The sequence below is a fragment of the Bos indicus x Bos taurus genome, chromosome 3 (genome assembly GCF_003369695.1).
Source record: "Bos indicus x Bos taurus breed Angus x Brahman F1 hybrid chromosome 3, Bos_hybrid_MaternalHap_v2.0, whole genome shotgun sequence".
Taxonomy (NCBI): Eukaryota; Metazoa; Chordata; class Mammalia; order Artiodactyla; family Bovidae; genus Bos; species Bos indicus x Bos taurus.
Window position 1 is genome coordinate 18,972,125 of NC_040078.1, and position 69,237 is coordinate 19,041,361.

Below are 69,237 nucleotides of genomic sequence, written 5' to 3' on the forward strand. Positions count from 1 at the left end.
GTAGTTCCCAGAGACGGGGGTGGGGAGCAAAGCACAGGGATTCATGGTGTCTGGGAGCCAGGCCAACCTAGCCTAGCAGAGGGTGCTGTGAAGGAAGCAAGTCTTTCTCTGCACCGAAGAACTCTACACCAAAACCGTTACAACACTGTTCTTTGCTGACGGGGCCACCCAGGCACAGTGGTCATGCCGGGTGTCCACTGCCCAGTACCCACCTGTGGATAAGAGAGGAGGCCACATCTCAAGCTGCCAACGAAGGGCCAGGAACTATCGCAGCAGGAAGGAAGGGACCTCCCAATGGGCTCTTTGTCTTAATGGACAGAACCTAGGGCAGAACTGCCTAGACCACCTGACTTCAAAGATGGAATCCATGGTCAGGCCAGTTTAATATGAAACTTAATCTTTTTACAGCATTCAAAGAATGGAGTGCAAGTGTTTCCCCTCAGCCCCCCAGAAGTATGAAGATAGAACCAGATCAGCCCCCAGGAAAGGAAGAACCAGTTTTTTTAGATGCTAACAATTCTGGCAGAGAACTCCGAGAAAAGAGGGAAGAATTCAGACAAAGAAGACAAAGAATTCAGAAGACCTGCCAACTAGGTCTGAGGACTAACTAGGAATAGGGGAGGTGGAGAAGGTGGCTATGGTGGAGAGGGTGGATAAGGGATAGTGGGTGGCAGGGGAAACTGCCCAACAAACATGAGGCCTCCTTGTTTGGGAAGCACCAAGGTTGGGGGCGGAGGTGGGAGAGTCTTGGCAGAGGCTTCCCTGTGAGGGACAGTGTTCAAGACCTCCTCTGGGAGCCACTCAGGAACCAAAGCACCCCTGCCCCCAAGGCACGTCAGTAGTTCGTCCTGGGGACTGAAAAGGACTTGCCCTCATGGCGCTCACCCCACCCTCACTCCTTCATGACTGAGCAGCTGGAACAATACCCACCAGGGCCAAAGGACATGATTCCATAACCATATGATCATTCTGTGTGGACACACTCCAACCTAAGGATGCCCGTGGCCCTGAGGGCAGGAGTCCTGGGCACCTAGCAGCTGTTGGTTACGCCACCATCGCCTATATTCTGAGAGCCCATGAACTTGGCCCCTGAGTCAGTTCAACAGTTAGTGAAACCCTGTTTCAGAGTTTTCAGGGGAGAAAGGGCTCAGGTATCCCGGGAATGGGTGTTAGACATTTAACATACTCTTTAAGAGGAATGTGATCTTACTTTGTGCCCAAAGCTGGGAAAGCAGATGTGAGTGTCCATTGGTTTTGAAAGAACCACCGCTCAAGAAACTTTCTGGATTTGGGAAAGAGGGTATCCCAGGTGCTGGCCTGGCCATGCCTCTGAGCCCACCCTGAGCATGAGCACACCATGCACACACACACTTTCAGGATTTGTCACTTTCTGAGCTTAGCAGTCCTGCCTCTCTCTGCCTTTTCGCATTTCACAGTCCCAGCTGAGCAGCAAGGGGGAGCACTCACATTTCTGGGAGGACCTTAGGTTCCCCTCCACTGGCCTATATTCTTCGGGACCCCCTCCTTCAGCCCAGGGACCACACCAGGCAGCAGTGCTTGGAGCCAGGGCCTGCCGATCAGCTCACCTGGACACCAGGTCCCCTGCCACAGCCCTGCCTTACCGGTGTTATTCTTCTACCAGGAGGACATCCCACCAGCCCACCGCCCTGGTTCCCTCTGGACAGAGGACTTAGCAACCACTGCTTTTACCTCCACCCAGGGCCCCAGGCTTGGGAAAACAGGCTTTTCTCCTGTCTCGGCCAGTCTGAAGCTGACCTTCCCTGTAACACTTTGCACCCAGAGCAAAAAACAAGAACCTTAGAAACTGGATAAAGCAAAATCCTGAAGCAGCATAGAGCCAAATGACTCATCAGTTTCAACATATGACAGTTATTTTCCTCTCCAAAGGGCCCACCGTGGGCACCCAGAGTATAAAATGAATCTCAGGAAGGCCCCTCTGAGAGGAAGCCAGGTAAAGATAACTGATCTAGTAATACTCAGAGAGAAGAAAGCTGGAATAGACAAACAAGAAACTTCTGGAAGACCGAAGTAAGAAAGGCTCAGGAGTGAGCTTAGAATCAGATGGCATAATCAGCAGCCTGCAGGCCAAGTCCAATCAGAGATGTCAAGTCTGGCTCATGCAAATTTTTTTAAGATTTATTTATTTTTAATTGAAGGATAATTTGCTTTACAATATTGTGTTGGTTTCTGCTATACATCAGTATGAATCAGCCATAGGTGTACATATGTCCCCTCCCTCTTGAACCTCCCTCCGACCTCCCACCCCATCCCACCCCTATAGATTGTCACAGTGGCTCCTGAAAAATTGTTATACATTAGTTGCAATATTATAAGGTTTAATATAATAAAAGTCTGGATTTGCAGAATTCCCTGGTGGCACAGCGGGCAAGAATTCGCCTGCCAGTGCCGGGGATATGGGTTCGATCCCTGGCCTGGGAAGATTCCTCGTGCTGCAGAGCAGCTAAGCCCATGTGGCACAACTACTGAGCCCACGTTCTAGAGCCCGAGAACCACAACGACTGAATCTGTGTGCTGCGACTACTGAAGCCCACACACCTACAGCCTGTGCTCGGCAGCAAGAGAAGCCTCCGCAAGGAGAAGTCTGTGCGCCACAGCGAAGAGTAGCCCCCACTGGCTGCAAACAGAGAAAGCCTGAGCAAAGCAACGAAGACCCACGGCAGCCAAAAAATTAGTTTTCTAAAAACTACTTAACAGGTCTGGATCTGTGCTGGCTTTTTGGGAAAATGCAAAAAGCTGGCAACTGGGCCTGGGTTCTATTATGGCAACCTTTGAATGGAACATGGACAGGGCAGCCCCCTCTAGGGTTCCTTGAGTTTGCCCATCACTTTTTGCTGTGCACAATGGTTCCTGCCCAGCCTGCCCCTCTGAGGCTTAACTCATGAGAAGGTCAAGAAACCAACATCTCTGAAGGCAGGGCCAGCCTGGGAAGGAGTCTGGAAATTAACCATGAACTTGATAGGGAGAGGTGCAGCCTTCCAGGAGGTGCCCTGTGTGAGCCTACAAGGCCAAATCTTCAGGAGGGATTTGAGTTTGCACTGGACGATATAGCAGTGGCATCTAGGAAGGCTATTAGGGAAGTTCTTTCCTCATCTAGAAAGGCTAACAGGGGGTTATCTCAGACAGAACCCTTCCAAAGTGCTGGGAATCCCCCATCCTGGCAGGGAGCCGCCAGCCCTGCTGGCTATCAGGAGAGGTCCACAGCCTGTCCCGAATGATCTGAGAAGGCTTCCAGTGCCCCTCAAGATGAGGAAGACTTTGTAAGATTTCTAGAAATGTTATAATTTTCCTCTTAAATATCTTGAAACAACACAAAAATCTTTAACAAACAAACAAACAAAAAACATGTCCTGTGAACTTGCTTGCCAGGCAGCAAGGAAGGAAGGCAGGCTGGGGAAATGAAGTACTATTGCCTCTTGGTCTTTTGAGGGAAGGGAACTGGAAAAGAGGCGAGTGGTTGCAGGTTTACATTTGGGAGGACCCAGGGCCAAGAAGGGATCTGATTAACCTACCTGTGTTGCTTCACCCCAAGCCAAAGAAATTTCTGGTTCAGTGGTGTGCTGGAGCCAGTGCTTACCAGCTTCCAAGAACTGATTGAGCACACCTTTTCCCAACTTCATAGTCAGGGTCAGTGGCCTCATACTGGTAGCTTGCGATCAGCCACCATAGGAATATTTACACATGACATGGCCCCAGAAGCATAGCCTGGGCCTGACCTGACACGTGGTACACAGGAGAACCAACTGTGGTACACCAGTAAGCGGAAAGGGATCAACAACTCCTAGCAGAGAGTGTGTGAAAGTGTTAGTTGCTCAGTCATGTCTGACTCTTAGCAACCCATGGACTGTAGCCCACCAGGCTCCTCTGTCCATGGGATGCTCCAGGCAAGAACACTGGAGTAGGTAGCCATTCCCTCTCCATGGGATCTTTCCTACCCAGGGATTGAACCTGGGTCTCCTGCATTGCAGGCAGATTCTTTACCATCTGAGCCACCAGGGGAGCCCCCTAGCAGGGAGTTCAGTTCAGTCACTCAGTTGTGTCTGACTCTTTGAGACCCCAGAGACTGCAGCACACCAGGCTTCCCTATCCATCACTAACTCCCAGAGCCTGCTCAAATTCATGTCCATCGAGTCGGTGACGCCATCCAACCATCTCATCCTCTGTCGTCCCCTTCTCGTCCCACCTTCAATCTTTCCCAGCATCAGGGTCTTTTCAAATGAGTCAGCTCTTCACATCAGGTGGCCAAAGTATTGGAGCTTCAGCTTCAGCATCAGTCGTTCCAATGAATATTCAGGACTGATTTCCTTTAGGATGGACTGGTTAGATCTCCTTGCAGTCCAAGGGACTCTCAAGAGTCTTCTCCAACACCACAGTTCAAAAGCATCAATTCTTTGGCCCTCAGCTTTCTTTATGGTTCAACTCTTATATCTATACATGATTACTGGAAAAACCATAGCCTTGACTAGATGGACCTTTGCTGGCAAAGTAATGTCTCTGCTTTTTAATATGCTATCTAGGTTTGTCATAACTTTTGTTCCAAGGAGCAGGCGTCTTTTAATTTCATGCCTGCAGTCACCATCTGTAGTGATTTTGGAGCCCAAGAAAATAAAGTCTGTCATGGTTTCCATTGTTTCCCCATCTATTTTCCATGAAGTGATGGGACCGGATGCCATGATCTTAGTTTTTTGAATGTTGAGGTTTAAGCCAGCTTTTTTACTCTACTTTTTCACTTTCATCAAGATGCTCTTCAGTTCCTTTTTGCTTACTGCCATAACGGTGGTGTCATCTGCATATCTGAGGTTACTGATATTGTGAGATGAATGCAATTGTGTGGTAGTTTGAACATTTTTTGGCAATGCCTTTCTTTGGGATTGGAGTGAAAACTGACCTTTTCCAGGCCTGTAGCCACTGCTGAGTTTTCCAAATGGGAGGGGAACTCTAATTGGTAGCATTTGCTGGTTTATTTATACAACAGAAGCTGCTGCTAAGCTGCTGCTAAGTCGCTTCAGTCATGTCCGTCTCTGTGTGACATCATCGACGGCAGCCCACCAGGCTCCCCCGTCCCTGGGATTCTCCAGGCAAGAATACTGGAGTGGGTCACCATTCCCTTCTCCAATGCATGAAAGTGAAAATTGAAAGTGAAGTCGCTCAGTCGTGTCTGACTCTTAGTGACCCCACAGACTGCAGCCCACCAGGCTCCTCCGTCCGTGGGATTTTCCAGGCAAGAGTACTGGAGAGGGGTGCCATTGCCTTCTCCACAACAGAAGCTAGCAAATGCTAATTATAGTTTTCCTCCCTGCTATGCTGTTCTTAGTCACTCAGTCGTGTCCAACTCTTTGCAACCCCATTGACTGTAGCCTGCTAGGCTCCTCTGTCCATGGGATTCTCCAGGCAAGAATACTGGAGTGGGTTGCCATTCCCTTCTCCAGGGGATCTTCACAACCCAGGGATCGAACCCAGGTCTCCCACATTGCAGGCAGATTCTTTACTGGCTGAGCCACCAGGGAAGCCCAAGAATACTGGAGTGGGTAGCCATTCCTTCTCCAGAGGAACTTCGAAACCCAGGGATCAAACTGGGGTCTCCTGTATTGCAGGCAGATTCTTTATCAGCTGAGCTACCCAGCAAGCCCCTCTCCTCCCTGCTGCTGCTGCTGCTAAGTCACTTCAGTTGTGTCCGACTCTGTGCGACCCCATAGACGGAAGCCCACCAGGCCTCCCTGTCCCTGGGATTCTCCAGGCAAGAACACTGGAGTGGGTTGCCATTTCCTTCTCCAATGCATGAAAGTGAAAAGTGAAAGTGAAGACGCTCAGTCATATCCGACTTTTATCGACCCCATGGACTGCAGCCTACCAGGCTCCTCCGTCCATGGGATTTTCCAGGCAAAAGTACTGGAGTGGGGTGCCATTGCCTTCTCCGCCCCTCCCTGCTAAGAGGTGTTAATCCCTTACCACTTACTAGCACACCACAGCTGGTTCTTCTGTGCAAAGGTCAGGCCTCCTCTATGCTTCTGGGGACATGTCATATCTCACTCAGAAAAGCCTCCAAACTCAACATTCCCCTACAGGATCCCAAACAGGAAATGCAGGAGGCAGACAGCAAGCTAAATAAGAATCCAACAGGAGTTCTGAATTATGCTGAACCTTCACTGACTTCCCTCTGTTTTCTAATTGCTTATCCTGAGACTCCAGGTCTGGAGAAAAGCGTTTTCTCTGCACTGAATGTTCTTTGTTCTCTGAGCTGAGTTCACACAGAAGGAGAAGGGCTGTAGCCAGCCCCATGTTCAAGGCACTAACCAAGCACCTTTCCACCTCGCTGGATAGCTGACTACCCAGCCCACGTGTGGGAAGTGCTCTGTGTAGCAGAAAGAATCCACAAGATGTATGAAATAGTGGGAAAGGAGTTCAAAGAGAGGAGAAGAGTGCTTTCTCCACAATCTTAATTTTTCTCTTCCTAGATGGCCTTGGACAACAACATCCTCCATCCTACATGAGCCATCAGAATTCAACACCTCATGTACAATTTTGCCATCACCATAGATATTCTCCTCAGATATCTTTCTTTCTAGTTACTCTCCATCTGTCATACCCTTGATCTCATTATATCTTCTCTTAAATATCACAGCCATTGCCAGATCTTCATTTTTTAAAAAAATTTTCTCTCTCCTCCCTCTCAGCCGGGAAATGAAGGCTAAGCATCTCAACCACTGTCCTTCAAATTCCCTGTATTCCCCTGGACCACACTGTCTAGATGAACCTTGGAAATGATCAATTCACAGAAAATAAAACTTACACAAGAAAGAAAATGGAACTATAGCATATGGCAAGGCTGAGAAGAAAATTTACATAATCATAGTGATGTCAGGTTTTGAAAGTTAATTTAATCAAAAGCTGCAGAACAACTAAAGTAGGAGGGTGCTTATAGGAAGAATTTCCTGTGTTTTCCCTTTGCTCACACACACACACTCCCCTTGCTCTCACACACACACTCTAATGTCCGATGTGTGGGGTTTTCCTCCTCACCAAGCAATTCTCTATGACACCAGATGGATGCTCCATAATTTAAATCTGACACTAACCAAAGTTAGCACAGACCCCACGGGTTAAAGGCTTAGTCCCACAAGACTGTGCCCCACCTCAAATGCCGGTCACCACGTTACTCACAACTTCTGTCCGACTTGGCTACAAATCAGATCTTCCCATGACCACTCCTCTCCTTAGATTTGATCATTGGCTAGAACAGTTTATCAAATTCAGAAACAGTTTTACATTTATTGGCTTATGATTTATTAAAGGGTATTATGAAAGATATAGATGAACAGATGAAGAGATATGTAGAGCGAGATTTGGAAGGATCCTGCAAAGAGTCAGACACAGCTGAGCAACTGAACTGAACTGATCATAGAAGTTGGAGTGTGCCTACCTGCAAGCTCTCCAAACCCTACACTTCTGGGGTTTTTATGGAGGCTTCTCAACTGGTAAAGAATCCACCTGCAATGAGGGAGACCTGGGTTCGATCCCTGGGTTGGGAAGATCCCATGGAGAAGGGAATAGCTACCCACTCCAGTATTCTGGCCTGGAGAATTCCATGGGCTGTATAGTCTATGGGGCCACAAAGAGTCAGATGTGACTGAGCAACTTTCACTTTCATCACATAAGGATGATGAATCATAAACTCAGTCTCCAACCTCCTCCCCGTCCTGAAAGATGGGAGGTGAGACTGAAAATTCCAAGCTTCTAACCAAGGCTTCATCTTTCCAGTAACCAGCCCCCATCCTGAGGCTCTCTGGAGCCCACTCAGAGTCACCTCATCAAAACAAAAGATTCTCCTATCACCCAGGAAATTTCAAGGGATTTAGGAGCTCTGTGTCAGGAACCAGACAGTGAACCCAGGCAATGAAACAAGGATTTCCTTTCCTAGATTCAGCTACTGATTCTTCTTGGGACGACAGCCCCTGCCTTCTTCTCCCAGGGCAACATTCCTGGGATCAGCTCCCAGCATCCAACACTGCCCCCGCAACTCCCATGAATCCTTCTCCTCCCTGCTCCCTTTTCCTCTGCCTCCTCTTCAGTCTGTCTATGTTTTTTTTTTTTAAGTATTTATTTGGTTCCTCCAGGTCTTAGTTGCAGCATGTGGGATCTGGTTCCCTGACAAGGGATTGAACCCAGTCCCCCTGCATCGGGAGCATGGAGTCCTAGCCATGGGACACCAGGGAAGTCCCCCATCTACCCTTTCTAAGATTCTTCTTTTCTCTCCTGTCTCCTGCTCAAGTCTCATATTCCAAATCAAGTATTGCACATACTTGCAAAGCTGCTGGCAGCTTTGATGGAACTTTGTTGGCAAAGTAATGTCCCTGCTTTTCAATATGCTGTCTAGGTTGGTCGTTTTTCCAGTAGTCATGTATGGATGTGAGAGTTGGACCATAAAGAAAGCCAAGTGCTGAAGAATTGATGTTTTTGAACTGTGGTTTTGGAGAAGACTCATGAGAGTCCCTTGGACTGCAGGGAGATCAAACCAGGCAACCCTGAAGGAAATCAACGTGAATATTCATTGGAAGGACTGATGCTGAAGCTGAAATTCCAATATTTTGACCACCTGATGCAAAGAACTGACTCACTGGAAAAGACCCAGATGCGGGGAAAGATTGAAGGTGGGAGGAGAAGGGGACGACAGAGGATAAAATGGTTGGATGGAATCATTGACTCAATGAACATGAGTTTGAATAAGCTCTGGGAACTGGTGATGGACAGGGAAGCTTGGCGTGCTGCAGTCCATGGGGGTCTCAAAGAGTCAGACACGACTGAGCAACTGAACTGAACTGAACTGAACATAGAGGCTGGCAGACGGAATGAAGGAATGTTCAGGATCGCCGAGGCCTGGGGCAAGGCAAAGGGCACACAGGAATGAAGATGCCCTATTGCCAGATCTTTCCACTTATCTGGAGGTCTGAGGCCTTCTGCTCTCTATGAAACTCCTTGTTTTTAAATATTGGCAACTGGTTCAAATATTTATGATTAGACCCAGAGACTGAATCAATCAAAAAACTGAGTTCCCCCAGTCCTTGAAGAAGTTTCATTCCAAACCTTGACAAGAGTAAGGAAAATACTTATATTCTAGTCTTCTAGGGCAGCTAACTACAGAAGGTGGGATAAAATCTTTAAATTTCCATGTTTATTCTGGTGAATTAAATTCTGGGACTTTTAGTTGAAAATTGGCAGTTTTAATTCAGTAGAAAAAATACCACCACCGAAAAGAGTTCGCACCCTTGCAGACTGAGCACCTCTTCCCCACCCCACTCAAAGCTGGCTCTTTCCTAGACTTGTTTTTGACAAAACCTGTGCTGCCCTGCTCCCCATCTCACTCCCCAAACTGTCTGCTGCCAAAACTCCACCAACATACACAGATTCTCCATCAACAACCTCCAATCAAGGATCAGACCTCCCTTTCCTTTCTGGGAGTATTATTGGGTTCTTCCCAGAAAAGCTCCAGGGCAACTCTCTGAAGTTTCATATACACTACACTATTTTCATTAAGTACTCTTTTGCTCCTCAGTTCAAATATTTCTGAACTGAGGCCAGTCCTGCTCTGCATTCATGCCCAAGCAGCACCTGCCTCTCCCCAAGGGCTGGATGGGGCTCTGCACCAGCTAGAAGCCCCAAGCATCTGTGGGTGTTGCATCAAATGAGCCCAGCCTTGCCTAGTCATCTGTGGTGGAAGCTTGTTAATAAAAGCCTGAGACAGGAGAGAGGCTTGTCTGAGAGGCAGTTGCACCGACAGCACCAAGAAGCAGCTGGAGAGCATTCACTGGCCTCGCTGCTACAGCCCTGCAGCTCAGCGTTCAGTCATGCTACGGAGAGGCTTCCAGGCGGCAGTGATACTTGGTCACCATGGAACTCTTCCTGGTGCCACCCACCTCCTGCCCAGATTCAACCCTGCCTCAGCCTTCGGATCCTCCATGGAGTCCCTGGTGAGTGAGTTCTCAGTTCAACCAAATGCACAGCCCTTCTGGAGCCCAAGGATATAGCTGTTGTTCTTGTTGTTGTTGTTCTGTCACTAAGCCGTGATTCTTTGTAACCCCATGGACTGTAGTCTGCCAGACTCCTCTGTCTATGGGACTCTTCAGGCAAGAAAACTGGAGCAAGCTGCCAGGGAACTTCTCCAAGGATCCTCCCGACCCAAGAATCAAACTCAAGTCTTCTTCATTGAAGGTGGACTCTTTGCCATCTGAGCCACCATGGGGACCAACCCAAATCTCCTCTTCCTAGATCATGGCCAGGGTAGGTGAGCAGCTTTTTGGGAGCTATTTGATTTGGCAAAGGAAACCAAGTAGCCCAGCTCCCAAACTAAGACCACCAGGTCACTTTTCTCCTGATCTGAATCTTGTGTGGCCACCCATCACTTTCCTCCTCGGGGCTCAGACTGTTGGGACATCCGCATGTGACGGATGCTGTGTGTGGCCTTAGCAAACAGCTGGTCTGTTGCCCATGGCTGCAGTTGGTGCATGAGCATGTGGTGCCACAGAGGACTCCTCTTCATCCCATAGAAGGTACCGCACCACTGCAGGTGCCCAAAACATGTTTCAGAAGAGCCCCCACTCCCCACTTCGCCGTTGTTACTCACTTCAGGGTGAGGACAGCTGTGGACAGAGCTGAAGTAGCCCCTGAGGTGAGTAATGATGGTCCTCACCTGTGGTCCCTCTCCCGCCCCCCCCACCCACCCCCTGAGGTAGACAGTTGCTCAGAATGAGCTCTGAGCTTCCCAGGTGGCATTATTGGTAAAGAATCCACCTGCCATGCAGGAGACAAAAAAGACACAGGTTCGATCCCTGGGTTAGGAAGATCCCCTGGAGGAAGGCACAGCAACCCACCCCAGTATTCTTGCCTGGAGAATTCCATGGACAGAGGAGCCTGGCGGGCTGTGGTCCATGGTGTCGCAAAGAGTCGACACAACTGAAGCAACTTAGCACACACAGAAAGAGCTCTAGGCCAACCATCAGCTCACATGCTCATAAGTTTGGCAACCTTACCCATATTTCCTCAGTTTTCCCATCTGTACAGTGGGACTAATACTAGCCATTCTCAGCCTCAAAGAACAGCTCCAGGTGGTTTTCATTTTTGTTCTTGTTTGGCTGCATTGGGTGTTAGTTGCAGCACATGGGATCTTCTTTGCGACACACAGGATCTTTCATTCTGGCACTCCAACTCTCTAGTTGTGGCACAGGCTCAGTATTGCAGCACACAGGCTTAGTTGCTCCTCAGCATGTGGGAATTTAATTCCCTGACCAGGGATTGAACCTTCAACCCCTCCATTGCAAGGTGGATTCTTAATCACTGAACCAGCAGGGAAGTCCCTTCTCAGGTTTTAAAACAGGGCAATTATACTGCACCATCAAAGAGCTGCTGCCTCTAATTGTCAGCCCCAATGCCTTTCCTTCCCTTCCTTTGCACATTAGTGTCCCCTAGCCTGATAGCTCAGTTGGTAAAGAATCCACCTGCAATGCAGATCAGATCAGATCAGTCACTCAGTCATGTCTGACTCTTTGCGACCCCATGAATCGCAGCACGCCAGGCCTCCCTGTCCATCACCAACTCCCGGAGTTCACACAGATTCACACCCATCGAGTAAGTTATGCCATCCAGCCATCTCATCCTCTGTCGTCCCCTTCTCCTCCTGCCCCCAATCCCTCCCAGCATCAGAGTCTTTTCCAATGAGTCAACTCTTCGCATGAGGTGGCCAAAGTACTGGAGTTTCAGCTTTAGCATCATTCCTTCCAAAGAAATCCCAGGGCTGATGTCCTTCAGAATGGACTGGTTGGATCTCCTTGCAGTCCAAGGGACTCTCAAGAGTCTTCTCCAATACCACAGTTCAAAAGCATCAATTCTTCAGCACTCAGCCTTCTTCACAGTCCATCTCTCACATCCATACATGACCACAGGAAAAACCATAGCCTTGACTAGACGGACCTTTGTTGGCAAACTAATGTCTCTGCTTTTGAATATGCTATCTACGTTGGTCATAACTTTCCTTCCAAGGAGTAAGCGTCTTTTAATTTCATGGCTGCAATCACCATCTGCAGTGATTTTGGAGCCCAGAAAAATAAAGTCTGACACTGTTTCCACTGTTTCCCCATCTATTTCCCATGAAGTGATGGGACCAGATGCCATGATCTTCGTTTTCTGAATGTTGAGCTTTAAGCCAACTTTTTCACTCTCCACTTTCACTTTCATCAAGAGGCTTTTGAGTTCCTCTTCACTTTCTGCCATAAAGGTGGTGTCAGATATGCAGAGCATATCTGAGGTTATTGATATTTCTCCTGGCTATCTTGATTCCAGCTTGTGTTTCTTCCAGTCCAGCGTTTCTCACGATGTACTCTGCATATAAGTTAAATAAACAGGGTGACAATGCAGGAGACCCAGGTTCAATTCCTAGGTTGGGAAGATCCACTGGAGAAGGGATAGGCTACCCACTCCAGTATTCGTGGGCTTCCCTTGTGACTCAGCTCATAAAGAATCCGCCTACAATGTGGGAGACCTGAGTTTGATCCCTGAGTTGGGAAGATCCCCTGGAGAAGGGAAAGGTTACCCATTCTGGCTTGGAGAATTCCATGGACATGGGGTCACAAAGAGTCAGATGTGACTGAGTGGTTTTCACTTTTTCCCTTGCCTGATCACTCTCAGGAGTCCCCAGGGGTCATTTCCCTCAACACTGACAGAAGGGATTGAGAAGCCCAAGAACCCAGGAGCTGGGTTACATTACGTACAGGTACCGCAGCCCAAACCACAGCCCACCTTCCAGAAAGCCATCTAGTCTCCCCAATCTTTCCTGCCCAGGTCTCAAGATTCTGTCAGGAGATGAAAAAGAGTAAGAATTATGCCCTCCCCAATGCCAGCTGGGGTCCAGACATGCTGAGCCTGTATCATGAATTCCTGGAGAAGACCAAGACCAATGGCTGGGTCAGAGTGCCTTCCTTCAGATCCAACAGAGACCACATCCAGGGGTTCAAGCTCCCACTAGACTTATCAGCTAACTCAGGTAAGGCCTGGCCTAAGAGCAGCCCTTGGCAGGCACATGCCCCAGCCCACTGGAATCAGTTCAGCCAGCCCCTTTTCCCAAGGCCAGAGACTTTTGGGGAGGAAATTCACAAGCTCTCTGCCAGTTCTCAGCCAGAAGTTCTTTCTGACAAGTCCACCTCTCACGATGCAGCCCCAGGCACATGGATGAGGAAAGCGTCCTCTCAGCCCCTGCCCCCTCCTCCCCTCCTCCTGGGGGATGAGAGCACCCTAGTAACCACCTGTGCTCTCAGCCCAGAGTGTACCCACCGGAGAACCGCTGCCTCAGCCCTCCACCCATCTCCCTTCTCACCAGGGATGCTTGCCTTACTGTCAAGCCTTATCCCAAGTCCTCCTCCCCACCCCACAAAGGTCTGAGGATTCCCCCTTGCCCACTGCAGACCTTCCACACCGTCCCTGTTCTGCTAAGCCCAGAGACTCCTGAAACACCCACATGTCAGAGCAATAGAGCTTTCCACTTTGATCTCTCTGCATGTGCATGGACTTGGACGGGTTAACATGTCTCTCTCACTCACATAAGTGTTCTTCAAACCAAGTGCCGACTGGATGGTCCATTCAGTTTATGGAAAAAACAAAGTTGCAACAAAAATTTTTGAAGACTTTGGTTTTCATCCAAGAAGGATATGGTTCTTATAGTTGCCTTGAGGGGAAAAAAAAAGCAGTCAGAACTTTGGGGGATTCATATCCACTTATTTTTCTGTTCCGTATTTTTATTTTGGACTACATGTGAATTAAATGCCTTACATTTTAATTTTCAATGTTTCAGTTCAGCTCAGCTCAGTCGCTCAGTCGTGTCCGACTCTTTGCGACCCCATGAATCGCAGCACGCCAGGCCTCCCTGTCCATCACCATCTCAGTGTTTAAGGTCTCTTAAAGTCTGACTTGTCTCTGACCCTACATCTACTCTCAGCCAGGGAACTTCGTGAGTGTTTCTTCCTCAAGATTCAGGGCTCCCAGAGGACAGGGCTGTGTCCCCTCAGACCGAAGACCTTGAGGACAGGTCGGAGCCTCACTCTCCAGTTGAAAACTCCCCAAGAGCAGAGCCCACATGTCCTCTGGTTCTCTCCTCAATGGTGTGCCAGAGGCCAGCTCCATCTTTGCTGCTGAATGACTGACCCTGCCTCCTGACTGGCCCCTCTGCCCTCACACACTCCCTCCTTCAGCTGTGTCACTGCCCATCTCTCCCCAGACAAGAGTGACTGGCGCCTCTTCACCAGGTGTATTGAGAGGGAAGGACAAGGCTACGAGTATGTCATCTTTTTCCAACCATCCGAGAAGAAGTCCATCTGTCTTTTCCAGCCGGGCCCCTACCTGGAGGGAGTCCCAGGGTAAGATAATGGGCTAACCCAGGGGGGACATCTTTGGCTGCTTCCTGGGCTTGGCCAAGGTGGTGCATTAGGCTCGGCCAGCCTCTGGGCTCTGTACCTCTGTCTAGGGAGGTGGGTGGAGAGTGGGAGGCACTGGGCTTCAGTCTCGCAGTGTCAGATGTGGAAGGATATTCTGTCATCTGGTTCAGTCCCCATTGGGCAGATAAGAGACAGTCTCCTTATTCCAGGCCTGGGAATTTTTCAGTAAGAAGGGGCCTTAGAAGCCACTCTGAGAGGAGTGTAGTGGACTCAGAAGATGACAAGGTCTGGAGTTAAGGGCCAGGCTTCCAGTCCTGCTCTGCCACTGCTTGTATGAAGACCCCAAGCAAGCAATTTAACCTCTGTCTCCTGGCCTTCAGTCTCCCGGAAAAGACAATGGCAACCCACTCCAGTATTCTTGCCTGGAAAATCCCATGGACAGAGGAGCCTGGTGGGCTACAGTCCATGGGGCTCTACAAAGAGTTGGACACAACTGAAATGACTTAGCATGCATGCACTTCAGTCTTGTTACCTAAATCTTGGGGCAGTAATATCTACCTCCCAGAACAGCTAAGAGAAATGAAGGGCCTCGGTTTATGGACTCATATGTATGGTTTATGTACTCATAAACCATAAAGCACAATACAGCTATCAGGCTATCTCTCCAAACTTCACCTTTGCCCAGTGGGCAAACTGAGACGCACAGAGGTAAATGATCTTGCCCAAGGTAGCACAGGCAGTTAAGGTCAGATCCAGGACTCTAACCCAGGAGGCGGGACTCCAAATCCATCGCTTCTTCTGTACTCCACTGCCTCCAAACTGGGAAGAGACCCAGGAAAGAACTCACACTGGACGTAAATACATTCACGCTGGACATAAATACACATTCAGACGGGCCCTGAGCCTCTTGCTTAAGGACACTGGGTCACCAGGTCCACATTTGTCTGCCTTCTTGATCCCTGTTCCTGCTTTAGACAGTCACTGAAGGCTAACTGTGGAGTCAGAATCCTTGCAAGGGAGAGGAGAGAGGGGAGGGAAGGAGAAACGTAAGGGTCCCAAGACCTGAGACAGACTGAGTTGCAGTTAAACAGAATTCAAAGAGATTATTAGATGTCAGCACCTCTGCAGGCCACAGATTCTGACTGCATCCCTTTCGTCACCTTGGCCATCCTGAAGGTATCTTCCATGGGGACTTCCACATGAGTGCGTGCAGACACTGGGGGACTAGGTCAGAGCTCTACCCAGGCCACGGGTCCCCTCCCTTATGAAGAGGAAAACCCCCCAAAGGGGCAGGGATAGGGTGGAATGTGGCCTTTTATTTAGGGGCTCATGGAGGTGGGGCTGGAAAGGCAGAAGAGGACCCCTCGACACTGAGGCTAGAAGATTGAAGGGATCCAAGATGGGGTCAGCACTGAATTAGAAACACCCAGGTCAGTCTATCTCCCTGTGTAAGGAAAAATCTTGTACTTCCTGCTGTCTTTCTTTCCTGTGAGCCTCTTTCACTCTCACACAAAACACTTCACTTCTGACACTTCAGTCACCAAATGGCTGGAAGCTCTCCCAATACCAAGAAATTCTCTGTGACACCAACTGGGTGGGGAGCCTACGATAGAACTCCATTCTGACACTGTCTACCTGGAGATAGTGTCAGACCCCCCAGGTTAAACGCTCAGTCCCACAAGACTGCTTCCACCCTTCTTTAGATGCTGATTGCTAGTGTAGGTGCACAGGTTACCCACAATTTCTGATCTGGCAGTAACTGATGGTTCCCAGTACACTTTACTCTGGTTGGATGAATTTACTAAAACCATTCACAGAACTCAAAGAAACACTTACTTATGTTTACCAGTTTATTAAAGATATTGTAAAGGATGAACAAGCTTCCTTAGTAGCTCAGTCAGTAAAGAATCTGCCTGAAGTCCAAGAGACCCAGGTTCAATCCCTGGGTGGGGAAGATCCCCTGGAGAAGGAAATGGCAATCCACTCCAGTATACTTGCCTGGAAAATCCTGTGGACAGAGGAGCCTAGCGGGCTACAGTCCATGGGGGTCACAGTCAGACACAACTGAGCAACTAAACCACCACCAAAGGATGAACATCCAGATGGAAGAAGTCTGTAAGAGAAGGTCTGGGAACACATCGTGAGTTCAAGAGCTTCTGTCCTTGTGGAGTTGTGGTGCATCATCTTCCTAGTGTGGATGTGTTCGCCAACCCATACTAACTGGAATTCTTATGAAGGCTTCAACACATAGGTATAATCCATCATTAACTTCACTTTCAGCCCTTCTCCCTTCTCAACAGAACTAGAGGTTGTGGCGGCAGGACTGAAAATTCCAAGCTTCTAAATGGCAACCCACTCCAGTATTCTTGCCTAGAGAATCCTGTGGACAGAGGGGCCTGGGGGCTGCTGTCCATAGGATCGCACAGAGTCGGACACAACTGAAGTGACTTAGCATGCATGCATTGGAGAAGGAAATGGCAACCCACTTCAGTATTCTTTCCTGGAGAATCCCAGGGACAGAGGAGCCTCATGGGCTGCCGTCTATGGGGTCGCACAGAGTTGGACACAACTGAAGCGACTTAGCAGTAACAACAGCAATCATGGCTTGGTCTTTCTGGTAAAGAGCCCTCAACCAGGAGCTCACACAGAGTCACCTTGTTAGAACAAGAGACATTCCTATCACACAGGAAATTATGAGGGTTTCAGGAGCTCTGTGCCAGGACCCAGGGGCAGAGACCAAGATCCCCTGGAGAAGGCATAGGCTACCTACTCCAGTATTCCTGGGCTTCCCTTAAAAGAATCTGCCTGCAAAGCAGTAGACCTGGGTTCAATCCCTGGGTTGGGAAGATCCCCTGGAGGAGAGCACGGCAACTCACTCCAGTATTCTTGCCTGGAGAATCCCCATGAACAGAGGAGCCTGGTGGGCTACAGTCCATGGGGTCGCAAAGAGTCTGGCACAACTAAGCAACTAAGCACAGCATATATACATATTCTCTTATCTTACAAGTACCCGTCCAGCCCCAAGGCAATGAGGCAGGGTAGAATAACTGACCAAGAGCTACCCTGGAGCATCTTCACACTTGCCACTGGGTCCTGGGCCCTGAACAAAGAGGGAAGAGCAGGCGTACTGTTCTTTGGCTACAACTCTTCCCCTATTTCAAGCCATGTGGGAAGGGAACTGGCTAGAGGCGTATGTAAAGTTTTATAAACATTACCTCATTTGATTTGATGGGACACAAATTATTTTTATTCACAACTCACAGTGAGAAAACTAAGACTCAGATAGGTTTAGCAACTTGCACAAGATCAAACAGGTAGTGAAGGTGGAGCAAGGAGTCAAACCAGGCGGGTGTGGTTGCATGGCCCCCAGTACTTTCCACCAAAGGGAGCAGAAGCAGGGGTGTGGGAAGCTGGCTGGTGGCAGGCACAGCAGGGTAACCCGTGATAGCACAGCAGGGAAGCTGACCTGGTCTGTGGAGAATCGGGGTCACACTGTTGAAAGTCAGAAACTGGAATCTCTTTCGAGTTATCTGCTTTCTAAAACTCGGTGCCTCTCTATTTTCCCCAACTTAACCAGCAATGGAGCTTTGGCATGAAGAAAGTCAGGTTACACAAGTGAGAACAAGAATTTGCACCCTCTAAATAAAGCAAGTGTTTGCAGCATCTGCTGAAGCTGGCTCTCAGCTTTCCACAGGCAGTGCCGCTCGGGAGTCCATCTTGTCATCACTGAATAGATCCTAGGTCAAGTTTCATGGTTACCCATCTTGAAAATGTGGGCTCAACACTGGCCAGAGTGGCTGGTGAGGTGAGAGCTGCCCAAGGTCAGCTTAGAGACTAAAGCCCAAAAGTTCAGGGATTTTTCCATCCCCTGAAGGAGTGCACTTTTCCAAACTACAGTAATAGCTACCAGCAATTAGGTGATGAATCAAAAAAAGGCTTCTTCCATTCATTCTATCAGAAAAACGTTTTTTTCCTGGTGAAATACAATAATGGTATCAGTGGTTGCTAACACAGGCTGTAGTAACATGGAAGAAAAACCAGCTGATTTTGACTGGTTTGATCAGACAGGATCCAGATCCATTTCCTTTCCTTTCCTGGAGAAAGATGGAAGTGGGGGAGGCGGGGGTGGTGGTTTCTGTCTCTGGCCTTACTCCCTGCCCCTTCCCCCAGGTTTGTCCACGGAGGGTCCCTGGCAGCCTTGATAGATGAGACCTTTTCTAAAACTGCTTACCTGTCTGGAGAGGGGCTATTAACAGTAAATTTCAACATCAGGTTCAAAAAGTAAGTATGGGGTACTTCCCTGGCAGTCAAGTGGTTAATACACCTCACTTCCAATGCAGAGGGTGTGGGTTCAATCCCTGGTCAGAGAACTAAGACCCCACGTGCTACACGGTGTGGCCAAAAAATTAAACAAACAAACAAAAAATCAGATCATTTTTTTTAAAGTAAGTATAGATCTTTGGGGTGTGGGCCATTGAGGGGGCAGTTGGGGTGCAGAAGACCTGTCATGCTCCTTCCCCAGCCACACAGTCCCTTGGTCCCCTGGCCAGATCAGAACTTCTGCCATGCAACTCTGGTTGCTGGCAGATGGGCCCTGAGCCGGGAGCCATTTAAGTCCTTGAGACAAGGTAAGATGAAGAGAAGTTTGGGGGAGGACAGAGAGTTGAGGGGCAGGGCCCAGGGGTTTACATGAGCGGGGGCTAAGCCACCTCCTCTCCCAGCTTGATTCCCCTGGGCTCTCTGGCTGTGCTGAACGTCAACGTGGAAAAGATCGAGGATCAGAAGATGTACCTGTCCTGTGTCACCCAGAGCAGAGATCAGCAGACAGTTTACGCTAAAGCCTCAGGTAAAGAGGACCTCAGCCCCGGCCCCTGGCCCTGTCCTGCTGGTGCTATGCCCGGAACAAACGGAAGGGGGAATGCTAAGGATCCAATCACAAGGTGGGCTCCAACTTTTTAGAGAGGGATTGGGACCTGCTGTACACACAGGCAAAGTGAGGAAAAACCTAATTAGAACTTTTTTTTCCTGTATATGAGTGGCCCAGCGTGTCGCACAAAGACAGGACCCAGGTACTGAGTAACTGGGTACCAAAGCTATGCGCACCCCATCAGCTCCTGCCATCCGTGCCCTGGCCCCTGCCATTTGGCTCACCCTTCTCTTGCAGGCACTTTCCTCCAGATGCACCTGGAAGAGGATTCATCTCGACAATAGACACAGTGCCTTCAGGAGAGCCTAGCAACGACCACCTTGCCTACCAGGGACCCACCGCAGAGCAGGGAGGGGTGCTCAAGAAGTAATGGGTGAAGTGAAGGGGGGTGCTTTCCTTGCATAAATAAAGTCTCACAGCCCTGTTCTCAGTCCAAGACGCTCCTATAGTTGAAACTCAAGATTCTCCCAGGGCCTCCCACATACCCACTTTCCCATTCAGCACCAAGGGAAGCAGTGTACTGAGGCCTGCCAGGCACTGGGTGAGGCGCCAGGCTCACAGTGATGAAAGACAAGGCCCTTGGTCTCAGCATGCACGGCGCAGGGCAGGGAGAAGAGCACCCCCGTCTGCTCCTCCCACCCCGAGGCCCTGGTTATGACACAAAGGAAGGAGAGATCAACTTTCCTCTAGGAAAGCAATCAGAGGTTTTCTAGAGGAAGCTGTGCTTGAACTGAGTCTCAAAAGTTAAGTGATGTCCACCAGGCAGGCAGGGAAGAGGAGGATATTCTGAACAGGGGGCTAGTCCAGGCAAAGGTACAGTGACTTTGGAGAACAGCAAGGTGCTGAGTGGGCAGGAGTTTAGGGAAAGAGAAGGGGGCAGGGCAGGTGCAGGCCATGGAAGGTGCCTTAAACCGTGCAGTGGACCTTGAACTTTGTCTTATAGGAAACAGGGATCCTTTAAAGGGTTTGGGCTGGAGCATGGCATAAAGTTTTGTTTTTTGGAAAGATGACTCTGGTGACAATAAGAGGTCAGCAAGACCGAAGGTGGGAGCACTGGTTAGGAGATCCCTGTGGGGCTCCAAACAAGAGATAGTAAGGACCTAACATGGTTCAAAGCGATGAAGATGAAATATGAAAATATTGCAAAGAGTACAGTTTCTGGCTTGATGGTTCCAGGCAGCATCACTGGGCATACAGGGGAGCAGGCATGAGGTGGAGGGAGATACTGAGGTCAACTTCTCACGAACTGAGCTTGAAGTACCCATGGAACCTCCACCATAGGAGGAGCAGCAGCAGGAGCCCTGGATATTATCATTTGGAACTCAGAATTGATTACATACTGACTCAATCTGTAAGTCATCAATATAAAAACTGACATGGAATCCCACGGAGTAGATTATGCAGAATGAAAGTGAGGAGGAGCCAGAGAGCATGAGAGTGACAAGATGAAAGAGGAAGGAAGGACAGGAAAAAGGGTCAGTGACAGAACATGTGGCCACACTAAGGCTTAAAGCTGGGACAGAGAATCAAACACCCACTAAGGAGGCCAAGAATAGGACAGGTGGGAACTTCGTTAGATCAGCAATATCAAATGCTAAAGAGAAAGCGGATAAGAATTAAAAAGAGGCCTTTGGACTTGGCAGTAAGGAAGGTGGTGGTCTTTTTTGCCAGGAGATAGGAGCAAAATCTAGATTGTGGTAGATGAAAAAATGAATGGGAATGACAAACTGAATGGAGATGAGTCTTTCTGGGAATTTTGTTGATGTTATTATGTTATTTAAAGAAAGAGATTTAAGTGTATTGAGGAGAGAGGTGTCATCTCGCAGAATAGCCATCTGGTCTTAGGGCTGGATCAAGAGCACAAATGGTGGACTTTCCTGGAGGTCCAAGGGATTCTTAACCGAGAATCCACCTGCCAATGCAGGGGACATGGATTTGATCCCTAGTCCTGGAAGATCCCACGTGCTGAGGGGCAACTAAGCCTGTGGGCCACAACTACTAAAACTCTGACGTCCACAAGTGGACACAAGTGGAGGCAGAAGAACATCAACATGACTCTGAGACCAGAAGGAAGGATTTGGAGGTGGTACAGAGAAGGATTAGAAGTTGACAGGAGCACCTTGACTTTCTCAGTGAGGTAGGAGGCAAGGCCACCAGTGGAGAAAGAGGTCTGGAGGAAGGGCAATGATTTGCATAAGCCACAGTGAGGATCAGGAAAACAAATTGACCAAGACATGGGGGCTAAGGCATGCTGAAGGCCCAGATACTGGTGAAAGGCAGGCCTCTGGAGTGGCACCAACCTGGAGTGAAAGAAAGGTGTGAAGCAGCCGGCAAAACCAAGGGGCCATGGCAGACACATCAGGTGAGAACAATGGTAAAGGAGGAAAAAGACTGATATGGCTGGTGCACATTTCTAGGGAGGAAAGGTTTGATGTGAGAACAGCTGTGTCATTATTCAGTCGCTCATTAGTGTCCAACTCTTTGTGACCACATGGACTGCAGCACGCCAGGCTTCTCTGTCCATCACCAACTCCCAGAGTTTGCTCAAACTCATGTCCGTTGAGTCGGTGATGCCATCCAACTATCTCACTTTCTGTCATCCCCTTCTCCTCCTGCCTTCAATCTTTCCCAGCATCAGGGTCTTTTCCAATGAGTCAGCTCTTCACATCAGGTGGCTAAAATATTGGAGCTTCAGCATCAGTTCTTCCAATGAATATCAGGGTTGATTTCCTTTAGGATGGACTGATTGGATCTCCTTGCAGTCCAAAGGAATCTCAAGAGTCTTCTCCAACACCACAGATCAAAAGCATCAGTTCCTTGGCACTCAACTTTCTTTACAGTCCAACTCTCACATCCATACATGACTACTGGAAAAACCATAGCTTTGACTATATGGACCTTTGTCAACAAAGTAATGTCTCTGGTTTTTAATATGCTGTCTAGTTTTGTCATTGCTTTTCTTTCAAGGAACAAGTGTCTTTTAATTTCGTGGCTGTAGTCACTGTCCACAGTGACTTGGGGCCCAAGAAAATAAAGTTGGTCATTATTTCCATTGTTTCCCCATCTATTTGCCATGAAGTGATGGGACTGGATGCCATGATCTTAGTTTTTTGAATGCTGAGTTTTAAGCCAGCTTTTTCACTCTCCTCTTTCACCTTCATCAAGAGGCTCTTTAAAAAAAAAAAAAAGAGGCTCTTTAATTCCTCTTTGCTTTCTGCCATAAGAGCAGTGTCATTTGCCTATCTGAGGTTACTGACATTTCTCCGATAAGTCATGTCCAACTCTTTGCAACCCCATGGACTATAACCTACCAAGCTTCCCTGTGCATGGGATTTCCCAGGCAAGAATACTAGAGTGGGTTGCCATTTCCTTCTCCAGGGGGTCTTTCCTACCCAGGGATCAAAACCCCGTCTCCTGCATTGGCAGGCAGATCCTTACCACTGAGCCACCTGGGACACCCTTTATTAGGTATGGTGATGCCAAATGCTGAAACAGATAAAGCTTTGCATCTCCATAGTCTAACCCTTTTCATAAATAGACTGTGGTTTTCATTCATGTTAGGTCTAGTGTTTGGTTTTTAGCAGTCATTCAGTAACCTGACTGACAAAAGCTGTCATCTTCAACACGCAATTTCCAAAGTCATCCTGGGTTGACGCCTAGTTGCCAAATGAGAGAAGAGAGGATCACAGGGAGGTTTTCAGAACCAAGCCTCACTGTGTTTCCTCAGTCACAAGACTCCGCCAAACTGAAAGGAAGGTTAGCTGGAAAATATGGTCTAACTCCATGTTGTGGAAGAAAGGGGAATGGGGTTGGTAAGTAGCTAGCCACTACTGCCTCAGTTTGAAAGGAGAATCAGCAGAGGAGGGTGAGTCTGTGTCCAAACTCTCATCCTGCCAAGTAAAGAATTCAAATTCAGGGGGTTCAGAGAAAACGAGGTTTTTGTGGCATGGAACAGGGTCAGAGAGTTGGACACAAATTCAGCAGTGGTGGGTGGATCAGGCTCTCTTTCTAGTAACTAGACCACATACTTCCTAAGTCATCAGTCTTGAATGACAAGCAAAAGATCAGTTGACATGGATTTGAAGGGACTTGATCCAGTGCCTTCCAAAAACTGGAGATTTACTAGAAGCCACAGCCAGAAACCTTGTGGCAGCTATTCCCTCCCCAACATACTCACATAAAAATCCTTTCTCAAGGACTTCCCTAGTGGCCCAGTGGTTAAGACTCTGCACTTCCAATGCAGGGGGCATGGATTTGATCCCCAGTTGGGGAACTAAGATCCGACATGCTGCATGTCACAGCAATAAAACAAAACAAAAAAACACCTTTCTCTTGTGCTTTCACGGTTGCCTTTGAAAACCAATTAAACCCAGAGTCTAAATCAGTGTACACCAAAAACCTATTGTCCTTTGTTATGATCAGTTCAGTTCAGTTCAATCACTCAGTTGTGTCTGACTCTTTGCGACCCCATGGACTGCAGCATGCCAGGCCTTCCTGTCCATCACGAACTCCCAGAGTTTACCCAAACTCATGTCTATTGAGTCAGTGATGCCATCCAACCATCTAGGGCCTAATCTTCATTTATTTATTTTTTTAATATAAATTTATTTATTTTAATTAGAGGCTAATTGCTTTACAATATTGTGTTGGTTTTGCCATACATCAACATTAATCCACCACAGGTGTACACGTGTTCCCCATCCTGAACCCCCCTCCCACCTCCCTCCCCACACCATCCCTCTGGGTCATCCCAGTGCACCAGCCCTGAGCATCCTGTCTCATGCATTGAAACCTGGACTGGGGATTCGTTTCACATATGATAATATACATGTTTCAATGCCATTCTCCCAAATCATCCCACCCTCACCCTCTCCCACAGAGTCCAAAAGACTGTTCTATACATCTGTGTCTCTTGCTGTCTCGCATACAGGATTCTCATTACCATCTTTCAAAATTCCATATATATGCGTTAGTATACTGTATTGGTGTTTCTCTTTCTGGCTTACTTCACTCTGTATAATAGGCTCCAGTTTCATCCACCTCCTTGGAACTGATTCAAATGTATTCTTTTTAATGACTGAGTAATACTCCATTGTGTATATATACCACAGCTTTCTTACCCATTCGTCTGCTGATGGACCTCTAGGTTGCTTCCATGTCCTGGAGATTATAAACAGTGCTGCAATGAACATTGGGGTACACTGTCTCTTTCAATTCTGGTTTCCTTGGTGTGTATGCCCAGCAGTGGGATTGCTGGGTCATAAGGCAGTTCTATTTCCAGTTTTTCAAGGAATCTTCACACTGTTCTCCATAGTGGCTATACTAGTTTGCATTCCCACCAACAGTGTAAGAGGGTTCCCTTTTCTCCACACCCTCTCCAACATTTATTGCTTGCAGACTTTTGGATAGCAGCCATTCTGACTGGCGTGAAATGGTACTTCATTGTGGTTTTGATTTGCATTTCTCTGATAATGAGTGATGTTGAGCATCTTTTCATGTGTTTGTTAGCCATCTGTATGTCTTCTCTGGAGAAATGTCTGTTTAGTTCCTTGGCCCACTTTTTGAATGGGTCGTTTATTTTTCTGGAATTGAGCTGCAGGAGTTGCTTGTATATTTTTGAGATTAACCCTTTGTCAGTTGCTTCATTTGCTATCATTTTCTCGCATTCTGAGGGCTGTCTTATCACCTTGTTTATAGTTTCCTTTGTTGTGCAGAAGATTTTAATTTTAATTAGGTTCCATTTGTTTATTTTTGCTTTTATTTCCAATATTCTGGGAGGTGGGTCATAGAGGATCCTGCCGTGATTTATGTCGGAGAGTTTTTTGCCTATGTTCTCCTCTAGGAGCTTTATAGTTTCTGGTCTTATGTTTAGATCTTTAATCCATTTTGATTTTATTTTTGTGTATGGTGTTAGAAAGTGTTCTAGTTTCATTCTTTTACAAGTGGTTGACCAGTTTTCCCAGCACCACTTGTTAAAGAGATTGTCTTTTCTCCATTGTATATTCTTGCCTCCTTTGTCAAAAATAAGGTGTCCATAGGTGCGTGGATTTATCTCTGGGCTTTCTATTTTGTTCCATTGATCTATATTTCTGTCTTTGTGTCATTTAAACACTTCCAAGAGAAGAAATATATTCCATCTTTCCCATACAGTCAAGAAAAGGAAGAAAACCAAAACAGTTGTATTTGAAAACTCAAATATAACTTGCTTCTTTCTTTTCTCAGTTGGCAACTGGATGTCAACACTCAGGATGACTTTGGAAAACAAGTGCTGAGGATGGCAGAGGTTCGATACACCCTGTCACTTCTCCACTGGGGCCAGTTTCTAGCAGAAAACAAGCATAAGCTGCAAAACATACAGAAGTAGGAGGGTCTCAGGCAAGACCCACAGACAGGCTGGGAGTGACAGCCTTGATGGGAAAAGGCCTGGGGGGCAGGCAGGGATCTCCAGAATGGAAACAAGATCGCCAGCTGCTGGAATGCTTCTCTAGCATTGAGAGCATCGACAGATGCCTCTCTTCTCACAGAGGGTGAAGTATTGCAGCTTTCTAGGCAGAAACAAGGGGAGGTGCCACCTCCACACTTTAAAAGCCAATTCCATGTGTAGTGCGTTCATCTGGAATGCAACTACTACTCAGGTAGATGGGGTGGAACCCAACAGGCCATCCAGGCAAATGTGGGAGCTTATTTTGCTTGAAGCAAAGGGTATGTGTTCTCCAAATATCTGAATCAAGGGCCAAGAGAAACCAAAGAGTGAATAAAGCAATTATAAGACTAACCAGTTCCGAAAGCAAGGGCTATCAATAGCTCATATCAGCTCCCCCTAAGGTCTTCCTGAAACTAAGATCAGAGAGTTAGGTCATCATCAAGGGTCCTGGGTGAGGAGCCAGAGCTGCAAGACATAGTGTATCACCAGTCCTATCACCTGCCAGTACCTGCAGTGGGTGCGGGTGGCCAAGTTATGCTGCCTGAGGCCACTGCTCAAGGACAAGGGACAATTTAACCCGAAAGCCCAGGGAGTCTTGTAGTTGTCTGCTGACCTGAAGGAAAAGTCTCTCCCCTCTGTGTCTCTTCTTCTGGCTTGAATCCAGGAAAGCACTCTGTACTGCCCAGTCCTCTAAGTGTCCTTCTACAGTGGCACTGGCAAGAAAAAGGAGGTCAAAGTCCCAGGTCACCTATAAAGTTCTTGAGTGGCAGCAATGGTGCTGGGAGGGGGGGAAGCCACCCTGTGGGTCCTCATTCAACGAAGAAGCTCTGCTTAATAATGAAGACCCCTGGAGTACAAGAAAGAACAGAGGTTCTTTAAGATAGAAGATCTGGGTTCTAGTCTCATCTCTGCTACTCTTTGGCACATCATTTCTTTTGGGGTCTGTTTCCTGCTCTATAAAAATGAAAGAGTAGATGAGGTGACCTCCAAGTTCCAGGTCTGATGTCTTATTGTTCTAATTAAGTCAGCTTTCAGCTCCCTGATGTGCCAGTTATTTGAGTGAGTGCTCTCAGATCCCCACCCTCGTCCTACTCTGCTCGGACTGCAGAGGCCCAGTGCCTGCAATCTACATTTCCCAGTCTCCTTTGTCATCGGCTTTGAAAGGCTCTGGTGGCAGACTGGAAAGCGGGAAGTCGGGAGATGTAAGGGTATTTCTCACCCTTTTCTGTTTTGAGAGGCAACTCAAGTAGTGGCGTAGATCCTACGAGTAGTTTTGTAGATCCATGATTACAGATCCTGCTAGACAGCCCTCACCTTCCTATTTTGCCATTTTTATTTTTCCACCACCTTGGTGACAGGTTCCCTGTGATAAATGCCCTCTGTTGAACCACCTAACAGGTGCTTGCAACCCCATGGACTGTAGCCTGCCAGGCTCCTCTGACCATGGAATTCTCCAGGCAAGAATACTGGAGTGTGTAGCCATTTCCTTCTCCAGGGGATCTTCCTGACCTAGGGGTCGAACCCAGGTCTCCTGCATTGCAGGCAGATTCTTTTTTTTTTTTTTTTTAGGCAGATTCTTTATTGTCTGAGACACCAGAGAGAAGACTGTCTTCCTTACCAGACCCAGACTAATACAGTCAGATTGTGGATTGTCTACGGTCAGTTTACAGTCCCACTGGTGTACAGCCTAGCTAGTGTACAACCTTGCATGCCCCCTTAATTTAATATCTACCAAGAAGAGAAAACGGAAGGCAAGAGGAAGGAGGAAAATGAACAGTCAGAGATTGAGCACAATGCTGGCTAAATCCAAATCTCTGCCCATTTCCCCCCTACACACAGCACAGCTGAGCACAGCTGGAGAAAACCTACACAACCTTCCTGTCCAGTCTCACTTGAAAGTCATGATCACTATCCTAAGTTACTGTTAGTTGCTCAGTCGCGTCCAGCTCTTTTCGACCCCGTGAACTGTAGCCTACCAGGCTCCTCTGTCCACGGAATTCTCCAGGCAAGAATACTGGAGTGGGTTGCCATTCCCTTCTTCAGGGGATCTTACTGGCCCAGGGATCAAACCTGGATCTCCTGCACTGCAGGCAGATTCTTTACCATCCTCCTCCTCTCCCACTCTGCTGGGGCATCTGGGACTCAGTTGTTGGATGGCTTTTCTTTTCTACCTACAGTTTATCAAGTCTTCTGACTTTAAATTCCATTTACATTTCTCTCGGTGCCCACATTTATACTTCCAGTCTGGGCCTCTCCTTAAGCTCTGGATTCACACATCTACCTGCTTACTCAACATCTCCATTTTTTTAATTATTTATTCTTAACTGAAGGATAATTGCTTTATAATATTGTGTTGTTTTCTGCCATACATCAACATGAATCAGCCATAGCTATACATATGTCCCGGAGAAGGCAATGGCACCCCACTCCAGTACTCTTGCCTAGAAAATCCCACGGACGAAGGAGCCTGGAAGGCTGCAGTCCATGGGGTCGCTGAGGGTCGGACACGACTGAGCGACTTCACTTTCACTTTTCACTTTCATGCATTGGAGAAGGAAATGGCAACCCACTCCAGTGTTCTTGCCTGGAGAATCCCAGGGACGGGGGAGCCTGGTGGGCTGCCATCTATGAGGTCACACGGAGTCAGACACGACTGAAGCAACTTAGCAGCAGCAGCAACATACATATGTCCCCTCCATCTTGAACCTCCCTCCTACCTCCCACCCAATTCCATCCCTCTAGTCAGTATCTCCATTTAGATGTCTAACAGACAGCTCAAGTTTAACTGATCTAAAATTGTTGCTCAGTCGCTCGGTTGTGTTTGACTCTTTGCATCCCCATGGACTGCAGCACACCAGGCTCCCCTGTCCTTCACCATCTCCCGGAGCTTGCTCATGCTCATGTCCAGTGAGTCAGTAATCCCATCCAACCATCTCGTCCTCTATCATCCCTTCTCCTCCTGCCTTCAATCTTTCCCAGAACCAGGGTCTTTTCTAATGAGTCAGCCCTTCACATCAGGTGGCCACAGTATTGGAGCTTCAGCTTCAGATCTAAAACTGAGCTCCTCATATTTTCCCCCTCAGCAAATGGCAACTCCATTCTTCCAACTGTTAGAGCCAAAAACCTTGGATAATTCTCTTTAGATAAGGATGGATCCATCATGAAATCCTATTGATTCTATCTTCAGAATGTAGCCAGAAACTGACTACTACAATGCTGATCCACACCCCAATCATCTTGTGCAAAGATTATTTCAATATTCTTTTATCTGTTTTCCCTACTTATGCCCTTATCCCTCTCATTCTACTCTCAACACAGCTGCTAGAGCAACCTTTTTAATGCATAAGTCAAGTGGTATCACTCCTTAGCTCACCACAAGGAAAAGCTAAAACTGTTACAGTGGCTTCAAGCCCCATAAGATTCTGACCTTACTATCTCTCTAAGGTCATCTTCCCATCATTCATTCTGTTCCAGCTACACTGGACTCTGCCCCCTTAAACACTCCAGGCATGCTTCTGCTGCAGGGACTTTGCATTTCAATTCCTTCTGCTTAGAATGCTTTCCTTTCTCCTTCCTTCATATCATTACTGAAATGTTACATTCTCAAGATGGCCATCCTTGACCCCACTATTTAAAATTGTATGCTCTCCTGACACCCTCTATGATCCTCCCCTACTTTAATTTTCTCCCCGACACTGATTTTCATCTGACAAGCTGTATTTTTTACTGATTCATTTTTGTCTATGGTTTTTCTTCTCCCACGAAAGTATAAATTCCATTTGGCCAGAAGATTTCTCTGTTCTCTGCTATATCCTCAGAGTCTAGTACACAGTGCCTGGCATGTGGTAGGTAGTCAATAACTATGGATGGATGGATGAATGAAACTAAAGAATCAAACTTCCCTGAATCCTACCCTTCCTCTGAACTTATCACAGAAGACAAAAATGTCCTTATTGTCAAGTAAGATTGAATTGGGGTTTCTGTTTTCATGTGCTTGTAGCAGAAGTCAGTCTAACTGATACCCAAGTATGATCTTTTTCACTCTTTTAGTTTTAGGGTTTTTTTTGTTTGTTTGTTTTTGTTTTTTTTTTTAATTTCTGTTTAATTCCCTGGGTCTTTGTTGCTATGCATGAACTTTCTCTAGTTGCAGTAAATGCTGGCTACTAGTTGCACTGTGTGGGCTTCTCATGGCAGTGGCTTCTCCTGTTGCAGAGCACAGGCTCTAAGTGCATGGGCTTCAGTAGTTACAACACAAGGGTTCAGTAATTGTGGCACATGGGCTTAGCTACCCCTCAGACTGTGGGCTCTTCCCGGACCAGGGATGGAACCCCGTGTCCCCTGAACTGGCCAGTGGATTCTTAACCACTGGACCACCAGGAAAACCTCTATGTATGATCTTAACCTTCATGCTAACTCTGAAGTTTAGATATTTTCTCTCCGTTTTTCAGATGGGAAAGAAGAACTCCTGAGAGATTAAGTTACATGCCAGAGGTCATACATTAAGTCCCAGGGCTCAAATCCCCAGCCTGACTGATGCCACAGCTGCAAGTTCTTGGCTGCAGCATTCCACACAGACCACTGTCCCCAGAAACGACACCAAGGCTGAGCTAAGTCAGAAGCCTTTGGATTGAAGGGTCTGGGTGCTGCCAGTCATCTCCATAAAGGACACTTTTGCTCCCTGAAGACTCTTAAGTATCAGATGTCAAAATAATAATCTTGTTCATTTCCCGAATTTCACAATTTGCCTTGTTGCTGTCCTTATCGTCTGTCTGCTTCCCCCTTCTATGTATCCCCAGCATTTAACACAATGAAGGGATAAATGAACTAATTCAGATACAATTCTGCTTGAAGTGAAAATGTTAGTCACTCAGTTGTGACTGACTCTTTGAGACCCCATGGACTGTAGCCCGCCAGGCTCCTCTGTCCATGGAATTCTCCAGGCAAGAATACTGGGGTGGGTAGCCTTTCCCTTCTCCAGAGAATCTTCCTGACCCAGGGATGGAACCCGGGTCTCCCGCATCGCAGGCAGATTCTTTACTGGCTGAGCCACCTGCTTAATATCATTCATTCATTCACAATTCTGACTGAGCATCTGACTTGTTCTAAGCACTGTCTTTGTGATGCTTACAGTCTACTAAGGGAAGAGGATATTAAACAGTCACAGAAATAAATCACACACACAAAAAAAGAAACTGAACAGGGCCATAAGGGAGAAGTATGGGGCACTATGAAAGCAGACAACAGAACATCCTAATTTCAATGGGAGAATGTCAGTGAGGACCTCCAGATCTGAAGGGTGAAGGGGAAGTGGTCCTCGAAGATGAATGTCCTAAGGCGGGAATGAAGGATGGTGAGTGTTCCTGAAGTACAGCTGATGGTCTCATCTTGCCAGTGGTGGCCTGTGTTTCCTAGAATCTGCCTTCAAGGACAGGAAGGAAGGGGGAGACACTATGTTTACAGTTTAACACACATCTGACAAGCCTGACCTCTGCTCACTGATGGAAACAGCTCTGTCCTCAGTGTCTCTATGTCCAGATATTTCCAGCTTGGTCACTTTTCCCTGGTCCAGTGTAATTCAAAGAACCAGTCACTGCAGTCACTGTGTTTGGGAGCAACTGGGATGTTTCCAGAACTAAACAATGGGGGCCAAGACAGGATTCCAGCAGGGAGGGCTTTGCAGAAGTTACCGTTTGTGTGGTCAGGGCTGTAGGTTTCACCTAGGAGGGTTGGGTGGTGCCCGGGTAGCATTAAGGGATGGAGGCCACTGCAAACGAATGGCTGTCTCCCTTTTCACAGCAGCCCTCCCCAACTCCCAGCAGAGAAGGCCCCAGGGCACAGGGCTGGCTTGCTGCTAGAAACCTGAAGGAAAGAGTTAAGAAGGCCGGGCTGATGGACTCAAAGACAGAGCTGTGTTTATCCAGGAAAAGAGGTCGTACGTAGACAACGGAGGCCCCTGCCAGCTCCTCCCAGGACTGGGCTGGGGGAGCAAGCTGGAGAGGAAGTTGTTCCCCTCCCGGCTTCGAACGGCTCCTGGTCCGACGCCAGGACCCAGAGGCGGCCCACAGGTGAGGCCTGAACTCTGGGCGCCAGGCCGAGCCCACTGCTTTGGAGCTCAGACTCTCAGACAGAAAGTCAGAACATCGCGCTCCCTGGGAGTGCGGTGAGCCGGGCGGTAAGCGCGCTGCGGAGGGCCTCCCGGAATCAGGTCAGAAGGTGACGGAGAATCAATGCTGTCTTTGTGCTCAGCGGTTTCCTAGGGAGAAAAGGAGTGGAGAGTGGGAGGGGCAGCCCAACTACTTGGTCCGCTGCAGACTCGGGATGCGGTAGGACTGGGAGGTAGGGAGCCGGACAGCCAGGGCTTAAGTCGGGGGTGGCATCCTGTGCCCCCAAGAGGTGCTCTTCTTGAGCAGGCCGCGGGTGCTCTCGGGGCAGCAGTCAGATGTGCAGGCAGGTTGTTTCTGGCCTGGAACGACCCCGGAAGGCGAGGGAGGAGCAAGAGGATACAAGTGGGGCGAGGGACGAAGGATGGCTCAACCTGCAGAAACTTGCGCAGCCGCAAGGAACGGGAGCCAAGGGGTGGGGGTGGGGAGGGGACTGGAGGGAGTCCCAAGCGGCGCCAGATCAGACCCTGGAGGAGAGCCCCAGTGTTCCGGAATGGGCATGGGAGAAGGGGGTAACACCCCCCCCCCCTCCCCTAGGGCCGCGGTGTCTCTTGAGGAGGAGAGTGAATATGAGGGAGTTTCAGCTCTGGGTCAGTGTTTGAGACTACAGACCTTTTGATAACGTGGTGTTAACTCGATTCTTCTAATAGGAGTCTAGGGTTCCAGTGGGTGCGTTAGGCCTTCTCATTCTGAAGTGGGTGTACATCTTTAGTACCAGTGAAAGCAGTGGGGGACTCTGTGTACTCGTATGTCCGAGGCCTGACTGTCTAGCCCTGGACTCCATTTCTCTCCGGACCCCCAGACTTTGTCGCCCTTTGTTTTTGCCGCTCAAAAAGGGCCTAGTGCGCCGGTTGGGCCCCCAAAGAAGGGAGCGGCAGCAGCTCACCCGGTGTACGTTTGCAGCATCATTCACCTTGGGCTCCCCTTCTTTCCTTGCCCAAGCCTCCACGCTGGACTCGGATCCTCTCGCCTCGTGGAATTCGGACTTTCAGCACTCCACCACCACCGCCGCCGCCTCATGTGGCTCTTGGAGAAAGCTGGCTACAGGGCAGGGGCCGCGGAGCCCAGGGCCCGATGGGCGCCCTCCAGTTTGTTTCCTAAGCGCCGCACCCCGTGCCCGCTGGCTCACCCCTGCCCCAACGTCCTCACTCCGGATCGCATCCCACAGTTCTGTATCCCGCCGCGGCTCCGGGACCCAGGTGGCGCGCTGCCCCACAGCGGCGGGCGCGGCCTCCCCGAGACCTGTTCGCTGCCACACCTGGCGGGCCGCGAAGGCTGGGCCTTCCTGCCCGAGAGCCCGCACACGCGCCGGCGCGAGTCCCTGTTCCACTGGCCACCGCCCACCCCCGCCGGCGGGCTGCCCCCCGCGCCGTCCCGGCTGCACGTCTCCGCCCCGGACCTGCGCCTCTGCCAGGCCCCCGACAGCGACACGGCCTCGTCGCCGGATTCGTCGCCCTTCGGCTCGCCGCGGCCAGGCCCTGACCGGCCCCGGCCGCGCTCGCTGTCCCGGGTGCAGGCGAGCTCGGCGGGCAGTAGCCCACACGCCTCGCGCCGCGCGGGACCGCCCACGCCGCCCCTCTTCCACCTCGACTTCTTGTGCTGCCAACTGCGGCCGACCCAGGAGAGCGTGCTGCACCTCGAGCCCCGGGGAGGGCAGCTGCGGCTCTCCGCCGAGTACCCGGCCGGGCCCGGGCGGCTGCGGCTGCGCCTGGTGAGCGCTGAGGGCCTGCCGCGGTCGCGGGCCGGCCCCGGGAGCGGCGGCGGCGGCTGCTGCGTGGTGCTGAGGCTGCGGCCGCGCGCCCGGCCGCGGGGCCAGCGAAGCCGAGTGGTCAAATGCAGCACCAACCCCATCTTCAATGAGGACTTTTTCTTCGATGGGCTCGGCCCGCCGGACCTGGCCGCCCACAGTCTGAGGGCCAAGGTGCTGGACAGGGGCGCAGGATTCCGCAGGGACGTGCTGCTGGGGGAGTGTGAGACGCCCCTGATTGCCCTGCTGCCGCCCTTGGGTGCTGGGCTAGGTCCCGGGGCTTCCCTGGTGCCTGCCCATCTCAGCCTGTAGCCTGAGAGACTGTCTCTTCCTCAGGAGGGCTCCACCGGGTCTACAGTCTCCATTCTTTCCATCTGCCCAGCATGTATTTATTTTTGCAAATAAAATATCTGTCTCCCCTTGTTTGCACTTTGCGCTGTCAGATCTGCAGCCTGCCCTCCTCCCTCTGCCCTGGCCCTACAAGGGATGGAGGAAGTTCATTCAGGTTTTCTGATTTGGAGCAGACCTTAAGAAGTGGTTCTCAAACTTGAATTTGAGTATCACAATTACCAGACATCAGAAATGCTGGATGAGCTTGTTAAACACAGGGAAAGAATCCTGAGCTCTGTTCCTGACTCAGACACTAGTTCACTAGGTATGACCTGAGTGGGTCCGAAGTCCCTGCTCAACAAGGCCCCTATCCCTTCAGGGGGCCCTCCAATCACTGAAAAGCTCTGTGACTGAAGCCCGCATAACTCTCCTTCCCCTGGGGGTTCCTGGGGGGTGCACAGGGGAAATCAACACTCCCCACCCATCTAGCACCCCACTCACACCCACATCTGATCTGAAGAGAGAGATGAAATTTCTGGGTCTTGGGAGTGAGTCAGAGGATGTCAGACTAGCAAACTATGCCTTTAGGGATCCTCTCTCCTGCCTGCTCCTGCCATACCTAGGCCTCCCTGGGGAGTAAAGCCGCACTTGAGTGCTGAAAGACCAAGATATAAGGTCACAGGGATTGAGGTCCTGGGGGCAGAGGGGGTCCCACCGGACTGTGAGAGCTATTCTCATGGATGCTCAGAAAAGGCTACCCAGGTGAGTAGGGGCAGAATGTGGAAGATGGATACGTGTAGGTCACAGTGTATTTACCTCCTACCTGAACGTCCCTGACGTCAGCAGTGACCTTCTTCTCTCTCACCCCTCCTTCTCTGAAGCTGGTTCCTCTTGGCTCGGGGCAGGCTTGGAAGAGGAAAACAGGGAGGAGGAGAGGGAGGGAGGGAGACACCGTGCCAACCCAGCTTGTTTTTCCCACCCCCTTGGGCCATTTCTCACTTTGCCAAGTGCCCATAACCAGGGCCAAGCCTTCGTTACCTATATAAACCTCAGCATATATAATGCTAGCATTACACACACACACACACACACACCCCCCATGCTCCTCCATTCTTTCTCCCTCCCCTGATTAGGTCCCTCCCCAATCCCCCAGGCCAGGGAAAATCCTGCTCCAGATGTCCACCAGGTGGTAGCATTGATCAACTAATATTAAGCACTAACAGCTACAAAAAATATGATCGCCATGAAATGGCAACCCACTCCAGTATTCTTGCCTGAAGAATCCTGTGAACAGAGGTGCCTGCTGGGCTGCTGTCTATGGGATCGCACAGAGTCGGACACGACTGAAGCAACTTAGCAGCAGCAGCAGCAGCATGCAAGGAATCTTATCCAACAACTTGTAAGCAACTCCCATGAGAGTTAAGTACTATTGTTAATATTGTTATCCAGTGTGACCTCAAGTTTTACTAATCCAGTGAGGGATAGAACTAGGATTTAAACCACAGTCTGGCCTTAGAGTCTGAGCTCTCAGTCACCTCACTATAGTGGTGCTGGAGAAGACTCTTTTGAGAGTCCCTTGGACAGCAAGATCAAACCAATCAATCCTACAGGAAATCAACCCTTAATATTCATTGCAGATGACACCATCTTATGGCAGAAAGCCATAAGAGAAAATAGCCTCTTGGTGCAAGTGAAAGAGGAGAGTGATAAAGCTGGCTTAAAACTCAACATTCAAAAAAAGAAGATCATGGCATCTGGTCCATTGAGTTCAGTCACTCAGTCGTGTCCAACTCTTTTTGACCCCAAGGACTGCAGCACGCCAGGTTTCCCTGTCCATCACCAACTCCGGAGCCTGCTCAAATTCATGTCCATCGAGCTGGTGATGCCATCTGACCATCTTATCCTCTGTTCTCCCCTTCTCCTCCTGCCTTCAATCTTTCCCAGCATCAGGGTCTTTTCCAATGAGTCATTTCTTCCCATCATGTGGCCAAAGTATTGGAGCTTCAGCCTCAGCATCAATCCTTCCAATGAATATTCAGGACTATTCAGGATTTCCTTTAGGATTGACTGATTTAATCTCCTTGCAGTCCAAGGGACTCTCAAGAGTCTTCTCCAACACCACAGTTCAAAAACATCAGTTCTTCAGTGATCAGCCTTCTTTATGATCCAACTCTCACATCCAACTCTCACTACTGGAAAGTCCAGAGTTTAGTTTTGACTAGACCTTTGTTGGCAAAGTAATGTCTCTGCTTTTTAATATGCTGTCTAGGTTGGTCATAGCTTTTCTTCCAAGGAGCAAGTGTCTTTTAATTTCATGGTTGCAGTCACCATCTGCAGTGATTTTGGAGCCCAAGAAAATAGTCTGTCACTGTTACTATTGTTTCCCTTCTATTTGCCATGAAGTGATGGGAGGAGAAGGGGACGACAGAGGATGAGATGGTTGGATGGCATCACCGATACAATGGACATGAGTTTGAGTAGGCTCCGGGAGTTGGTGATGGACAGGGAAGCCTGGTGTGCTGCAGTCCATGGGGTCGCACAGAGTCAGACACGACTGAGCAACTTAGCACATACACACATGGCAGGTGCTGGGCTTTGGATACAGCAGTGATCAGAACAGAAACGGGAGCTGTTACACAGAATGGAGTCAGTCCAAAACAGAAAGATAAATATTGATATCAACACATATATATGGAATCTGGAAAAATGGTAGCGATGGACTTATTTGCAGGGCAGCAATAGAGACTCAGGGCTTCGCAGGTGGAGCTAGTTGGTAAAGAACCCTAGAGAATCCCTTGGACAGAGGAGCCTTGGGAGCTACAGTCCATAGCGTGACAAAGAGTCTAACGCAATTGAAGTGACTTAGCATGCAGGCACAATAGAGACACAGCATAAAGGACAAGCTTGTGGACACAGGGAAGGAAAGGAGAGGCTGGGATGAATTGAGAGGGTAGCACTGAAACATATACATTACCACATGTAAAATAGCTAGCTAATGGGTAGTTGCTATATGACACAGAGGGCTCAACCTGGAGCTCTGTGACAACCTAGAGGGGTGGGAGGGAGGTTCAAGAGAGAGGGGACATATGTATACCTATGGCTGATTCATGTTGATGTATGGCAGAAACCAACTCAATATTGAAAGCAATCATACTCCAATTAATAAATAAACACTGAAAAAAAACAGAAATGGGAATCAGACAAGTTACAAAATGAATAAGCAAAATGTAAAAATGTTACTTGGTAATCTATTTTAGAGAAAATTGAAGCAGGAAAGGGGCAAAGGAAGGAAGTCAGACAGAGAGAAGAAGGGAGGAATGGAAAGAGAGAGAGAGACTGAAACATTTCTTTTTAACCACAGTACTTTGTACCCGTAGGTCCTGTATTTTACTCATTATGCCAGTTAATCATTGCAACCACTCAGAAAGGTGGGTTCTGTTCCTATTTGACCGAGCAGATAGATCGGAGAGGTTAAGTAAACCTGCCTGAGGAGCAGCCCTGGCTGCAGGGAAATTTCAGGACTGTGGCTTCCTCCTCACCTCCTACTGCTGCTCAGAGGTGCCTGAGAGGTGAGAATTCAAGTCCATTCCAGTCAGGAGCAGTTCACTCAGCGTCCACAGCGGCAACCTTCCCCTCCCCACACCCTGGGGACCACAGAGTCTCAGGAGGAACTTCCTGGTGAGCTAAAGCCACAAAAGCATGCCCTGGGGCCACTAAGATCCGAAGACTCCCTCCAGTGTGCAGACTGCTCTGGCCTCAAAGTATGTTCAGACACAAGTCTGGACTGATATTATTGTCCTCCTTTTATTTTTTTTAATTAACTTATTTATTTTAATTGGAGGCTAATTACTTTATAATATTGTAGTGGTTTTGCCATACATTGACGTGAATCAGCCATGGGTGTCCCTGTGTCCCCCCGTCCTGAACCTATTGTCCCCCTTTTAATGATGTGGTAATTGAGGCCTGATAATAGTAGGCTGCATTCTTATCTGTCTTTTGGCTCCAAAAATCAGAGCTCCTGCTTTTCAACGCTCCTTGCTGCATCCAAGCCTAAATGACCACAAATGCTAACTGACAGGCAGGGGGACATGGAACGTTCAGGGCCAGGAACTAGGGCCACATTTCTACTGTCCCTCCACCTACAGTGGCCTTTGTGACAGGAAAGGGGAGAGCTGGTGACTGAGGTGTTTATAGAAGTGGGATGTCTTTTCTTTCATGGCTGAGGGGCCTGGGCCCCCTTCCCGAGTCACTCCAGTGCGTTGAGTTCTCCCCAGGCATGGACCTCTTAGGGAGGACCTAGAGGAAAGTGTTCCTAATCTCTGGGTCAGGCTTGCCAGAGGGGTGGGCCTCGAAGGATGGAGCTGAGGTAGTATGTGGCATGCAGGCTGCCCAGGTCCCCGTACTTTCCACCTTTCCACCCCAGGCCCCCCCAGGAGGGCAGGCCTGCCCTGAGCTTTAAGTGGTTTCTGTGGTTTAGGGGTGGGGAAGAAGGGAAAGAGAAGTTGGTGACTGTTCCCCAGTTCCAAGCCGCCACCACCACCCTCCACCCCCTCTAGGCTGCTTGCCCCTCACTTTCAGATTCCCCTGATAAGGGAACTTGGGCACGTGGCGGGTGAAATGATTCTCTGATCCCAATCAGCCTCTTCCTTGCATAAAAATGTGAGGAGGAAATAACCAATGCCCTGCTCTGAAAGAAGAGGCATTCTGGATTCCTCCAGAAAGGGGGCTGTGATTGGAGCAGAAGAGAGGAGGGGTAGGCACGAGGGGACTTCCCAAAAGGGTGAATTACCTTCTTGCCCCAGGGAGAAAGAACACCAGACATCCATGCTTAGGGCAAGGAAGGGGTAGAAATGTCCAGGAAGTGTGTAACTAGCTTAGGTCTAGGAGGACCCTGTCTTCCCAACCACCAGTCACTTCCTCCCCCACCTTACACAGTGACCCGAAGCGGCGGGGCTGAGAGAGGCAACCAGACCCGTGGTATCTGGGGCAGGCAGGGCTGCCTGGCACCATGCCAGGGCCAAGTGCCCATTGCCAGGCGCTCTGCATGGCCTCTGCTCTGTGCCCATGCTTGGGAGATCAGGAAGGATCCTGAGAGACCCAGAGTCAGAAAGGAAAGGAGGCTTAAAGAAAAGAAAAGAGAGAGATGAAGCACAGAAAACAGAAGAGCCTCAGGCATGGGGGGTTGGCAGAGGGAAACACAGAGAGAGGGTCCTGAGTGGACGCAAAGCCAACTGTGGGTGGGGAGGGGCTGGCAGAGCAGCACTCCCAGTGCCCCTGGCCCCTGCCTCTCACTGGCTCCATTGATCTGCCTGGGGGTTCTTCAGAGAGCTTTGCTTACTGAAGCCTGCCCAAGGGGCTGCACCCCAAAACAGACCAACATCCTGTTCTGTGCAGAGAAGTGTACACAGATGCGTGGGCCATGCATTTACCAAAAGGACATGAGGATAATCAGAGTCTCAGAGACACAGACACACGCCCTCAGACTCTCGGTACGAGAAGGTCCCCAAAAGTTTCCACTTCACTCTTCCTCACTCCCTACCCCCTTGTCAACCATCCTGGGAGCTGGAAAGTCCTTCTCTACTTCTAACCTCTGTCCTGTAAGCTGCAGCCCTCAGAGACTCTGGGAGCCACCTGGGAATGGGGGTGCCGCTGGGAGCCGAGCGTGAAGCTCCAGGGTGGGGCATGAGTGGAGGATGGCGAGATGGGAAGGCAGGCCCAGGAGGGGACAGCTACCCGCCTCTCCACGCCAGGTGCCACGTGCACCACGTTGGGGGGAGTGGGCTGCAGTCACGAGGCTGAGGCATGTCTGGCTCCTGCTCTGCTGTTTACCAGCTGGGAGTGAAAGCAAGAGGAGGTGCCAGGGAGCCTCCCCACTGCAGCCTGGCCCCTGGCCAGCCGGCCTGTTGGGTAACCAGGAGAGCCAGGCCCAGCTAATCAAACTCTGGGCCGAGGCTGTGCAGAGGATCAGTGGCACCCAGGACCCTCAGAAGCTGTATCCTGTGGCCTCCCCAGAGCACTTCCTCCGTGGGGGCTGCCAGACTGGGGGTGGGGGGTCTCCTTCCTGCAACTACTGCATGAAGCATGTCTCCTCTCCTCTCCTCTCCCATTGCTCCTCTGCCTCAGCACACACCTCCAGGCCTGCCCCTAGCACCCAGCAGAGCAGGAGGCTGTGAAGGCATCAAGGAGCCAGGGAGTTCTAGGGAAGGTCAGCAAAGTGCAGAGGCTAAGCAGGCAGAGGCCTCAAGGAAACCAAGAACTGCTGGGATGAACCCGACCTCACCCTGTAGAGAAGGCACCATCCCCCAAATAAGCCATCCCATCTTCATCTCTTCCCTCCCCACCTCCCCTTCACCAGTCACCTGTCTTGGTGGCTCAGTGGTAAAGAATCTGCCTGCCAATGCAGGAGACACAAGTTGGATCCCTGGGTTAGGAAGATCCCCTGGAAGAGGAAATGGCAATCCACTCCAGTATTCTTACCAAGAAAATCCCAGTGACAGCAGAGCCTGGCAGGCTGCAGTCCATGGGGTTGCAAAAAGACACGACTGAGTGAGCATGCACGTCTTGGTCAAATAGAAAGCACATGATTCTAGAGTCACAAAGACCTGGGTTCAAATCACAGCTCAACCACTTACTGTCCTTGTACAATCCTTGGGCAAGTTGTGACTATCTTCGAGCATCATCTAGCTTATGAGCATCACATAGGTATCTGAAGCAACTATGCTTGCTCCATGGTGGACACTGGGAGGACTGGAGAAAATCATGGATTTACAGAAAGTGACTGGCAAAGGGCCCAGCACACAGTAGGTGATGCAGAAAGGCCAGTGCCCTTCCTGTCACCTATTCTGTCTCTCCTCAAGGCCCCAGACTCTGTTCCTCCCATCTCTCCCTGTGTCCCCTCCTGATGTCGGGACGCTCTGCCAGCCACTCCTTTCCCCTGCCTGCTGTCGGGCCAGGTGCTCCCTCCTCCTCTCTCTTCCCTCCCCTGGGCCCTGCTCCCTGCCCTCCTGGGCAGCCAGGGCAGCAAGGACGGCACCAAGGGAGTTGCCCCATGGACAGGGCCCCACAGAGACATCACCGAGCCTCGCAGGGTAAGAGGCCCTGCAGCCTTACAGGCAGGTGGAAGGGGCTCCCAGGAGGTGCAGAGGAGAGATGGAAGGGGCTGGTCGGGACGTGAGAGGGTTGGGGCAAGAGAAGAGAGGAGAGAAAGATGGGTTGGCAGGGGAGGGTAGGCTGGTGAGGCACGGCAGGTCTTGATAGAGACTGAAGAAGACATGGGAGGAAGGGCTGGGGACTAGACAGAGGAGAGAAAGAGGAAGGAGAAGCAGGAAGCACATGGAGGGGAAAGAAAGGGAGCCGTGAAGAAGGAAGAGACAGGTGGGCTGGGGGAGGAGAGGAGAGAAGAGAGTCAGGGAAACTGGAGGGAGGAAGGGCCAGCATGTGGGCAGGGTCTGGTTTCCAGTGAGAGCGCCCCCTGGGAGGAGGGGCAGACACTGCTCATCTGGCTGGGACCCCAGGCAGCAGTACGAGGCCGACCACTCCACCTTCTGTTCATTCAGCGACGGAGGAAGCTGTCCTGCCTCTAAAGATGACAAAGGTCAGGGAAGCAAGCAATAGAACCCTGTCCGGTGCCCACGCCCACCCCCAGCACTTTGCTCCCCACTGGCTCAGGGTGTGGGGTGGAGGATGCGGTTTCATTTCTGCAGAAAATGTGGGACGCTCGGCCAGGGGTAGCAGGGGGGGACCGGGGGGTGTGGAGAGTCAGGCAGTCCTTGGCCGCACGAAGGGTCTAACTCAGAGACGGCTCAGCGGGATCCCATGGCCACATGCTAGGTCAGGTGTGAGCCCTGAGGCAAAAAGTGGTGGGGCCACCTGGTGGAGGAAGAACTCCACTGCCGGGGCAAGCAAGGGGAGCTCCCCCACCCCAGGCCTGCTATGAGGTTCAAGGCTAGAGGCTAGAGAGAGGGTGCCACGTCAGGGAGGAAGCTGGGTGGGGCCAGGCAGGATTGGCGGCAGGCGGGAGGGGCCGGATGGAGCCACTCCCTCTCTGCGCAGTCCTCCCCCAACCCTACCCCACCCCAGCTGAGCCCAGACCTTCAAGTCCATCACTCCCACCCAGTCCAGTGGAGGAACTGGCTTACGGGGGCATCTCCTGGGCACAGGGACAGTGTGTGAGCCGGGAGGGTGAGCAGAAGGGAAAGATGCTGAGCATTAGACAAGTGCTGTGCTTAGTCGCTCGGTGGTGTCCGACTCTTTGCGGCCCCATAAACTGTAGCCCACCAGGCTCCTCTTCCATGGGGATTCTCCACGCAAGAATACTAGAGGGGGTAGCTATACCCTCCTCCAGGCGATCTTCCCAACCCAGGGATCCAACCCAGGGATCCAACCCAGGTCTCCGGCATTGCAGGTCTCCCGGATTCTTTCCCATCTGAGTCACCAGGGAAGCCCACTGGGCAAGTAGAAGGAAAAAGTAACAGGAGAGCACAGTCAGAGGTCAGGGGAAATACAGGGGGCTTAAGGCAGGCCTGCAGCGTTTACTGAAATGAAAACTGGCCTTGCGCTCTGTGAGGAGCTGCTGTGTGGATGTACAAAATGCAGTAAGGTCTGGCAGGGGAAGCTTCTTCACAGGGACTCCTTCGGTAGGTGTTTAATAAAAGTTAACCATATGAATGAATGACATGCTCTTCCCTGCTCCAACCAGGCTCTAGCTGAAGGCTTCCCCCTCAGCAGCTGCTCCTCTGGAGGTCTGTGCCTCCCTGCCTCCCTCCCACATCAACCCATCTGTGCTCCCTACAGCCTTCTCTTCACCTGGACCAGCCACACACAGCAGGAGGCATTGCTTCTTCTGCAGGCTGGGGGGCCAGTGGAGCCAGAGCCTGCAGGAGGCAGTGTGTGTGCTGGGGATGTCTGTGTTTGCAGCTCTCCCTTCTTCCTTCTAAGCTCTCTCTTCTTCCTTCTAACACCCTCACTAGCCTACCCTCAACCCCTACACCTCAAAATTCCCAGGTGCTGCGGGCACAAACAAGCAACCAAGAGTTTTAACTCTGGCCGCTTGGCTCCGTGGTAAAGAATTCTCCTGACGATGCAGGAGACGCAGGTTTGATCCCTGAGTCAGGAAGATTCCCCTGGAGGAAAAAATGACAACGCACTCCAATATTCTTGCCAGCAAAGTCCCATGGACAGAGGAGCCTGGCAGGCTACAGTAGTAGGGTTGCAGAGTTGAACACGACTGAGCATGCTTGTGCAGCCAGCAGAATATTTACTGTGTATCTCTAAGGGGCAGGCACTACAAAATAACAATATGAACAAGGCAGACACAGTCCCTGCCTCCATAGGGCTTATTGTCTAGCAGGAAAGCTCCCTCTTCTTAGATCATGAACAGTTATAGCGGTGAGATGATGTGATGAGTGCCAGGAAATCAACTGCTGGAGCTGAGTGTGTCAGCACAAGGGCGGGAGGGCTTCTCTGGGGAAAAGACCTGATTGGGAACTTGGGGGATGAAAAGTTGTCTAGATTGAGGAGGGGCCAGGGAAGGGCCTTCCAGGCAGAAAGAATAATGTGGGGAAGTCCCAGAGTGGCAAGGAGCCTGGCACATTTCAGGATTTGAAGAGGCTTTGCATGACTGTAGGGCAGAATGAAGAGAGCAGTGCAGTGGAGGTGGTCCCACCTTCTCAGACGCCAGGTTCTTCCAGGAAGGACTGGGGTAGGGGTGAGGGCCTGAGCATTGGGGAGGATCTCTTGATCCTCCGTGGTCCTCAACTTTTGGCCCTGACCCCCTCTCTTCTCCTTACAGAGCTGCTGGCTGCAAAGAAGACCCACACCTGTGAGTAGAGGATTGGGGCAGGAACTGGTGCTGGGGTGTGGAGAGATGGCAAAGAATTCAGCAAGGGCGCCAGGAGGTCCATGTAAAAGCAAGGCACATGCCTTGCATGCTCGGAGCTGGAGCAACCGGGCAGAGGTGGCCAGGTCTGAAAGGAGGTGGAGCTGAAAAACCAGGGACATGGGGAGATGAGGAGGAGGAGTGATAAAACCTCAAGACTGGGGGGCAAAGGGAGGAGATAAGGGAGAAGCCTGAAAAGTGCGAGGGAATGTCGCAAAGAAGTAAGGAGAGCACAGTGAAAGGGAGCCACAGGAAGGAGAAGGAGCTGCTGGACAGAGGCACAGGAGATGCTGGGTGGGGCAGTGGGGGGTGGGCAGTGGTGGAGATCACTAGGTCAGGCAGGGAGATGCTGAGGCAGGGTGGCCTCAGGGACTCAGGGTGCCTGCACCAGGCTTTGTGGCAGCAGAGTCAGGTTTGCTGTGCATCTCTGTGGTTAACACATCCCAAGGCATGAACAAGCCTGGGGCCAGCCTGTGCAGAGCAGGAGAACAGGAAAGCCTTCATCTTGGTAGGAAACACATGGAGAGAAACACTCTGGGTCCTGGGGACATTGAAAGACTGAGGCTGCAACATGTGAGGAAGGGATTAGAGCCCAGGAAGGACTTACCAATGGATACCAGCAAGGAATACCTTCTCTTGGGAACTCTCAACTCGTCAGATCTGTCCTCCTACTTCATAAGAGAGGCTACACCCCCAGAAAATGCACCCATTGCACCTTGGTCTCAAAGCTCATGTCCCATCAACGTGCCCTTCCAGGCCCAGGATGCCTTCTCAGAATCCTTGAACTGAGGAGGACCACTCCAGGGCATGAGTCCCTTCTCCATGGCCCTGCCTTGGACTGCCTACCAGTTCCTCCTGAGAGCTCACTGCAGTTCTTTCTGCTGCCATCATCGCCTAGAGCTCCCTGTTCCGAGCAGAGAGATCTCAGAAGGCCCAAGCATCACCCTCCTCCCTGAGCTGGTCAGATAGGGGCTGGGAGGCCACCAGGAGGCTACATCCTTCTGAGTGGGGGGTTGCTTTGCTCAGCACAATCCTGATCAGTGCCTCGCCTGCCCCTAGCCACAGGGCCCCACGGAAATGCTGAGCAGGGCCCTGGGAGGAAAGCGGGTCAAGGAGTGACGCGGGTGAGCTGAGGGAGGTGGGGGCCAGGGACCATATGTGGGTGGGGGGGAGAAGGGGGACTTTCGGAGCATCTGGAACTGGAAGAGGCTAAACGCCATTCCTACCCTCAACCCCTTACCACAGAAACCTCGGCCAGGACCACACCCCCTCACCCCCTTCCAACCCCCTGGCCCTGTGCAACCATACCTCCACCCCACCCCCACCCGTGAGGGTCCTCAGGAGAACATGGGCTGACAGCCCCTCCCCCACCCACTGCCAGCTCCTGAGTGCCCAAGGAAGGCCAGCGGGGAAAGGCCTGTGCCAGGCGCCATTAGAGTCCCAGCAAGATCAGAGGCCTCTTAGGAGGTTTGGCCCAGATAATCCAGGAAAGATTAATGCCTCCTCCAGGCCCGGAGACTCTGAAAAGTGGGCTCTGGAAGTGGAGACAGTCATAAAAGGGGCCTCCAAGACAACCCCAGGAAGGGAGATGCCCAAGAGGGACTCCCAGACTGAGAGGGGCACCTGATTACTAAGGGGTCCTGAAGAGGGAACCCCGAGGCTGAGGTGCCCACAGAGCAGATATGAGGCTGAGAGGGCCTCTGAAGTTGATGGACCCCAGAGAAGGATTCCAAGACCAAGAAACTCTACAGAGACTCCCACAGCAGGAGACCCTCCTAAGCAGACCTGAACCAGAGAAAGCTTCCCATTTCTCAAGTGTAATCTGGGGTCAAACACCCTGATTTTGAGTCCTGACTCCACCACTTTGCTAGCTGTGTGACCTCAGACAAGTTACCTAACCTCTCTGTGTCTCACTGTCCTCATCTTTGAAGTAGGGATAATGGTACCTACAACATAAAGCTTTCTGTGAAGACTAGATCATCCACATAAAGCCTTAAGAACCATTTCTGGCACATGGTTAAGCATTATTATTAACATCATCTTCATTCCAAGTTCGGCAGTTTTGCTCCTGAGGAAATTTCTGACCGACTAACCCCTCCTACAGATAGTGGCATTTGTCTGATGGCTATTGCTGCTACTATAATCACTTATGCCCTAGCCCAGGGTATGTACCGTGTGCAGGGAGGGCATGAGCGTGGTGGGTGGTGGGCAGCCTCCCAGACTGCATCTCACTGAGCACGGCTGTTGGCAGTCCACAGGGTCGCAGGTGGCCCCAGGCAGACATTCTGTGACTTACCTCTAGAAATAGCCCCGTCCCTGGAGTCACCTGGCAAAGAGGGTCAGGCTCTCGGGGATCCTCGGGGGGAGGGGGAGTAAGGACCTGGCCCCAGGCTCATGTGAGCTCCATTCCGGCTCCCCAGCCAGAACTACCCTGGCGGGTGGAAACAGCTTTTACGCGTGTGGCTGTCGCCTGTGGTTTTGGAATTTTCCAACGCCCCCTGCGATTGGCTGCCCCGCCCCTCACACTCTGCCCCAGGCCCAGATTGGCCACATGGGGCGCCTGTCATCCTACCCGCTGCACCCCAGGGGGGGTTGGGGGGTGGAGTTGGGGGGGGTTGTCACTCGGCCACCTGTGTGGTGCAGATCTTAAACCCCCCGGCCCAGAAGCATTGGGGGAGAGCTAGGTGCAGAGCTGCGGACTGAGGCTCTGCCAAGAGGGCCTGGCCCCTACCCCTGCTGTCAGCTGCACCCCATCCCTGGACCACCCCGGCTGAGAAGGACAGGGAGCCCAGGCGGCAAAGCCCAGGACTCAGTCATGAGAAGTAAGTGAATGGGCCTCCTGGGAGCGGGGAAGCCTGGGGCCCATCATCATTCCCCGGCCTTCTGAAAAGGAGGGAACAGTGTGGGCAAAAGCCGAGCGCTCTTCCCTGGCAGGGTGTGTCCTGGTCAAGGCTAGGATCTGTTGGATGGAGTAGTCGTGGAGTCTCATTCCTCAAACGGTTCTCTTAGAGCAGTTGCAGTAAAGGGACTATTGAGGAACTCCTCTGTCATGGGCTCTGGCAAGGATCTCCCAGAGTAGGTGAGGTGCCCCGCACCTTGTTTTACAAAAAGAGACTGAGACCCAGAGGGGCCCAGTGCTTCACCCCTAGATCACACAGCTGTAGTAGGTGGAGGCTGGTAATTAACAGGCAGCCCAAACTCGCTGTCCCGGCACCCACTGCAGTGTTTCCCTCCACGCCTCCAAACTACCTGTGGGCAGGGTGAGAAAGGAGGCCAGAGGAGCCGCTGTGCCCTGAAGCAGCGGGTTGGCGAGGGTAAAGACAGGGCAGCTGGCAGAGGGGGTCAGAACCCCAGCATCCAGGCCTCTGAGCCATCACACTCCCTGCCCACTGCAGGATCATGAGGACCAAGTGGAATCCAGCCAGGGTGGTGTGTGTGTGTGTGTGTGTGTGTGTGTGTGTATGAGAGACCCCTCATCCCAGGTTCAGACACCCATTTGATGAGTAGGATCAGGCAGTAGAGATGAGAGCAAAAAGCCTTCAACTTTACTGGCTTCCTGGCCCAAAGCCATGGGCCAACAGCTGGTGGGCAGATGTCTGGGGTCCCTGTGCCTTCCAGCAGAGCAGGGTGGGCAAATCGCCCTCATGTGGGGAGCCAGAGAACCTCCCAGAGCATAGGGTGAAGGACGAAAAGGGAAGCCCTGGACTCCTGTGGCCTGAGGCAGGAGGCACCCCCAGCCTCAACTGGGGGTCTTCCCACAACCCACAAAAGAGAGTCCATATTATACTGGAAAAACCCACGGGCTGAGTCTAAATACCAGCTTCTGAGCCACCTCTGTCCCTGACTAGCCTTGTCCTTAGGCAAGTCATTGCGCCCCCCTCTCTTATTTTAAAAAAAGCTGAATTTAAAAACAAAACTAACTTCAGAGAAGCTCCCGTTCTGACCAAGCAGAGAGCGGTGGTCTCCAAGTGAAGCATCCCCCAGAGTAGTGGAGGGAACTTAGAGGAGACACAGAGAGGTGGCCAAGGAAAGGAAAGAGCTTCACCTCCACACTTGGGGTGGAGACTCCCGTGCAGGCGTCCAAGCGGGGGCGGCCAGGAGGGGTGAAGAGACCCAAACTTCAGTTTCCCTTCTGGCTTCTTCCCAGTAGCAGCAAAGGTTAGTCTTCCCAGAAATGGTCTCAAATCAGCCAATCCACCTTGGGAAGAAGCAATGGTCGGATGTGCTTCAGAGCCTGGCAGGAGGGCAGGAGAGCCCGGGACTGAACAGGGGAGACACTGAACAGAGCAGGTCTACGTGACAAACCCACCCCCACCAAGCTGGTAGGCTGGAGAGGGTCTCCTCCCATCTGGGGTTGGTGCCCCCGGTCCTTCTCACTTGGACGTCTCTGGGCACCTCATAGCCCCTCGTGAGTTCCAGCTACCTCCCTGTCCTCTGACCTTCTCTGGGGCGGGCAGAGCACTAGGGGCTTGGAACTGTGACCCACACAAAGACCAAGGTCCAGACACACCAGGAGCAGAAAACGGAGCAGTGGCACTCCCCTGGTGGTCCAGTGGCTAGGACTCTGTGCTCCCAGTGCAGGGGGCCCAGGTTCGATCCCTGGTAAGGGAACTAGATCCCACGTGTTGAAAATAAAAGATTCTGCATGCTGCAACTAAGACCCAGTGCAGCCAAGTAAATTTAAAAAAAAAAGAAAAAGATGAAGAAGAAAGGAACCAGACCAAGAAATAAAGAGAGATGCAGAGGCCAAACTCAAATGACAGAAGATCTATGAAACACATGGGGAGAGAGTGATGTCTAGATAGAGCTACAACTGGAGAAATACCAGGAGAGCCAAAACATTACAACGTGTAGCCTGAGACAGGACTGAAGTGTACAAGATGGAAAGGCACACAGACCCAGGGGGTGACAGAGAGAAAAGGAGGTGGGCAGGAGAGGGGAGACACTGAATATAGATCAGGTGTAGGAAGGCAGAAGTGGGAGGGATGGAATTTACAGAAGCTCCGAAAGAATGATAGGGTCTCTGCCATCATGACCTGCTGCCGAGGAGAGAGGAAACATCCATTAGCCAGAAGAGCTCCCCAGCCAGCCAGAGGGAGGGTGGCCCCGTCAGCTCACTCCGGGGCATGGCTGGAGTGGAGCCAACAGACATAAGGCCCTGGCGTTAGGCCTGGATGGGGAGGTGTGAGGGCAAGGGCTATGAGGTTGCGTTCTCGTCTTTGTTGTGCCCTGATCTTCCTCAAGTCTGGTCATGATGAGGAGGACCCGTCAACCAGAAAGAAGTCCAAGTCCCGGGGTGCCACAGACCTCACCCAGAGAGCTCAGGGCCATTCAAAGGGCCCCCTCCTTCCTCGAATCGCTGTTGTACCTTTGGCTTCTTCTCTCTGCCCATTCCTAACAGGACTCCCAAACACCTCCAGCTCAGGGCTTTAGAAGGTGGGAGCACCCCAGCCTGTCCCATCACCAAGAAACATGGGTATTGGTGTGGCTGCCCCTCCCAGGGGCTCCTTCCCGCTCCCCTGCCCCTGTCCCCTGATTCAGACGGGGAACAGGGACTTTCCCATGCTGAGAGCTCTCCTAGAGAGGCAGCCCTGGGGTCTCCTCCAATGACTAGTCCTTTCTGAGATCTCATCTCCACTCCTCCAGCTGCCCCCTCCCTGGGACTCCAGGCTCAGAAAGGATGGAGATATCCATCTAGGAGGAGGGATGGCGGCAGGACTGGGCCACAGGGCCAGAGCCTGGGTCTTTCTGGGGGCCCTGGCCTTCCCACAGCAGCAGAGGCCCTCTGGAAAGGAGACTCGAGCCTCGGGAAGGCCGCTGGTGGTGCGTCTGGGCTCCTGCTCCTTACTGCTTCCTCCTGGTGATTCATCCCCTCCCCCCATCCCCTGGTTGTTTTCACTCAATTCTTTTGTTTCCCCTCCTTTCTCCTGTCCCAGACTGCGGGGGTGGCGGGGGCACCAGGAGGGGGTTTCAGGTGGCTGGCTGGCTTTCGTAGCTTTTCAAAACCCCAGACTCTCCCTCGCCCACCTGAGTTTTAGCTTCACTACTTTCTCAGCCCTGGGACCTGGGTGTATCAGCAGAAAATTTTCACTAAGGGCAGACAGGAGCGTTCGCCAGGTACAGCGGCTTCTGTTCTGACCCCCACCCTGCCCTCCCCTTCCTGCTCTTTGCGGCGGGAGCCCACCGCCGTGGTTTCCAACTTTGCAGAAGCTGCGGGAACTGAGAGCTGAGAAAGGAGGGAGGCTGGTGACCGGCTGGGGTACACAGGGATCCCCTGGCCGGAGGTGTGGTCTCTGTGGGGAGAGGGACTGAGTTGGAGCTGGGGGGTGAGGGCCCCTGAGCTAAGAAAAGAGATACAGTCCTTTCTCACTCACTCACTCACTGGTTTCTGCAAAGAGGCCTGCCAGCATGCCTGACCTGAAAGCCAGACCACAGGCCAGAGGAGCTGTGGTCCTGCAAGGGGTCCTAAATCAGGAGCTCGGCTGGGGTGGGCGAACCATGGTTAAAGGCAGGAGGGGGCTGACACCACAGGAGAAGGTATGGGACAGAGGGAATAATGACTGGATCTTTAGACTAGACATGAGGCCCAGCTTTAGTTCCATGGGTGTCCTCCCTGAATTCTGGTCCTAGCCCACCCCCCTCACTTTGCACTTCCGCTGCAGCCGGTAAACATGCCCCCACCCACAATCTGCCTAGTGCATTTGAGTGTCTCATCCTTCTAGAGTGAAAGGCTCAATGGTTGGGGACACTGGCTTTCAGGTTACAGAGACCTGGGCTTGCATACCAGATCTCCCACTTCTGGTGAGGACCAGCAAGCTTGTGCAACCTTGGTCAAGCCACTCACTCTCCCCTGCTCGTTTTCTCGTTCTTAAAATGGGGACGATACAAAGAGTACCTACTTCACGGGATTATCGTGGTCATTAAATGAAAAATGTATGTAAAGCCTGGCACAGAGTAAGAATTCAGCCAACGCTTATGTCTATCATCCTTGTGTGTGCTCAGCTGCTCAGTCATGTCTGACTCTTTGCGACCCCATGAACTGTTGCCTGCCAGGCTCCACTGTCCGTGGAATTTCCCAGGCAAGAATACTGGGGTGGGTAGCCTCCAGGCTTTTCTGTCCATGGGATCAAAAATACTGCAGTAGTTTGCCATTTCCTTCTCCAGGGGATCTTCCTGACCCAGGGATCGAGCCCATGTCTCCTGTGTCTCCTGCATTGGCAGGTGGATTCTTGACCACTCTGCCACCTGGGAAGATGCCACCTGTCATCATCATCCTTAATCAATGTCCTTTGGAGAAAAAGAGAGAGAAAGAGGCGAGAGGAAAAGCCTAGCCTTGGGCAGATAGAGCACCAGGGGAAGATGAGGACCTCAGGGTGCCTCTGTCTGCACCTTTCTCTGCCAGAGCTGGGGTGGTTCTGGGGTTTGAGGGGAAAGATCCCCCTGGGTTGCAGCCCCTCCTTTGCTCCTACCACTTCCTCTCTGTGGCATAGGGCACCTGGACAGGGCCCAGGGCTGGCTTTCTAAGGTGGCACAGGGCCAAGCTCAGGATGCATTCAAAGAGCGCTATCAATGAATCTTGCAGCTGTGAGAAGGGTGAGATTAGAGGAGGCTGGAGGGAGGGGGACAGCCTACTTTGTCTCTACCGTATTTCCCCACATAGGAGGTGCTCAGAGGAGGCTCCCTGGGGATCCTTCAATCTCCAAAGCAGTCCAGAAGAGATTCATTTTCTTTTCCTAGTACTGTGTTGGAATGAAGTTTTAGAAGTCACACCGGTTGGCAGATAAAAGAATGAGCTGGGGAGGAGACCACCAGCCCCACCCTTATGCCCCAGCAAGAGGCAGAAGCAGGAAGAGGGACTACATTCTTGCTACTCAGAAATGTAGGGTGAGGACCAGCAAGCTTGGGCACCAACCAAGAGCTTGTTCAAATGCAGAACCTGGGGCCCTCCGACTTCCTGAGTAGGGACCTGCATCTTAACTAGCTCCCTAGGGGATCTTGTTGGCGACTCAGAGGTCTAGGGTCATGCAATCACTAGGTGGTTTCAGGAGGTATCATGTGTATGTGGGCACGTCGTCTCCCTCCTTGGAATTGAGGGGCCCTGGGAGAGAACCTGGGGTCGCAAAGAGTCGGACACGACTGAGTGACTGAACTGAACTGAACTGAACTGGGAGAGAACCACAGTGAGCTACACAGATCTTCCTGAAGCAGCAGGCAAGGGCAGATAGAGTGAGGGCTGTTGTGGGAGCCATGCTGCAGGGGTTGACCTCGAGGCTCCTGACCTCTGCTTAGTTCTAGTTCCTGGCACTGTTAGGCCCTTAGGTGGTAAGTTCCTGGCAGGCCAGGCTCCTGGGAAACAGCTTGAGTAATCCTGTGATTACTCAGCTCCCCTCCCCAACCTGGGTTCCCACCAGCTACTGCTTCAGGGACAGGGCTCATGGGGGGAGGCTGCAAAGGTGAGGTATTCAAGGTGTTTTTCAGCTCCAGCTCACCCCACCGCCACCTCTGCCGGTCCTCTTCCCGTCCTCTCCCCGCCCCTCCTCCACAAGTCACACTCGTGTGCACCGGTACTTTCTCTTTGAGGTTTTGGGTAGATGGCATGGCCGGGGTACAGGTGGCAGGGCCAGGAGGGAGGAGCAGGATAAGAGGGCCTGACCATGCTGACAGGGCCAGGCCTTGGGCATGGGGGCAGGACACGAGTGTGGGTTTTTTCTGTGTTTCCGGGGCTCTCTCTCCATCTCTGCATCTGTCTCTGTCGTCTCCTGGTCCCGAATCTCTTGGTCTCTCTAGCTGAGAGGCTGGAGGGTCCAGCTCAAAACCCCTGACCCTGTGTGCCTGTCTCACTCTGTACCTCTGTCTCGGACTGTGGCTGGGGAGTGTGGGACTATGGTTGCTGGCCCAGTGGCTGGGGTCCAAACTCTGGTCTCCCCCAAACACGGGTATTTGTGAAGGTGGTCTGTGGCTGGCCACATCGTCCTATGAAAAGGGCAAGGTCTCAGTGACACTGTTGTGAGGTTCCTGGGGCTGGGACCAGCAGTGGGTCAGGCGGTAGGGCCGAGAGACGTGTCTGGGTCAGCCGTGTGGTCAGCGCATACACGCACACGGATGTGGCTCTTGGAGAAGGGAAGAGGCAGGGAGGCCTGTGGTTGAGTGCTGGGCTGGAGCCCAAGTTCCTACTGTGGCTTGGCCTAGTCTCCCTCCCGCTTACTTTTTGGGTGACCCACGATGGTTTCTGCCCTCTCTGGGCTTAGGGCCACTGAGGAGTGAGATCCCACAATGCTGGAGGGGAACTTGTGGGGGAGAGGCAAGAGCTGACTCCACAGGAGACAAGTACTTCTCTTGGGCCTCAAACGCCTTCAGGGTTCTCTTCCCACTGCTGTGCTCGATGGCAGCCAGCACACAGTGTTTCCAGCTGCAAAGCACTTTCCTCGGGTGAGTCCGTGTACCCCCTATGCTAACACCCGTCACCCCCCTGCACCGGCCACGAAGGCTGTGCTGACCCTGATTTTACTGACAAGGGCACTGAGACCTAGAGAATCCAGTGGCTAAGATGTGCAGGTGTCCCTGCATTCTCTGCCCCTTTTCTAGGTATCCAGTCCTCCCTTGTTCTCTCTTCCCTCCATTCATTCCCATCTGCTCTTAATTTACTGGAAAGAATCTGAAAGTTCTCTTGCCATCTGTCCTAGATGATCAGGACCGCCTATTGGGTGGGTGCTGGGCAGGCTAGTGGGACTGCCTGAGAACTCGAGTCAGGAGAGACTCGAGATCTAATGGACAGATTTCAGACACCCTGTCCCCCATGAGAGGCAGCTGCTTACTCTGACTCGGGTCTAGGCTAACCTGAGGGGATGATGGTTTAAGGGTAACAAAAACAATATTTGGGGGAGCAGTGGGCAAGCCATGGTCACCCTCCCCACCTCACATCAGCAGGCCCTACACCACAACCAGAGTCCAGGCCTAGGCCAGAAGAGAGTTCATAGCACTGGATTTGCCCTGCAGGCAGCGGCTGCTTCCTCTGACCCTTGGAATCAGAGATGAGGGGGAGCTGTGGTCCTAGACCACTTTTACATCCTGCTCCATCCCAGGCAGGAGAAGGCAATGGCAACCCACTCCAGTACTCTTGCCTGGACAATCCCATTGGCGGAGGAGCCTGGTGCGCTGCAGTCCATGGGGTCGCAAAGAGTCGGACACAACTGAGCAACTTCATTTTTCACTTTCATGCATTGGAGAAGGAAATGGCAACCCACTCCAGTGTTCTTGCCTGGAGAATCCCAGGGACAGGGGAGCCTGGTGGGCTGCCATCTATGGGGTCGCACAGAGTCGGACACGACTGAAGCGACTTAGCAGCAGCAGCAGCCATCCCAGGCATTTTCCCTCAGAGGGGAGGCAGCAGGTCAGCAACGGCAGAGGAGAGAAGCGCATGCCCTTAGGAGTGATGAAAACACCTGAAAGGGAACCCATCCCTGCCCAGTCCCTCCAAAGATTGGCTGGTGGAGAGGCCGGCGGCTCATCCCTGAAACTTAGCAGGGAGCTGTGGGCATTGACAAGGATGGGGCAAAGTAGAAATGGACCTGGGGCCAGTAACCATCCACAGCGAAGGCACCAGGGAGGTAGATTACAATGAGCTTAGTGGGAGAGGGGGAGGGTCCTGGCAGCCAGTCAACAAACACTAACACACAAATATGCACAGTGTACACACTGGCTCAAGCAGCTATGCCTGTTGCCTCATGAATCACATATACCTTTCGTGTACACACACACACACACACACGCGCACACACGAGCACCCCTTCAAGCAGGCAACATGCCCACTGATGTGTGTGCCCCTGAAATCACAGACATGGATCAGCAGAATGGAAAGCTATGGGGAACTGGGAGATAGACCCAGCTCCTGAGTAAGCTAGCTTTGTGAACCTGGGCCAACCATCTGATCTAATCTGGCCTATTCCTTCCTTGGTAAAGGGGAAAAAAAGAGGTCTGAATGATCCGATGGTCTCTAGTCCCAGCCAGTGTTAACATTCATGATTTGGGCTCACACAGCTGGAGGCAGAGGCCCGCGTACACACACGTAAGCATCCATACACAGCCACCCTCTGCTCTGGGCCAGGAACCTGGGAGCTCTGTTTGATCCGCTCCCTGGCTCTCAGACATCCAGAAGAGCTGGCTTGCTGCCCCCACTTTCCTGGGCTCCATCTGGCTTCTCTCTACCCTCTCTGGGCCCCACCCTGTGACCCTGCCCTCTTGGCCCCCCAGTCTCCGCACAGCCCCTCCCTGAGCCTTCACAGCCCGGCTGAGGATGGCAGGCAGCTCTACCTGGCCCCCAGGTGCCTCCCGCCTGGTGCACCACATCTTCCCACCAGGCCCCACAGTCTGCCCTGGGGGGCCAAGCCCCAGTGTGGGGAGGGCAGCTCAGAGGAAGCCCCCTGGGCGGGAAGCAGGTGTTGTGAAGTAGTGAGGACTCCTAGGTCCCCAGGCGGGAGGGAGGCAACTAGAGCTTTTCATCTTGAAGGGCTGAGCAGGTGGCCTCTCTGCAGCTGCTTTCTCTGCCCCCATAGAACTGGTACAACCCCAGCCACTCCGCAAAACTAAAACAGCCTCCACAGATCCTTTGCTGAGTGGCATTTGGCATTCACTCCTTCGTCCATCTTATTGTTGTTGTTCAGTTGTTGTAGCCCGCCAGGCTCCTCTGTCCATGGGATTCTCCGGGTAAGAATACCGGAGTGGGTTGCCATTTTCATCTCCAGGGGATCTTCCCGACCCAGGGATTGAACCCACGTCTCCTGCTTGGCAGGTGGGTTCTTTACCACTGAGCCACCAGGGAAGCCCGGTCTCCCATCTTACAAGAGGACTGGGGTAGGGCAGCAGAGGATACACCACGTCCCTCGATCTGCCTCCCAGGTGCTGGGGTAGGCTGCACCGAAGGCTCCCAGGCTCACCTCTGCTCTTTCCTTCTTCCAGCACAAATTGAAGTGATTCCGTGTAAAATCTGTGGGGACAAGTCATCTGGGATCCACTACGGGGTTATCACCTGTGAGGGGTGCAAGGTGAGTGCTCGCTCATACACAGTCTCTTCAGAGGATAGGAGAGGGGGCTCGGCAGCCTCCGTACTGCCTGCAGGGCTGGTCTCCTGAGACGGCTAGGGAGCTGCCCGGTGGCGCCTTGCCTGGAGAGCCCTGTGCCAGAGGGCCTTGTCTTCAACTTGGGAAGCGACTGCAGGACAGATTATAATGGAGGAGAGAAAACTGAGGGGTCCTACGATCTGGAGGTCCTCAGACTGATCTCGGCCCTGCCAGGGCCAGCAGCCATGGTCTTCACCTGCCTTCCCCAGGGCTTCTTCCGCCGGAGCCAGCAGTGCAACGTGGCCTACTCCTGCACCCGCCAGCAGAACTGCCCCATCGACCGCACGAGCCGCAACCGATGCCAGCACTGCCGCCTGCAGAAGTGCCTGGCCCTGGGCATGTCCCGAGATGGTGAGGCCGAGTGGGCAGCCCCCCAGGGCTTCAGTCGCCAGAGCGGCGGCCTGACCAGACGGGTTCAGCGGCACCAGACCGGGGTTCAGCAGCCTTCCGGGTCTCCGCCCTCCAAACTTCCCTCTGGCAGGCTCTGGTCTCTTCCACTGTCCAGCGTGGCGGTGGGCAGGCTGCCCTCATCAAAGGTCTTCACAGTCCCCAGCTTCAGGCTCTGCAACAACAACCCTTGTTTCCTCAAACTCCTAGGCCCTTTTCCCCTTCCTTGGGAGGGACTCTCCTCACCCGACTCGCCTCCAGCCCAGATCCCATCCCCATCCACAGTCCACATCTTTCCCCAGCTGCCCCCTTGCTCCAACTCCACCTGGCTCCCCGTACCCCTATCTCCAGCTTGGGACAAAGGGCTGTGACTATGAATGGGACCACAATCACCCTGAGAACAGCCCGGAAGGCTGAGGTTCACAAGGGCGGCTGTTCCTGGTGCCTTTCTCCCTTTCTCAGCCACTGCCCCCTTGGCAGCCCCCAAACTGCTCCCCCCTCCAACACCACAGAAGGAGCCCAGGGTGGGGCTGGGGGAGGCATGAGGTGATGGGGAGCCAGAAGGAGCCTGTCAGCACTTTTCAGCGCCCAAAATAACAAAGTGAAAGGAAACACGCAGGGTTGCAAAGGGGCAGGCGGGGTGAGGGGCTGTGCCCCCACACCTGGGAGGGGCGGTGGGGCGAGTGAAAAGGCAGGAAAGAGAGAGCAGAAGAGGATGTTCAGAAACAAGCCGCGGAGCCTGGGTTGGGCTGTGGTGAGTATCTAGGTCACCAGGGAGCCTGTAGGCCTGACCACAGGGAGACCTGTGTTCTCGGCTCTCCTCTTCCTCCCGACCCTCCTAGATTGGGCGAGGTGACCCCGATACAGCTTGAGGCTCCCTCCCCAGCCATCCCCAGCCCCATAGCAGGAGGCCGGGCTCCTCAGCCCAGACTCATTGCTCAAATTCTGCCATTTAGTCCAAGCTGGTTTCAAGCAGGGAGAGTTTGCTCAGAAGACTGATACGTCTGCTGATACATCTGGGCTGAACAGAGCCCAGAAGCAGACAGGAGTCGGCAGGAGTGGGTCTTGAACAGAAATGCCTGGAAGGCAAGCTCCCGGGCCAGACTGGAGAAGCTCTGCTCGGAGTGAGCTCTTCAAGGAGCAGCAAGTTAATCCTGTAATGGTCACAATGCCTATTGACTCTGCCCTGTGCCATGTCCTCCCGCCTCCAAAACTCCTGATCCCCCGACCTCTTTCAGCTGTCAAGTTTGGCCGCATGTCCAAGAAGCAAAGGGACAGCCTGCATGCAGAGGTGCAGAAACAGCTGCAGCAGCGGCAACAGCAGCAACGGGAACAAGCGGCCAAGACCCCTCCCATGGGAGCCCAAGGAGCAGACACCCTCGCCTGCACCTTGGGGCTCCCGGATGGGCAGCTACCCCTGGGCTCCTCGCCTGACCTGCCAGAGGCCTCAGCCTGTCCCCCTAGTCTCCTGAGGGCTCCAGGCTGTGGGCCCTCCTACTCCAACAGCCTGGCCAAGACCGGGCTCAACGGGGCCTCGTACCACCTGGAATACAGCCCTGAGCGGGGCAAGGCTGAGGGCAGGGAGAACTTCTATGGCATAGGCAGCCAGCTGGCCCCAGACAGGGGTGGACTTCACTCTGAGGACCCCAGGCGTCCTGGGCTTGGGGAGCCAGGACGGGGCCTGGACAGCTACTTCACCCCCAGTTTCCGCAGCACCCCAGAGGTGCCTTATGCTTCCCTGACGGAGATTGGTAAGCAGCTGGGGAGGCGGAGAGTGTAGAAAGATGAGGGAGGAGCTTTCAAGAAAGGGGCCCTGTGGGACTTCCCTGGTGGTTAAAAGTCCACGTTTCCACTGCAGGGACATGGATTCTATCCCTGGTCAGGGAACTAAGATCCCACATACTGTGCAGTGCGGGAAAAAAAATGGAGTGGGGGGCCCTAGTCAGCATCACATGTAAACCAAGCATACACAAGGGTCTAGGGGGAGGCAGAGCAGGTCTAGGCCAGGCAGAGGAGCGCCCTTGGTATGCGAAAGGTAGGAGCTGGCTGAGATGGAACCTCTGCCTTCCTCCCTTGACCCCAGAGCACCTGGTGCAGAACGTTTGCAAGTCCTACCGGGACACGTGTCAGCTGCGGCTGGAGGACCTGCTCCGTCAGCGCTCCAATATCTTCTCACGAGAGGAGGTGGCTGGCTACCAGAGGAAGGTGAGGCCAGGACACCGCGCCGGGGAGGAAAGACTCCTGCCACTACCCAGGGAGTCCAGAGACAGCAACCTGCACACATGAGTGGGCTGGGCCGAGGCAGGGTATCCCAGAGAGACACAGTGTGCACCTGCTTTTAAGTACGCACCCTAGCAGATGGGTGAGAGCTTCTCCTTAGCTCCTGCCTATGGTTGTTTTACCTGGTCTTCATCGGTAAAGAATTTGCCTGCAATGGGGGAGACCTGGGTTCGATCCCTGGGTCAGAAAAATCCCCTGGAGAAGGCAATGGCAACCTACTCCAGTATTTTTGATCCCATGGACAGAAGAGGCTGGAGGGCTGTAGTCCATGGGGTCACAAAGAGTTGAACACCAATGAGTAACACACACACACATATACACACACACACCCTATGTCCTTCACCACCCAGACCTAGAAGTACAGACCTCAGCATACTCTCCTTCCTCCTCCTCTATCAACAGTAGTCAGACTTCTCATTAGCATCTGTTTCAACACTCTTTCTCTGCCAGGCACTGTGCTGAACACTTTACATAAATTACCCTTGACCCTTACAACAACCACCCTATGAGGCTGCCACTCCTGCTTTTAATGGACTGAGAAAGTGAGCACAGAGGAGTTCGTAGACGTACTCCACGCCACAAGGTAGTGGAGCCAAAGGCAAATTTAGATCCACTGGGCCCCAAAGTGCATTGTGCTAAGAACAGGCTAAAAACACAAGTGCTGAGAACGTGGGGGGTACTTGCCGTTTTGTCTGGGCTCCCAGGGCATCAGTGGGGTCCCGGGGGTCCTAAAAGACAGCTCCAGTGGGACCTCCCTCCTCCTCTGCAGTCGATGTGGGAGATGTGGGGACGCTGTGCCCACCGACTCACCGAGGCCATTCAGTATGTGGTGGAGTTCGCTAAGAGGCTCCCGGGCTTTATGGAGCTCTGCCAGAACGACCAGATCGTGCTACTCAAAGCAGGTGCCCAGGGAGAGCGGGTGGGCTGCGGGGTAGGGGGCACCAGTGTGGAATGGGCGGGGCTGTGTGGAGGGAGGTGCCTTAGGGACCCAGGACACTGAAGGGAGACAGAGACAGATTCCTGGCTCTGTGTGACAACGCGCCTGCATTTCTCCCCACTCCCCAGGAGCCATGGAAGTGGTGCTGGTCAGGATGTGCCGGGCCTACAACGCTGACAATGACACAGTCTTTTTTGAAGGCAAATACGGTGGCGTGGAGCTGTTCCGAGCCTTGGGTGAGGGGCAGGGGGAGATGAGCAAGAGGAGTCCGAGGCCAACCCCATCCGAGGCTTCCAGACCCAGGGCGTCCTCTTTTCAGGACAGATTGCCCGCTCTGCTCCAGACACCAAGGGGGTGGGTGTCCTTGGGCACCATGGCCTCAGCCACCTTGCTCACTATTTTGTTTCCACCCTCCCAGGCTGCAGTGAACTCATCAGCTCCATCTTTGACTTCTCCCGCTCCCTGAGTGCCTTGCGCTTTTCAGAGGACGAGATCGCCCTCTACACAGCCCTCGTCCTCATCAATGCCAGTGAGTGTCACTGGGCTTGGGCAAAGGACAGTCAGGCGGTGGGGGCACAAAAGGTACTGAAGAGTCTGGACCTTGTGTGCTGTGCTCAAACGGCCTTCGCAGGTGGCACTGGTGGAAAAGAACCCGCCCACCAGTGCAGGCGACATAAGACATGTGTGTTTCCATCCCTGGGTCGGGAAGATCCCCTGGAGGAGGAAATTGCAACCCACAGGCAGGCGGTGGGGGCATGACGGATACTGAAGGGTGTGGACCTTGGCTGTGGTTAAATCTGGGAAGGTATTTATAAAGCAGAATAAGCCCACCCAATGTTGCTGTAAAATAAGATGAGTCAAAATAAAGATCCAGAGGAGCCTGAGAAAAGGAAGAGAGACGTGCAGGTGGGGCTGGAGAAGTGGGGAGACATGAGGAAGAGAGGAAGTGAGCCACTTCCCTGAGAGCAATGAGGCTGCATGTGAGTCCCTGCCAGGGATTCCACTGTGGCTCCACACTGGAATCACCTGTGGAGCTTTAAAAAATGAATGCTGTGATTCTGACGTCATGGATCTCAGGTGCAGTCGGAACACCAGAATTTTTCACAGCCTCTCGTAGGTTATTGTAACGTGCCACCAAGCTTGAGAATCGCTGCTCTGTGTGAACTCATTTTAAGGCAACAAGCCATCGGGAATACCCTGGCGGCCCAGTGGTTAGGACTCCACGCTTTCACTGCTGAGGGTGCGGGTTCAGCCCCTGGTGGGCAAACTAAGATCCCACAAGTCCTAGGACAGAGCCAAAAATAAAAACAAAAGGCTACCTGCCATCAGGGCAGGACTCTGGATGTCCACTCCACAGAATGGAGTGGGCTGGGTGAGCCAGCTGAATGCCAAGGATTCTGAGAACCTGGGGAAGTGGGTTGTGCTACTAACCTGAGTTTGGAGACCAAGTTATCAGTCCACTGGCTCTACCAATGAGTAGAGACTGAAACATGCCCCTTGACCTGGAAATAAAGACTGAAAAGAGGACTTCTGGTTATTTTATGGAGTCAGGACAAAAGTGGTTTGTCTCTTGAAGTTAGCCACAGACTGCTGTAGAAGCCCCAGTGCTGACCTAGGTGGCTGCACAAGGCCCATCTCCTCTCTGGGACCATCTTTACCAAGTCAGGGTGAAGGGGGAGATCTTTTCTTCCACACAGCAGAGTTTTAGTGGAGAGCACTGAATTAGCTATGTGAAATATCAGGTACCAGGGAGAAGGCAGCCTGGAATGGGGAGATCAGAATGTCTCATCTCTTTCATCTCTCCCCAGTTTTCCTTATAGAGAGCTACCCGAGACCCCCACAGCTTACCAACTCCAAAACAATACACACCCACACCCCCTACACTGTCTCTCACTCAGCTAAGAAGATCTCTGTTCAGCACAGATGTCCAGAATGACACACCCTTTGGGGGAAGTTAATGTCCATGTTCTTTCTTGTTTTTGCTGTGGTCCCATCCCCTCCTTCAGACCGGCCAGGGCTCCAAGAGAAAAGAAAAGTAGAACAGCTGCAGTGCAATCTGGAGCTGGCCTTTCATCATCATCTCTGCAAGACTCATCGCCAAGGCATCCTGGCAAAGGTAGGAGCAGTCCCTGGGACAGAGGAGGTCAGGCCCGGCGCCAGATCTGTGACCTCAGGGTTTGCAAGGACCAGGGTCTGAGGGTCCAGAGGAGGAAGTGCCTGAGAGCTAAGTTGGACGAGAGAGCTTGTAACAGCACAGGACACGGGGACTGAGCAGCCACTTCTGTGTGGGTACAGATGAAAAGTTAGGGAGCCTGAAATTGGGAGGGACCTCCAGGGAACAATTCAGTTTAATAGAGCCACCGCTTACCAGCACCTGCTTGTACTGTGAGTGGAAAGATACAGAGATGCCGTCCTTACCCCCACCAAGAGTTTTTAACCTGCTGTGAAGAAGAGATTTGTATACCAATGACTAACGCTGAATAGGATGTGATATGGGATAAAATAATAATGTGATTAACAACGTGCTTTCCCAGATATACTCATCTTTGTGACAACTCAGTCAGTAAGAGAGATGTTAAAATCTCCCTGTAGTGATAACAAGACCTGAATGACTTGTTCAAGTTTACACAATCGTGGGTGATAAATGCAAGTCCCGGGGCTCTTTCTACTGCATCTCTGTGCCCCTGACATATTACTACAATGAGAAATATTGGGGAAATGTGACAGCATGGAATAGGGATTAAAAATAACTTGAGGGCAAAAGGAGAGGATCGTAAATGCTTCCTAGTGAAGGTGGCATTTAAACTAGGCCATGAAATATTTATTTTAACAGGCATTGAGGGGTGGGGTAGGCATTCCAGGCTTAGGGAACAATATGAGCAAAAATAAGGAGGCAAGACAATGCGTATATGGAGAATAGTTGGTGGAACATTTTGACTACATGCTAAGATTGGAAGCTGGGATAGATTGATGGGGGCAGGAAAGTAGCAGAAGACAACCTTAAAAATTAGGTCAGGGAGCAAATCAGAGAGGACTTTCAATGCCATATTAAAGAATTAAGACTTTATTTCCAGGCAATGGAGAGCACCAAAGGCTAGAGGAATGATATCATCAGAGCTATTTTTTAGGCAATTTAATTTGGAACCAATGTAAGGGGACCATTTATGGAATGGTTCAAGCAATGGACCCTTGCTGTGTGCCAGGCACTGTGCTGGGTGCTGAGAATACAGAAATGACTTAAATGACAGTCTCTGCCCTACATGAACCTCAAGTCTGGTAGAATAGTTCAGGAGGAGCACCAGCTGGGAGGGCAGTTGGAAAGCAAATCTGGTGGAATCCACCTTCGGAATGCATTGCCTCCCCACCGTCACCCTCTTGCTGTCAGCGCTCACTTGAACCATTAGAGAGGCCTCCAGCTGGACCCTGTCTGTCTCACTGCAGCCACACGGCACTCCTCAGTGCTCCTGTAGCTGCCACCGTGCTGATAATCAAAGCCAGAGTCTCTGTCGTGGCCAGCTGGCCTCATGGCATGACCCCCGACTTCTTTTCTTACCTCTTCTCCTTCCACTGCCCTCTCAGTCACCCATTCCAGCAGCACTGGCCTCCTTGCTATTCCTTGAACACATCAAGTTGCTTCTCAGGGCTTTTGCACCTGCTGCCCCAGGTGCCTGGATGCTTCTTCCCCTCGTTTTCCAAACAACCTGCTCCATCCCTTTATTCTGGAGAGCTTTTCCCAGACCACCCCATCCAAAAAGCTTTCTGAAGTTTTCTAATATTTATTTTCTGGCTCCCTCACTAGAATATACAGTTAATAAAGGTAGAGATTTTATTTTATTCACTGATGCATCACCACAGCCCATCACAGTGCCTAGCCAAAAGGTTCTCAACACACATAATGAGAATGAATGAAATGAATGAAAGAATGTTGCAATAGCCCAAACAAATGCAAGATAAAGCAGGAGGAATGAGAAGAGGATGAATTTAAGAGGTATCAAGGGATCCCATGCTGCCTGCTCTTCCCTGACTGTCCCTTTCCTAGATACCTAACCTGGGGAGAAAGGGATGGTGGCTGGTGAGAGGTGCTTTTAAGCCTCACTTGGTGATACAGGAAATTGCAGAAGAGAAATGGTTTTCTCAGTCTTTCTCCAGTGAGGTCTCTCTGCCTCTGTCTCCTCACAGGTCTCTGGGCCTTTTTCATTCCCCTCCACTGGCTGAGTGCTGGCAATGTTGATTTACTATTTGCAGTGTTGGGTATCTGTTTGGAAAATGCTTAGTCCAAAGAAACAGTTATTGAGCATTTGCCATGTGCAAGCAGTAAGATAGGTACAGAGGATACAGAGAGAGTAGGGAGGAGAGGGAGGGAGAGAGACTCGAGGAGCTTAAATCTAGGCTGGAGAGGTAGACAAATTGGATCATTTTCCTAAAATGGGATTTAAGTGCTACACAGAGGGAAGCCCAAAGGAAGGGACCCTTAATCCAGGGAAATAGTCCTAGAGGAGGTAACACTGAAGGTGCTAGAATTAGCCAAGCACAGAAGAATTGAAAAGGCATTCCAGGTAAGGGGAACAGCATCAACGAAGGCAAACAGGCGCCTAACAGTGTGTAAGAGAGTCACAGACTTTCACTATTATAAAAGCATGGGACTTCCCTGATGGTCCAGCGATTAAGATGTCATGCTTCCAGTGCAGAGGGCATGGGTTCAATCCCTGGTCAGGGAATTAAGATCCCACATGCCACATGGCGTGGCAAAAAGATTTTTTTAAAAAGCATAAGAGAGTGAGAGAGTCCTGAACAGGGCTCATTTAAGGAGTAGCAGGAACACCATTTGGGGGTTCAGCCAGAAAACATGTTCCTGTCCCACTGCGGTTCTCGCGTGCTTCCAGTTCTTTGAATACAGACCTACCCCTACCAATGGGATCTGGCTGACCCCCAAGTGCTGAGTGTGCAGGGAGGGAGTACAGAGGGTTATCCCAGCCCAGGAAGGATGGGAGGACTTCTCTGACCTGGGGACAGAGCTGCAGTACTCACCCTTCTTCCCATGAACCCACCTCCAGCTGCCACCCAAGGGGAAGCTGCGGAGCCTGTGTAGCCAGCACGTGGAAAAGCTGCAAACCTTCCAGCATCTCCACCCTATCGTGGTCCAAGCTGCTTTCCCTCCACTCTACAAGGAACTCTTCAGCACTGAAATCGAGTCACCCGAGGGCCTGTCCAAGTGATCTGGAGGAGGGACTCCGTTCTCTTCCCTAGAGCCTGCTGGCTCACCTTTCCCTTGGTCTTTTCCTTTCCTGTGGCCCCTGGAGGGTGGTCTCTGACTGTATGGGGGGATGGGTAAACAAACGCTGAGACTGGGTTTCAGCCCACCGGTCTGCCTGGCAGCAGGCCAAGAGCCAGAGGGTCGGGATTGAGGGACTCCGTCCCCAGCCTCAGCTTTGTCCGGACTCCTTTCCCATGCCCTGTCACCCCCAGCTTCTGGGAGGCCTGGGGTGGGATACAAGGACCTCTCGGAGGACCTAGGTATCCTCAGGACAATAAGGGGTTCCAGGACACCCTGGATGAATGGAACTCAACTCTGGACTCCGAAGCTAAGAATAGGACTTTGAAATACCTCATTGCACTTCCCTGGGGGCTTTGGCTGGGGTGGTGCCACAAGCTTGGAGACTGGCGGCCGGAGCCCAGAAGGACCTGCATATAACACGAATCTGCATCACCAGGTTTTCTGCCTGACCCCTCCTCCCAGCTCAGCAAGGAAATGGTTAGGCACTCGGGGGTCTTGAAAAAAAAAAAAAAAAAAACTGGATATGTGAAGGGTAAGGATCGGATGGGAGTAAGGGAGGGGCTGGGGATGATAATTTTATGGGCTTTGGATATAGGGATAGGGTATGATGAAGACCAAGAACATCACAGATAGACAGTTAGAACTCAGACTTCTTTTGTGCACTTTAAAAATAGACTTTAGGGATTACCCAAATCTGTCAGAGACACACATCCACAGACAGGTGAAACATACTCACACACTCAACCTGCAGTCATGTGGCTCTGTAGACACATTTAATCTGACACAATCTGTCTCCCTTGAGGTCACAGCTCAGAGGAGCTTAGCGGCCCCAGGGAAGAGTCCCAATCCTGAGGGACCCCAGAACATTTCACCTGGTGCTCTAGTTCCCCAGTCTTAGGCCAGGGGCGGCCCAAACTCTATGCCAGCCCCAGCTGTCTTCGGTTGCAAGAAATCCTAAAAGAAGAGGTAGCTGGACACTGATCAGTCACAGGGCCAAGAACAGACCCTTGGAGTACTAGTTGTCTGGTCCCCACCCTGCAGCCCTGCTCTTGTTATGAGAAAGGAAGCAGATGCAATTCCAGCACTCTCTCCGTGGATACCGCTGGGTCCAGCAAGGTGGAGAAGACCGTGATCTTGCCCGAGAACTTCTCTTGGTTTTATAAACAGCTGTGTTCCCTGCTTGGAGGGAAACAGCAGGTGGTCAGGGGGTTTGGTTTTTTTCTTTTTTTTCTCTCAGGGGAGTGTAAACATAAACTCCAACCTGTGCCATTCTTTATAAAATGATTTCAAAGGCAAGAGGTGTGTGTGCCAGGTGGGAGGAGCCTTAATGAAGGTTATCCTAGTGCTGCTCTGAAATCTCATTCTGCATGAGGACCCAGGTTCCTAGCCCAGGCAGCCATCAACATTGTAAGGATGCTAGCCCCCCACCCTGAGCCGTCCCCCATAGAGGTGAGGGAGCTGACTATCAGGAACGCCCCCCCTCCCCCACTGAAGCAATCTCAGACTAAGCACCAGAGCAGGCATTCTGGACTGAGAACTTTCCCCACAAATGATACCCACAGGGGACATTTAGAATGAGAGGTGGCACAGAATCGCCCAGCATTTGGGAGACTGAAAGACAACCCTATGGAGAATGCCTGGCCGGCCCCAGAGCTCCTGGGGGAGTCAGGATGTCCGAGAGACTGTGGAGCTGCCAACCCTCCCACCCCTGGGGCTCCAAGCCTCCCCCTGCGCTCCCTCCCCTCCACTGCCAGCCTGTAGTGGCGACTGCTGCAGCCCTCCCTGGTTGCTTTATTTATTTATTTTGCACCAACAGGGTTGCTGCAGACTCATTCTCGCCCGGTTTAAAAGAGAGAGAGGAAAAAAAAAAAAGGAGAAATGCTTTTTGGCTCTTCTCTCTACCTCGGTCTTGGCAGCAGGCGGCCGCAGCAGCAGTAGCAGCAGTGGCCCGGCAGGCGGGCAGGCAGGGAGTGAGGCACTTAGGGAGGTGCGGGCCGAGGGGCAGCTTGAACGGGACAGGCCCCCAGCCCTGGACAGATGCGGTGCCCAACTTGATGCCACCCTCTGGCTTCTCCGGTAAGTGACCCCACCTCCTGTCCTGGAGCTGCAGCTGCCCTTCTCCATAACATGCTCAGAGACAAGGCCAGACCCACGAGGGCTAGAGGGTTTGTGCCCACTCTGCTCCCAGCCCACCATTGATCTTGGCCTCTTAGGACTTTGATGGGAAAAGTAAGATGTCCCAGGTGCCCCTGGGCAAAAGGGCTCCAAGGAGCTCTCCCTCCATTTCCCAGGTGCTCTACTTCTGGGAAGGATTATTTTGCAATCATTGTGGATATTCCAGAGACCTTTCCTCCAGGAGCACCCCCCCACCCCCCATGTAGTTCCCCATGCTTCACTCAGGTCTGCTTTAAAGAGGCTGTTCCAGTATCAAATGTGTCCCTGGACTGGCACACAGAGGCAAGAAGAAGAAAGACCCCTCCTTCTTGAGGGTGATGCCCCTGGACCCCAGCCCACATGAGGAGAGAAAGAAGGGTTCTGACACCTATCTGTTCCTGCAAAGTGGCCGGAAGCCAGTCCGATACCCATGGAGCTTAGCAAAGGAAGTTTGCGATTACATTAGCCACCTTTAAAGAGAAGGGGGCCGGACCTGCCAGCCCCTGGTCTGGCAGGCTCTGGAGACTAAGAGGATGCTCACAAGAGTGGGAAGGGGGAAAGCTGGGTTACACGCTTCACTGCACTTTTGCTGAATGCAGGAAAGAAGGAAGAGCAGGAACTGCAGCAGTAGTGATAAAGAGCTAGCTGTCAGGTGGACTTCCCAGGACAGGCACTGGGGGAGGGGGGCAGGGATGAGGGAAGCTGGGACATTGCTCCCTGGAGAATTCTTAGCATGCCATCCATACCTGTTAGTTTGGGATAGGGAACAGAGGAGCCTGCTCAGTAGCCTCAGCTGGGCCATTCTTTCTCATGCCCAAGCCTCAGAACAGTGTCCCACGTCCCGTGCTCTTTCAGCCTCTTTCTGCAGTTCCTGAATTACTATGGTCCTCTGAAATAGCTGTAGGGTAGCCACCTGAATGATCCTTGTGGGAAGGGGTATAGTGTGGGAAATAAAGGGGGAAAAAATCACACTATCTCTTAAACTGTCTTTCCTAAGTTCCACCTGGGAGAAAATGGCCCATGTGGTAGAAAGCTGACCTCATAGCGCCCAGAAAGTCAGAAGTCTGAAAGGTCAAAGGTGACTGGGATCTGCAGCTAGAAAGAAACCCAGGCATCCTGCCTCCCAGGGAGCATTAGTTTGCTCTTGTCCTATCTGTGCAGCCATCCCTTGCCAATTCCAGTACTTCCCCTCTCTTGGGGTCCCAGTGGTCTTTGAACAGGGTGGGTCCATGGCATCTTTTCTCCTCTGTCGCCTCACTCAGCCTCCAGTGGTCATCACGGTCACCATCATCCTAATTTTTCCCAGGCACCTGGCACCCAGAAACTTACTTTAAGTTGACAGACTGGGCACACAGCCTGTGCCAAGATATCCTATGCCAGCCAAGGGCCTGCTCAGTCCCACCACAGTATGTGGTCAGACACTGTCCCTCCTCACTCATCTATGCCTCCCTGGCTCCCAATGTGTCTCTTGTGCATTTCTCAGGCAGCAGAGGCCAAAGGCAACAAGAGATCTCTCTCAGACTCCCACACGGGGTTTGAATCAAAACACCATGGAGGGGCATGAGAGAAGCCTAAGTCTGAGGACCAAGCAAACAATGCTCGGCCTCTCTCGAGTCCCTTACACCCCAACATCATCTACAGAGGAGGTGGGCTGCCCTTGGGGCTCTGGTGAGGGATTCACGTGTGCCCTGTATCCTCTGCCACATTTAATGTGTAGATTGGCTGTCATCCATAAGGCGTTCTGGGGAGATTGCCTCGTGTTAGTCTGGGGCCTCGGGCCCTGGGCCAGGCTGGAGGAAGGCAGAGAGGCCGTGAGTGGAGCCTGGGGGGCCAAATTGATGCCCACATGCTTCCCAGGCTTGGATGACTTCAGTCAAGGTGAGGCCTCTCTCCGATCAGGATCCAGGGATATGACCCCCGTAAGCCTAAGACAAAGCTGTGGCAGATAAATGAGAGAAGGGTAGGCAGAGAGGGTCAGGGCAGAGACTAGGAGAGCAGCTCTCAGAAGAAGGGACCTGGTATTTCTGGATCTCTGAGATAGAGGGAAACTCAAAAGTTACTTCCCTGCTGCTTCCTGTCATGTTTCCATAAAACCTTCCCCACTGGACTAGGGTTCCATGAGTTAGTAAGCACTCAGCCTGTTACCCAGGGGTGGTGGAGGGGAGCAGA

General features: G+C 51.7%; 4 protein-coding genes across 9 annotated transcripts in view; all 4 read left to right on the forward strand.

The window, feature by feature from the left end:
- Positions 1–9,593: 9,593 nt before the first annotated feature.
- On the forward strand, positions 9,594–19,807 carry THEM5 (thioesterase superfamily member 5). The gene is made up of 6 exons (XM_027533366.1): positions 9,594–10,004; positions 12,868–13,069; positions 14,297–14,435; positions 18,624–18,734; positions 19,175–19,299; positions 19,618–19,807. Exons 1-6 carry the CDS (start codon positions 9,882–9,884, stop codon positions 19,662–19,664), a joined length of 747 nt encoding a protein of 248 aa, XP_027389167.1. The 5' UTR covers positions 9,594–9,881; the 3' UTR covers positions 19,665–19,807.
- Positions 19,808–30,821: 11,014 nt separating this feature from the next.
- On the forward strand, positions 30,822–34,134 carry C2CD4D (C2 calcium dependent domain containing 4D). Its single transcript, XM_027533352.1, has 2 exons — positions 30,822–31,869; positions 32,908–34,134. The coding sequence occupies exon 2, from the start codon at positions 32,984–32,986 to the stop codon at positions 34,022–34,024; it is 1,041 nt and encodes a 346-aa protein (XP_027389153.1). The 5' UTR covers positions 30,822–31,869; positions 32,908–32,983; the 3' UTR covers positions 34,025–34,134.
- A 6,901-nt stretch (positions 34,135–41,035) lies between these two features.
- RORC (RAR related orphan receptor C) lies at positions 41,036–66,210 on the forward strand. Of its 6 annotated transcripts, none has more exons than XM_027533290.1 (11): positions 41,036–41,154; positions 43,833–43,862; positions 55,875–55,960; positions 56,245–56,386; positions 57,661–58,173; positions 58,506–58,627; positions 59,472–59,604; positions 59,768–59,875; positions 60,058–60,168; positions 61,646–61,755; positions 64,694–66,210. In XM_027533290.1, exons 1-11 carry the CDS (start codon positions 41,091–41,093, stop codon positions 64,853–64,855), a joined length of 1,581 nt encoding a protein of 526 aa, XP_027389091.1. In that variant the 5' UTR covers positions 41,036–41,090; the 3' UTR covers positions 64,856–66,210. The 6 variants fall into 6 exon arrangements, with proteins under 6 accessions (XP_027389091.1, XP_027389111.1, XP_027389101.1 ...); XM_027533310.1 differs by having other exon boundaries at positions 59,768–59,839; XM_027533300.1 differs by having other exon boundaries at positions 41,046–41,130.
- Positions 66,211–66,943: 733 nt separating this feature from the next.
- The window catches only part of LINGO4 (leucine rich repeat and Ig domain containing 4), a 4,682-nt gene continuing 2,388 nt past the window's right edge, over positions 66,944–69,237 (forward strand). Inside the window, exon 1 of the mRNA XM_027533281.1 lies at positions 66,944–69,237. This exon is cut by the window's right edge and continues 2,388 nt beyond it. The gene's annotated coding sequence lies outside the window, so the exon portion shown is untranslated.

Coding starts and splice junctions, on each gene's coding strand:
- C2CD4D (XM_027533352.1), top strand. CDS start 32,984: ATGTGGCTCTTGGAGAAAGCTGGCTACAGGGCAGGGGCCGCGGAGCCC.
- RORC (XM_027533290.1), top strand. CDS start 41,091: ATGGACAGGGCCCCACAGAGACATCACCGAGCCTCGCAGGGTAAGAGG. Junction 58,628..59,471: donor TGGCTGGCTACCAGAGGAAG/GTGAGGCCAGGA, acceptor CCTCCTCTGCAG/TCGATGTGGGAGATGTGGGG. Junction 59,876..60,057: donor GGAGCTGTTCCGAGCCTTGG/GTGAGGGGCAGG, acceptor CCACCCTCCCAG/GCTGCAGTGAACTCATCAGC.
- THEM5 (XM_027533366.1), top strand. CDS start 9,882: ATGCTACGGAGAGGCTTCCAGGCGGCAGTGATACTTGGTCACCATGGA. Junction 10,005..12,867: donor GATCCTCCATGGAGTCCCTG/GTGAGTGAGTTC, acceptor TTTCCTGCCCAG/GTCTCAAGATTCTGTCAGGA. Junction 19,300..19,617: donor AGTTTACGCTAAAGCCTCAG/GTAAAGAGGACC, acceptor CTTCTCTTGCAG/GCACTTTCCTCCAGATGCAC.